Raw genomic sequence first — 72,089 nt, 5'->3', positions numbered from 1 at the left:
CAATGCCTCTCCAAAACCCAAACCAATCTCATGGGCATTTCCATTTCCTCCTTAAAACCTTGTCCAAGGCAATGAAGTCTCCATGTTGAGTGATTAAGTGAAGTATAGCGATGGTGGAAATAGTTGAGACCCCTTTGCAATGAAGGTAAACCTTGAACTAAGGCAAGCAAAGTTGACATTAAGGTTACTGTCAATGCACTTTCAGATCCGCGAACTGGCTTAGGCATTTCCTTTGCCTAGTCAAAAACCCGATTAGTTTTGAGTCACTTCCTTTGCCTACGTGAAAACTCAAACCTTCTTTGAGGCATCAAATCCCCGAACTTCATTTGCACCATCAAACCCCTGAACTTCCTTTTCCCTATGGAATCCAAGAACTTTTGACAATCACTGTCAATCCCACCTGAAAAGTGCGATCTGCTCATGCTGATTGTCAATGGGTGTCTAAAAGCTCAAGCTTCAAGAGAAGTTACTTCCAATTCCATGATTAGTAGCAGGTCTCAGACCTGAAACCAATAAAATCAGACATGAATCAGACCTTGAAAGTGAAAATCAGTGTAATGTCTTGTTGGAGTATGTTTAATCATCTACCACACACTTAGAATAAAATCTCTAGGACACTCTATTCTCTCCTGAACAAAATCACTACATGTGCCAAGATTGCAAAGAAAGACCACACGGCGACTCCAAGCTCTATATGTGCGAACAAGCGACTTTATGTGGATAGCTTCCGCGGTGATGTATGCTGATTTAACAATATTAGCTCTCTATTTTTTTTGGATTTTCAAATTTTGGAATTCTAAAAAAAAGGCAAAAGGATAAAGGATTAGAAGTTTTATGCTACTCCTAATGAACTCAAGAGACGGTAAAGACTGGGTGCAACCAATAACAACACTTTGTTTCGCCACATTCGGACAACTACGCAAAGTGGGTGCAATCTTCTAAGGTTGTGCTTAAGATTTTCATACTTGTTAATAATACCATCAATCGAACAATATTTACTCAAAGCAGAAGTTAGGCATCCACATTATAAGCTCAAGCTAACTTTACACATTGAACGAAAATCATCCATCCAAAGTATGCGCAAGAGTTCCACCAATATAAACTATCAAATCCTTCATTCATCTAACAATTTTGAAAGCAAATCTACTTTAAACAAAACTACTCTATTGTTGAAGAAAGATAGTGCAACCATGCAACCACTTAATAACAACAAGATTTCAAAGCAAACACTTGCAAATGAACTTTTATTATTCAAGTAGCTCTAAGCAACAATTTCACAATCTCTCAACACAATGAAATGACAAAGTGAGAGTTTATATAGAATTTTTTAAAACAAATGAAAGGCCGAGATCAATCTAAGATCAACGGCTGAGATCAAGACAACACAATTTTAGATTAAGTTTCCCAAAATAAAACTAGAGACAAAAGCATGCTAGACAAGTGGTGTCATTAGCCATCTCCTAAGAATGTTCATCCTTATCCTCACGAGCAGTAGTGTGTTCAATGAATTTGGACACAATTGAATCAACCTCTTCTATGGTGACATGTGGCTGCATGTTGATCCTATATTCCCATCTGTCCAAATCATCTGCACAAGTGGCAAAAGTGATCTCCCAATCCAATTCTTGTTTTTGAGGGATCTCGGATGGACATGAGGTTTGATGCCTTAGTCAAATTTTGCTTCAGGACTAGTCCAATGACGGGGAAGAAAATCTCCTGAATTTTGAGCTTCAGATTTTCCAGTTGCATATCATTTTCTCTGATTGTTTCCTTCTCAAGCACATCTACAGCTCTTTTATCTGCTCCTCAGCCTTAGCACTATCTACCTTTACCTTCTCCATAACTTCATTGCGTGCAACTAATGTCCAATGCCATGCATTAAAATCACTCTAAGGCACGGGAGAATCCTATCTTGAATATCCTAGAGGTCAACCCATGCTTCCGCCATGCTTGCAATTCTAGAGAGCAGGAAGTTTGTCCATATGTCAGCATCAATTTGTTTGCAAATGTTGATGCTTCCTCTTTTCTATTTGTCATCCAATCTCTAGTTTCTCTTGTTGTTGTCTTTTCTTCTTCAAGAATTTCAATTGCTTCTGGGGAGGAATTCAAAAGTAGAGGAATTGTCGCACTGTCCTCGTTAAGTGGCTTAGTCAAGTGCTAAATGTACTTCCTCAAATACTCTACTTCCTTTTTATATTCCTTTTTCTTTTTTGTCTCTTTGTCCAGTTTTGCCTTCATGGAAGCAACTGAATTATGCAAGTCTTCTACCACTTGGCTTTTTGTGCTTGGTCCCAAGTCAAAAGTGGTAATCTCATATTCTGAAGGAGTAATATCTTCCTTTGACTTGTCCACTTTTTGTACAACAATATGAACTGTACGGTTGCCTGCTTCATCTCTCTAGATTGTGGAAAACTTCCTAGCGGGCTTCTTGACTGTGACCTTCCTTAGTTTGGCCAAGAAATTGGCCATGTCATCTTCTTCTTCTTCCACTGGTGCTTTGATTTTCATCCTTTCCTCTAGCCAATCAAGAACCATATGTTGCTCAATGCCTTCCACTTCCTAGTCATTTTCCTCACATAGTATATTCTGGCCTCCTCAAAGAGTGGAAATCATTCCCTCCTGGAATTCATTTCCTCGAATATCTATTTCATTATTTGACTCCAATATTTGTGTGCCTGTAGGAGATGGTGGTTCTTCATCCTCATGATGGATTGACTCTTCATTTTCCCCATGAACTGGAGAAGGAATCTTTATCCCAACCAATGACTCATCAATAGTTAATACATTGATTACATTCCCAGATGCAGCAGAATTTGACGGTTCTAGCCTCTGCTTCTTCTGAACATGTCCTTCATTTATAATTGGCTTGCCCTTTGTCCTTGAAGAACTTCCAACTTCTTCCTTCCTTTTCCTAGAGTCAATGCCTTCAATTGGTCTTATATTTTGACATGCCTCTGCATTTGAAGAACATGCTTCTATCTCACCCATAAAGTTATAAGTCAAGGTCAGATTCTTTCACCTTAGCTCATGAATTTGTTGGTTGACCCACCACTTTGAATACTTGACAACTAGCCGCATTAAGGTGGTAAAATCAGCATGCTCTAGTTCTAACCATTTCACAGGAGGAAAAGGTGCATTCTTATCAAAGAGGGGTTGAGTGTACTCTCCATCATCTTCTAACTGATTAGGCACATGGAAAAGTTCAATTATTCTAATAAAGATTACTGGCAATCTAGACCATCATCTTTTCCTGACTTCAAACTCATCTGCGACATTTGCCCAAAAATCTTCCAGGTCTACTCTATGTCTGTATCTTTCTCCGTTCACTAATCCAACATGTTTATGAGGATCAAAATGAGCCCGGGATTGGTAGAGTGTGAATGGGTGCCACTACAATTCCAACCTGGCACTCTCAATTGCTTGTGTTGTTGGACAAGATTCCAGCATATTTCCAATGAAGAATGGAAAAGGAATAGCCCCCTTCGCTTTTGCTCTTTGGAAGCCCTGATATGTCTTCAACTGCCTAAGGACTTCGAGCAAGATCATCCTATTGGTGGGATAAATCAGAAGCCGATACGGACATCCGGTAAACCCCTGGATTCTTATGTATGTAAATATAGGAAACTAGATAAACCAGGATCCATACTTGCTTGTTAGACTTTTGGCTTCTGAAGTTAGCCTCTGATGGGTTCCTCCTTGTAGTATTCTAGTGATATACATCAAGAAAGCATCATTCGCTCACCTAAAGTTGGCCTTTTTGCTCAATGGTGATTGCGGATAGAAGTCATAGGACTTGAACTCATTCTCACCATTGCCAACTATGCCTCTACAAATCAGTCCTGAATATCTAGTCTTTTGCTAACAAGTAGACAATGCAGGAGCTCATGTAAAAGGACTTTGTACTTTCCAGATTCCTCAACTGCTCGTCTAGGTTTCCACTAATTATCCTGGACCAATTGAACATCTTGAATCCAAAAGTGATCTCATCAATGAAGTAATACATCCATGTCTCGAATGGCACACCATGAGGACTGCCCATTACTCTGTTCAGCAGTAAGATGAGATCGCCATAGTCTTCCTTGAAGTCAGAGCGGAATAAATTCTTTGGTACCTTCTTGTGACTGGGTCTTGGTTTTTCCAGCCATGACTTATTAATGTTTGCTACACAAAGTTCAGGCTGATTCTCATAAAGTTTCTTAGTTTCCTCCATGGTTTTGTATGAAGTTCGGGTATAGCTTGGAATTCTGAAAGCTTCTTGAATGGCCAATTCTTTGAGACGAGCTAAGACTCTTCCATCTGGTGCAACAATTTCTCTCTCCTGTGAGTTGTAGTGTATGGCACATTCAACCATGAGTTCTGCACATTCCATGCCTAGTGGAAATCCAACTGCTTGGATGATGCCATTTCTCATCATCCTGCGAGCAATGGGTGTTGGCAAAAAACCATCCAACCCATACATCATTTTTCTGAATTCCTTGAAATCCACATGCCCGAGGTTGGTATCTGTGACATTCTTCCACTTGGAATTGATCTTTGATTCTGGCTGCAACCCCTTACTGGTGAACTTCATCTAAGCTTTTGTCGAAGGTGCTCCCTTGGTAGTCATCAACCTGCGAAAAACATGAAAAATTAACATTACTTCTTGAGAAAATTCATAGTTGTAACCTTGATTTTGGAATTTTAACTCAGAAATTTCACTTTCAGCCCGTTAAAAAGCTAAAATTTTGGGGAAAATTAGACTGAAAGTGGAAAAAGTTGGCCAAGTATTAGTAAATTTCAAGAAATAAATGGTTTTGACAAAAGAAATTGGTCAGAAATATGAATTTCTTGATCCTCAAGGGTTTTTCTTGAATGATTTTGATGAAAATTTATCTTAAATTCTAAAAACTCCGTCACAAACGCATAAAAAAACACCTTGTTCTTCCTTCCAACACTTAGAAATTTTTACTTCTTCAAAGAAATTCTTCTTCGAAAACTTCAAGAGAGAGAAAACTTCTTCCAAAATCAAACTCCAATCTTCAAACCTGATAATGAATTTTGAAAGGGGCAAGTTGAGTTGATATAGATTTGAGAAGTTCAAATTTTAGAAGCTTTTAAGTGTTTTTTTTTTTTGGTTTTTTTGGTTTTCTCTAGGTTCATCGAACTTAGCCTTGTTTTATTTCTTCCAAAATGGAAAGTTTTAATTTTGATCATCTTGTCTAGGCATCTTCTCCAAGGCGGAGTACATAGTTAATTAAACATATCTTTATAAGGGGGGCGGACTTTGTGAATGTCTAGACCACCCTTCTTGGCGGACTTGAACTCACATTTGGACATGTCATTCAATGTGCTTTGCTTTCATCCTTTGCTCATGGACAAACTTAACCCTTCATGCTATCTAACTTGGCGAATTTTAGGCTTGAAACTTGTTTTGCAATAGCATCTTTCTAGACTTTACCCCTTCACTCAACATGCTTCTTAGCCTGGGTAGACTTCAATGATGTTTAGACATCTTCTTAACTACACAAGTTGGACCTTAAGTAGTTTTGGCACATGTCGGACTTGGAGGTGGAAAAGACATGGCAGACTTTGCTAGGTCCCGGACATGTTTGCAGCTGCTTGGGCGGACTTCATACCTCCATGGGCATCCTTCATGCTGCTGGTCAGACTTTAGAGGTGATTGGACATGCGCAAGAGCGAACTTATGTTTGGACATCCCTCCTCTTGTTGGACTTAACCATGTGTCTTGTGCTATGTCTTAGGCTTGGGCAAAGTTTATATTCCATGTGCAATCTTACCTTGCTTTTCCTTTCTTGGGCAGATTTTGAAGCTTCTTTTGCCATCTCTTTCATGTGCCTAGCAGACTTTAGCTCTTATGTGGACATCCCTTAGGCGGACTTCAAACTTTATGTGCCATCTTCCTCTTATTTTTCCTTCCTTAGGCAGCTTTCCAATATGTTAAGTCACACTCTTTTATCTTTCTAGGCGAACTTTACTCCTTTTTTGGCCATGTCTTTATGTCTTGGGCAGACTTCACCCTCTGTTTGACCATTGTCTATTTTTCTTGCTAGGTGGACTTGTCTTCACATCTGCTAACACTTGGGCAGACTTTGCTTCATGTCGGACATGTTAAGAGGAGGGGGGACTTGAAGGTTCTCTAGCCAAGGCGGACTTGGCCTTTGGTTTGGACATCTTTCTAGCTTTTGGCGGACTTTGAAGTTGCTTTGCCATGTCTCCTTTACACCTTGGGCAGACTTTACCTATGCTTAGGCACATTCAACTTTTCTCCCTTTGGCTGGGCAAACTTTGCCTATTGTTTGGACATTGTAAACTTGTTCCAAGTCGGACTTGATGGTTCCCTAGCTAAGGCGGACTTCAGCTTCCTCTTGCCATGCCAAACTTTGTGTAGGACAAACTTCATGCCCCATTGGAACTTCTTTAGCTGGCCAAGGCGGACTTGAAAATGCTCTCGCCATGCCAAACCTTGTGCAGAACAGACTTCCAACTTGCTTTGCCATAACCTTCCTTGCTGATGGGCAAACTTCATGGCTGGGTGGATATTGTCTCCATTTCTTGTTGGTCGGACATCACCATTTCCAAGACATTGACCATTCTTGCTTGGACGGAATTTGGTAGTCCCTTGCCATGTTCATGTTTGATCTGCCATATTCAAGTTCTGATCTTATGGAACAGACCCTAGACCAGAGCTTTGTCTCTGCTTTTTACACTTAGAGACATATTTTTTCGATTCTGAAGACATGGGCACTGATGTCATGACCTAAGGGGCCAAAACCTAGGTCTACTTTCAAAAAAGCTGAAAAAAACAAAAAAAAAAGTAAAAAGCAAACTAAAAAAGCTGATTCCCGAATTGGTCCCAAACTGCCAAAAATCAAAAAACCAAAAAAGCAGAATTTCTAAAAATAGAAAGGTGTCAGAATTGACTCAAAGCAATTGTGATCTTCATCCTTTGGGTATTCTGAGTGCTTTGGCAATGTCAAGACACTAATTGGAGCATGATTTCTCTATTTGGCTCGAGGTGACTCTTAAAAACTAAACTCTTAAAATAGAGACTTGTGAAACTGCAGAGCTAAGACGAAACCCTAAAAAAGGCAAAAACAGGGGGTCCCCATTTGCAATGGGGTGATGTGTGAAATAGGTCACAACATGTCCCCTTCCTAGTCATTGATCTTGGGGGACCATTAGCCTATTCCTGTCGAGTCCCATAGGCTAATGAAGGAAATTAAGGGACTTTTGTGGTAGTTACTCGTGATTTGACAGCTATTTTTAGTAAGTCAATTTGGGGGACCAGTAGTGCCAATTCATCCCTTCCATATCCAGCAATTAATTGACTTGATCAATTGTGAAGTTTATTTCATTCATTTTGGAATTGGAGATCAATTTAATAACATAAGTTATAAAGTTGAAAATATTTAATATTGAGCTTATGTTATATATATATATATATATATATGTTTTAAAAGGTGGGCCTCCTAGGAGTGAGCACCCAGCTTGAGATTATAAGTCTCACACTTATTAGAGCCAAATGTTTTATATTATTTCCAGCTTTGGACGTGAGTTTAGGGTTAGGGCTTTTGGAAACACAAAGAGAAAAGTTTATAAGGAGTTTTGAACTCTTTTTGGAGGGGGGTTGAATATGGATAATTGCTGGAGCAACTTAAGGCAATTTACAGAGTTTGATGGGACGAAATACCCTTCAAATGACAACTTACATGCTGTTGAAAAAGACAGTTTGGAGGTATGGTGGAGTTTTCACTCAGAAAACTAATTTAGGGTTCACAGTTGATCACAGTTTGATTTGCAGACTTAGTGCAGACATTTTCTATCAGTTTGGGAAGCATTTCTTAGTGGGTTTTGGATGTTCTTGGAGCCTTTGGGTTGTCTTTTAGGTGCCTAGGGCTGGTGTTCACGATCATTCTTTATTTTGACTATACACTTGCATTTCAAGACGATATGTTCAGATTTGAAGGGTTTCCATGATGATTTTTTGATAGCAGCATATGATTAAAGTTGCTAACTTTTTACGGGTATTTGGGATTTAGATATGTTGATGAATTTTATGATCTGGGTAGTTGTTACTTTGTTTTAAAAGTGAAAAGTGCAGCCTATGTAAAAATCTGGAAATTTTTAGCTGAGCATTACCTGTTGAAATTCCATTATTATCAGCATTCTATCTCACTCCAAAAGTTGTAATCTCTTTGTGCTAATGAAACAATCTGCGCTTAAAAACTCAGAACCCATTCTGCATCTTCTGTCTAGTCTAAAAGATCACTCAAAAAAAAAAAAATTCACATAGTATTTTTAATTAAAATTAACCAGTACGGAGCAACATATTACAGTGGTATCAGAGCTTCAGCATGTCCTGCCATCCAGTGGCTTAACATGCACTTATGAGCATCAGTGACAGGGAAAGAAGATACCAGGAAAGGCAAAGAAAAAAGGAGGCAGAACTTTGGGAATAGTGGCCCTCAGATATAGAGGATCAATATTCAGAAATAATCCTGAACAGTCAGTTAATTCAGGGGATATGGGTGACAGAGTTGAAGGAGCTTATCGTATGGCTCTACTTCTTTGTGCTTCGCTAAGGAGTCAAGAGCAGGCTAATCAACGTATTGCACAGGTAACTGATGCAATCACTCAAATGGGGGTTAATAATCAAGGTAATAATGGAGTAGATCAACATAGAGGAGCGAACCCACCCCCTCAACCTGCAGTTACTCGGCCTCTTATGCCAGTCTTTCCCCCTAGGATTCAACCACCAGGAAATGACCTTACTCTGGTGGAATTGCAGGATGAACTTAGACAGGATTGGCAAAATGCACGACCTGATTTTCAAAGGGATATATCACTAAGAGATTATATGGACCTCCACATGAGGCACTTGCCGAATAGAGGGAATAGAGATCAGCACAATGATTTGCAAAGGAAGGTTGGAAAGCTCACTTTACCTTATTTTGATGGCTCCAGTAAGACTTCAACCAAGGCTTGGGTCCAAAAATTGGGCACTTAATTCAATCTCAACCCTATGTCGGAAGAAGAATCCATCAAATATGCTACTATACACTTGGATGGGATTGCTCACAAATGGTGGAACAATGGTATGCTTACTATGGGACATGCACAAATCACATCCTATGTTGTGTTTACAGAGAGACTAATTGAAAGATTCGACAAAAAAGATCCAGAGCTGCACTTTAAGGAGTTGGCTTGGTTAAAACAATGGGAATCTGTGGATACTTACGTTGTTGATTTTCAAAGGCTATCAGTTTTGGTGACTGATATTTCAGAAAGAAGACTATTTGTGCTTTTCATTGGTGGGCTAACAGAGCCCTTAAGAGGATGGATTAGAGCCTTCAACCCCCCAACACTCCAGGAAACAATGAAGAAGGCTCATGACATGGAACCTACTACCTCTAGGAGTAAATTTCAATCCAAAAGGTTCCCGCAAAAGAAGGATAAAGACAAAAGGCCCTTCCATAGAGAGTCATATCAGCCGAGAAATGATTCTAATAGGCTGGACAACGATCAGCTGAATGATCTCAGAAGGAAAAAGTTGTATTTTCATTGTAGAGAACCATGGGACCCTATAAACAAATGAAGTTTGAAACCCAAGGCCAAGCAGATGAATCAGCATCAGAAGCTTCTAAACAGCCATCGGATTCAGAAGGTAGTGAAGAGGAAAGGGGTCCAGAAAATGAGTCTCAGGAAGATGAGGCTCTCCCACAGCTCTCAACTGCTCGAAAAGCAATCACTTTCAAAGTGAGAGGTGTAATACAAGGGCAGCGAGTTGTTGCTCTCACTGACACTGGGGCAACGCATAATTTCGTTGATGCAAGATTCGCGGCAAGGAGTGGACTGCAGATAGAAGAACATGATGGATTCAAAGTGATGGTGGCAAATGGGTATAAAATACCTTGTACTCGTAAAATTTCAAATCTGCATATGCAATTAAATGACTATCAGTTACAAGATGAACTTTACGTGGTGGATATGGGAGATAATGATGTTATTCTTGGAATGGCTTGGATGATGTCCCTTGTTAAGTTTTAATTCAACCTACATAAGTTAGAAATGAAGTTTGAACACCAAGGAAAGAAGGTTGTTCTTAGAGGGTTATCCACTGGAGGCCCTAAGGTTGTATCTCTTAAGAAGGTGGAGTGGTTGCTTCGACATAACCAGGTTGAGTGGGCTGCAGAGTGTCTTATCCTACCAAAAGCCACAGGAAGTCCAAACCAGCAAAAAGGAGGTTATCATCTAGATATTCAGTCATTATTGACCAAGCATAATAAGGTGTTTGGAGATATTTCACCAGGAGTGCCACCAGAGAGGGGTATAGAGCATGTCATTGAGCTAGAAGAAGGGGTCAAACCAATGATCACCATATTAGACACAACAAGAGTCCCTTTGCTTCAGCTGTAGTCTTAGTGATGAAAAAAGATGGCACCATGTGGATGTGTATAGACTACATGGCCTTAAACAAAAAGAACATCAAGAATAAATACCCGAATCCTAGGATAGATGAACTCATTGATGAGTTGCATGGATCTAGATTCTTTTCCAAGATAGACTTGAGATCGGGTTATCATCAAATCTGAATGAGGCCAAATGATATTGAGAAGACGGCCTTTAGGTGCCATTACAGACACTTTGAGTTCTTAGTCATGCCTTTTGGCTTGACTAATACCCCTGCTACTTTTCAGAGCTGCATGAATAAGACGTTCAGGAAACAATTAAGAATGTTTGTCTTCATATTCTTCTATGATATCTTGATTTTCAACAAGAAATGGGAAGAACATTTGCAACACTTAGAGGAGGTATTGAGTATTTTAGAAAGTGAATCTTTTTATGCCAGGGAGTCCAAATGTAACTTTGGAATGTCAGAGCTTCTCTACCTTGGTCACATTATTAGTGCAAAAGGAGTTAGAGTGGACCCAGAAAAGATTAAGACTATCATGGAATGGCCTACTCCTACAAACTTGACTCAGCTCAAGGGGTTCTTTGGACTCTATGGTTTCTATAGGAGGTTTGTTAAGGGATTCTCTCAAACAGCAGCGCCACTTACAGACTTAACCAGGAAGAGAACCTTCATATGGACTGAGTCAACACAGAAATGTTTTGAGCACTTCAAACAGTTGATGTCCTCATGCCCGGTGTTAGTTATACCTGACTTCACTATACCGTTTGAATTGCAGTGTGATGCCTTAGGGGAGGGTTTAGGAGCAGTCTTGATGCAGAATAAGCATCCTATCGCCTATGAGAGTAGGAAATTGAGGGGAGTGCAAAAGAGTTATTTAGTGTATGAAAGGGAGATGCTAGCCATAATGCATGCATTGGCCAAATTCGGCCAATATTTGGTTGGGGGCAGATTTGTCGTCAAAACAAACCATAATAGCATCAAATATTTCATGAATCAAAGGGACCTCAATGAAAGACAATAAAAATGGGTTAGTGAGCTGTAGGACTATGATTTTGACATTGAATATGTCAAAGATAAGAAGAACATAGTTGTTGATGCACTATCTCGGAGACCCCATATTTGTTCTTTGGTGGAGATATCGGCTAATTGGAAAGAAATAATTGCAGCTAAGTATGCCAAGGATGCTTGGGCAGCAGGTTTTTTGGAGGGAACAATCCAAGATGACAGGTTCACAATAGCTGATTATTTAATCATGTACAAGGGTAGAATCTATTTGACACCCTCCTCACAGTTTAAGACAAATATTTTAAGGGCATTTCATGATACACCCATGGCTGGTCACCCGGGGTTCTTTAAGACCTACAAACAGATCTGTGAAAGATTCACTTGGAGAGGGCTCAAAAATAAAGTTCTCAAGTATGTTAGAGAATGCCCAGTTTGTCAGTAGAACAAGAATGAGCACACCTTTCTAGCAAGGTTACTTCAGCCATTACCCATTCCAAATCAGAAATGGAAATGCATATCTATGGATTTCATAACGAGGTTTCCTAAGGTTTAGAACAAGAATACTATCTTTGTGGTAGTGGATAGGATGACTAAGTTTGCCTATTTCTTCGCCATCTCAATATCATATACAACTACTCAAGTAGATGATCTATTCTTAAGGGAGATCTTTAGGTTGCATGGGCTGCCTAAAAGCATTGTTAGTGATAGGGGCAGCAAGTTCCTCACTAACTTATGGCAGGAACTTTTCAGCTTGAGTGGGACTGAGCTCACTCCTAGCACGAGCTATCACCCACAAACTGACAGGCAGATAGAAATAGTCAACAAGTGGGTCGAAGGGTACCTCAAAAATTATGTTTCAAGGCAGCAGAGAGCTTGGGTAAGGTGGTTGCACCTCGGTGAGTATTGTTACAGTACCACCCACCACATGTCAATACGGATGACACCTTTCATGGAATTATATGGTTATGAGGCCCCTAGCTTTTTGGACCTATTGTTTAGTTATAGCAAGGTGCCTAAAGCGAAGGACTTACTACAAGAAACTTAGGATATTATGAGGACATTGAAAGAAACCCTTCAACAGACACAAAACAAGCAAAAGATGTATGTTAATCAGCATCGTTCAGAGCATAGTTTTGAGGTTGGGGATACGGTATATCTGAGTTGCAACCTTAAAGATAGTTGACTATCAAGAAGAGTGGAGCTGAGAAGCTTAAGCCCAAATTTTATGGGCCTTACAGGGTTACTAGGAGGATTGGAGAGGTTGCCTATTGTTGTGACATATTCACACATGGCCCCATTGCAAATGGGGACCCCTGCTTTTTTTTTGCTTTCTAGGTTAGTTTTCTTGGCTTAGTCTTTTAGGTTTGTGCTATTGATCTTTGCATTGGAGAATTTCTGGAGAGCTCTTTAGGATAAGATGGTCTCTTTGGGCTAAAGTGAGTAAAATGAGTAGCACAAGACGGGTGAATGTGGATTTCCTTTTTTGAAAGCCTCCCCTTGGTTAGGTCTGGGACTCGTTTCTAGGGTTGAGTCTTGATTAGGTTTGAGGAAGATCAACTTGAATTCACTTTTAAAAGCAAATTGAGACACACTTAGACTTGGAAATTTGGAGAGAAAGTCAAGAATTTGAGCTAGAACCTCAAATCCGCTCCTGACCCTTCCAAAGGGGCAAAAGCGAAATTCCTTAAACTCTTATTTTTACCCCCAGTTTGGATCATGAACCTTCTTCCCATGGTTTGAGTGAGAATGCTAAGGCCTTGTGAATGAGTTGAAACAAGTTTCAGTATTAAAACATGAAGAATTTGAGCTCAAGAAGCAAAATTTGCTCCTGACCCTTCCAAAGGGACATGAGTGAACTTCTAAAGGACCTTGTACCTCCCTAAGGTACATGAGCGAAATTGTCAAGACTTGTTTTTGATCAAGCATTTTAAGCAAGGGAACCCCTAAAAGTGACTTCTTAATTTGATCTAAGGTGAGGACCACGTGAATGAGGGTGAAGAATGAATGTTTGAATGATATCTAAGACTAATCCTCCAAATTCGCTCTTGACCCTTCCAAAGGGTCAGGAGCGAAATTCTTCAAAGAACCCCTTTTTCACCCAAAGAATTGAAAGGATTTCATTCTAAACAAAGTAGAAGAGCAAGGACATGAAGCTTGAACCTGAAGACTTAAGCTATATTCGAGAATTTGAGCCCTAGAGCTAAATTCGCTCCTGACCCTTCCAAAGGGTCCAGAGCGAATTTCCTTAGATCTCCTCCCTTGGTCTTAGCTTAGACCATTACCCTTGCTTATCAGCCCTAATCAAAGAAGGAGAGACCTACCTATACCTTGTGAGTGAATTCAAAACAAGATTGGATGATGAAAATGTTAGGAATTTGACCAAGATGGCCAAATTTGCTCCTGACCCTTCTAAAGGGACAGGAGCGAATTTCCTTAAATCTTCCTTTTTGCTCCTTGTTTGGGCCAAAATCTTTGTTCCTATGGCGTGATTGAGAGAGGATTGATGTATACATGCCTTTGAAGAGAGTTGCAACAAAGTGAAGTGATGAAAATGTTAGGAATTTGAACATAAATGCCAAATTCGCTCCTGACTCTTCCAAAGGGTCCAAAGCAAATTTCATTAGAAGGTCATGTACCTCTCGAAGGTACACAAGTGAATTTGTAAAACTTGATGTTTGACCTTAGCTTTTGAGCAAGAAAACCCCTTAGAGTGATTTCCTAGCATGAGCTAAAGCCAGGGCAATGTGGATAAAGGTGAAAGAATGAGTATTTGAGTGACATCCAAACCTAATGCCTCAATTTCGCTCCTAACCCGTCCAAGGGTACAGGAGCGAAATCCTTAAGGGGACCTCCTATCTCACCTAAGACATTGAATCGATCTCATTTTGAGCCAAATAGAGGACAAATTGACTTAGTTATGGTGGGAAAAGGATTCAAAAGTCAAGTCTAGGATGAAGCTAAGTGAAAAGGAGTGTGAATAAAGGAGCAAATTCGCTCCTGACCCTCTCAAAGGGTCCAAAGCGAAATTCTTAGAGGGTCATGTACCTTCCAAAGGTACCAAGGTAAAATTCTTGAAAAAGCTAATTCTTCACCTCAAACAATTGAATGAATCCCACTTTGAGTAGATTTGAAGGCAAATTAACATGATCTTGATATGAGAAGGATTCAAAGGTCAAGTCTAAGACAAGATCATGAGAAATGTGAGGTAAATTGAGAAAAATGCCAAATTCGCTCTTGACCCTTCCAAAGGGTCCAGAGCGAATTTTCTTTGAGGTCATGTACCTTCCAAAGGTACCCAAGCGAAATCTCTTCTAGGCCTTCCTGAGGGTCAAAATGATGATATCTTCATATGAAAGAATTGGAATCTAAGGCTAAAATGATAAAAAGAAGGCAATAAGTGAATTTAACTAGTAAAGAAGCTAATTCGCTCATGTACCTCTCAAAGGGTCCAGAGCAAAAATTCCATTTTAGGGCTTGTCCTTCCAAAGGGTCCAGAGCGAAAATTCCATTTTAGGGCATGTCATTCCAAAGGGTTCAGAGCGAATTTTCATTATAGGTCATGTCCTTCCAAAGGGTCCAGAGCGAATTTTCATTATAGGTCCTGTCCTTCCAAAGGGTCCAGAGCGAGTTTTCATTATAGAGCCTATCCTTGGAAAGGGTCCAGAGCGAAATTTTCATTATAGGTCATGTCCTTCCAAAGGGTCCAGAGCGAATTTTCATTATAGGTCCTGTCCTTCCAAGGGTACATGAGCGAAATTCCTTAGGGAGAGGGTTTAGCTAATGAAATTGTGTTGAAGGTCTTCTTAAAGGTGATTCTAGTGTTCAAGAAATCCTAAGAACTATGAATTTGAGAGTGCTTTCATTTGAAAAGTGAGAAAACTTGAGACAACTCCTAATTCGCTCATGTACCTTCCAAAGGGTCCAGAGCGAAATTGATCCTAGTGCCTTCTTGTTGATGGTTTGAAGTGAGAAATACCATGTTAGGATGAACATATCATATGTGCTTGACACCATCTTTTGTTTGTTTTGCAGATCTACAAGACCAAGTTAGAAGGAGATTAGGCAAGGACAAGGACGACCTCTTCAAACCTCATCATCATTAAGGACACCTTAAATGCATGGAAGGAGACCCAAGGTGCTGCTAGGGTGAAAGGACTTCGAATGATCAACAATTACAAGCAATAGAGCAAGATATTCTCAAGGACCTCATTCTATCACATGGGGAAATCACAAGATGTCAGAGGTGAAGGAGTGACTTGACCATGACTTCCTATCACCACTACGTGAAATCAAGAGGAGGCCTCATCATACACAAGAGACTCAAGGAAAGGTACACCATTCATCAAGTACATCAAATACGAAGGAGGATCAACCAAGGTCAGCACAAGGGTATGTTGAAGAAGAAGATAGTTTCAGAAGAGTTAATCAAAGTTAGCTTCTCATCATTGAGTATCACATTGAGTATCAAAAAAATTTTACTCAACGTTCCTTGACCAAGCACAAACGCAAGACAAGGTGCAATCCTAGTCGCTATTCCTCCAATCAAAAGGCTCCACATCAGAATGTCCAAATTCGATGAATCGCGCTTATGCACGAAGGCACAAACTCCGATGTACCTACCCTTGTTTCCTATTGGTTCTCATGCATTGAATGTAATTTTCTCATTGGCTAAAGGAGTTTGTTGTAACAAACCCTAATTAAGGTTTTCATCTTGAAATCCTAGCCATTGATTGTAAATCAATCAGAGTCGTTGAAATGTAAAGAGCTCTCTATAGAAAGCTCTGGCTCTTCATTTATAAAGGTTAAAAGTGAATAGTTTGTGAATAGGATAGAAGAATAGAAGCTTAGATAGTAATTAGAATAGAGTAGGAAGAGAAGGAAATAAATTGTTGCCTTGGTTGTAAAAGACTCCATTTTCATTGAAGATATGGTGAAATATGTCGTTTCTTTGAAATGTGCATGGTTTCTTGTTGAATCTTCATACTAGATGGTAAATGATTAGATTGAATGAAGAAAATTGTTGAATGTACTCATGTGGAATCTGCCTAGTCCATACCACTAGCCTCTTACTGATTGTAAGTGCACCCTGCGTGGTTAACTAGCATTGAATGAGCTTAACTTCAAATCATTATGCATCTATTGTTCATGCATTAACTTGAATGGTGATCAATGTCTGATGGTAATGATTTGAACATATTCAAAGCGTCCCTTAGAAGATTGCACTAAGCTGGTGTCAAATTGTTCTAGTTGATGGTGAGACCTAGCCCAGTAGGACTCCACCTAGTCTTTCATCTACCTTCTTGCCTTCTAGGTCTTAGATTAGACTCTCTAAACCCTTTACCTTTTGCTATTTCATTATTATCCCTGTGAGTAAATAGGACTTGAGTTCCAGCAAATCAAGCTTTCACGCATATAAATGTAAGTCCCCTTGTGAATCTAGCATAATCACATCATACCACAAGAGCTTATCCACACGTAGAGACCCTACATATAAGAACCTTGGAGTCTTTTTTGGATGAACCTTAAGCAAATCTTCAGCATCTAAAAGATTTTGTTCAAGAGAGGATAAGATACCTTGGTATTTTATTTTGTGTTCACATGTGCATAAAAAACACATCAACACCTATGAGCTAGAGTTACCACCGAGCAGCAAGATACACAATGTTTTCCATGTATCTAGGCTCAAGAAGGCATTGGGACACAATGTAGTGCCTTCAACAGTCCTAACCTCATTGGATGAGGAGGAGAAATTGGTACTTATTCTTGAGGGCATTGTTGATTTCAGAGAGAGGATTCTTCGGAGGAAGGTCATCAAAGAGTATTTGATTAAATGGAAGGACTTGCTAGAGGAGGATGCAACATGGGAGGATGAGCTGATCTTACAGCACCCTGGGCTGAAATTGCTTCAGGGCACGCAACCTCAAGCAATTTTAGGAAGGGAGGACTATAATGTCCCCTTCCTAGTCATTGATCTTGGGGGACCATTAGCCTATTCCTCTCAAGTCCCATAGGCTAATTAAGGAAATTAAGGGACTCTGGTGGTAGTTACTCGTCACTAGTTGAGCTCTAGTTTTCTTGCCAAATGATTTGAAGGCTATTTTTAGTAAGACAATTTGTGGGGTCCGGTAGTGCTAGTTCATCCCTTCCATATCTGGCAGTTAATTGACTTGATCAGTGGCGAAGTTTATTCAATTCATTTTGGACTTGGAGATCAATTTAATAACATAAGTTATAAAGGTTAATATTTAATATTGAACTTATGTTTTATATATATATATATATATATATATATATATATATATATATATATATTATTGAAGCAAGTTAAAAAGGTCCATGGGCATCATCAATTGTTTTAAAAGGTGGCCTCCTAGGAGTGAGCACCCAGCTTGAGATTATAAGTCTAAAACTTATTAGAGTCAAATGTTTTATTTCCAGCCTTGGACGTGGGTTTAGGGTTAGGACTTTTGGAAGCCCAAAGAGAAAAGTTTATAAGCAGTTTTGAGCTCTTTTTGGAGGGGGGTTGAATATGGATATTTGCTAGAGCGGCTTTGAGGCCATTTACAAGGTTTGATGGGACGAAATCCCCTTCAAATGACAACTTGCATGCTATTGAAAGACATAGTTTGGAAATTTGGTGGAGTTTTCACTCAGAAAACTTATTTGGGGTTCACAGCTGATCACAGTTTGATTTGCAGACTTAGTGCAAACATTTTCTATTAGTTTGGGAAGCATTTCTTAGTGGGTTTTGGATTTTGTTGGAGCCTTTCGATTGTCTATGAGGTGCCTAGGGATGGTGTTCATGACCATTCTTTCTTTTGACTATACACTTGCATTTCAAGGCGGTATGTTCAGATTTGAAGCATAAGATTAAAGTCACTAACTTTTTATGGGTATTTGGGATTTAGATATGCTGGTGGATTTTATGATCTAGGTAGTTGTTACTTTGTTTTAAAAGTGAAAATTGCAGCCTATGCAAAAATCTGGAGATTTTTTAGCTGAGCATTTCTTGTTCAAATTCCATTTTTATCAGCATTCTATCCCACTGCAAAAGTTGTGATCTCTTTGTGCTAATGAAACAATCTGCTCTTACAAACTCAGAACCCATTCTGCATCTTCTGTCTAGTCTAAAAGATCACTCAAAAAAAGAAAAACATTCACATAGTATTTTTAATTAAAATTAACCAGAATAGGGCAGCATATTACAATCAAAGATTAAACAAAGGAAATTCATTTCAGATTTTCAGATTGATATTATTCTCTTCCATGTCCTTATCAAGGTTTGTTTTCTTTACAGGTTATGAAAACAAGGAAGAAGGAACTTCACCATTTGTAAGGAGATATGGACATGCTAAAAGAGCTCATGGTGTTCATGCCCAGGGAAGTAGATACAAAGAAGACGGCAACGTGAAGATGAACAACATTCACATCTCAAGGTACTTAAGGCGAGGATGGAGAAAGAGATTCAAGGTATGGAAAACTTAGCAACATGTGGTGAGGATGAGCTCCAAGATGAAGGCTCCTCAATTCAACTACAACATCAAGATCACACACCATTCAGGAATTAAGCATATGAAGAGGGTCCAAGACATTGCAACACTCTAAGTCTCAAGCCAATACAAGGCGGCGGATAGTATAACTTCCATCATCAAAGAAAGACAATTCAAAGCAAGTGCAGAGCGTAGCATCAAAGGAAGTTAACACATATACTTCACTCAAAGCTAAAGAGATGTATGCAACATGAGTATGATAGCTTGCTTCATGAAGAGAGAGATCTCACCACATAGAAGAGATCAAGGAAGCATAGGATTCACAAGGGCAAGCATGGGAGTGCACATGCTAAAGGAAGAAAATTTTCACAATCTTGAATTTCCTCCGAAAATCCAAGAATCATTGTTAGTATAGCCAAAAGGTAATCTAAGTCGGAAGAATAGGTGAAGATGATACCATTTGGGAATATCTCCTACCTTCATCTCATTCATGATTGAGCTTGGAAATGTTGAGTATCAAGAGATGTCTCAATCACCTACATTTTGTGATGAGTTTCAAGGAGTAAGTTGAGGTGGCGCTTAATCATCACCAGCCAATCACATCATTCCAAGTCAAGGAGTCCAAGTTCAATGCACCTGACTAATCAAACAAAGCGAATAACTACTACATGTGGGCACAAACTTTGATGTACCTACCCTCACCATCTATTGGTCAAAAATTCAAGGAAGCGCGTGTCCCATAAATTGTAATTTTATTTGGTCAAGCATTAGATGCTTTGTAGTGGGTGTAACAAACCCTAATTAGGGTTTTCATCTTGTAACCTTGGCCATTGATTGTGAATCAATCTGAGCCACTCAATGTAATGAAAGCACTATAAAAGGGCTCCACTTCTTTATTTGTAAAGGTTAATAGTTTTAATGGGATGTTAATAGTTAGCAGATAACTAGAGTAGAGTAGGAGAAAAGGGAGATTGTTGTCAAGACATTGTTGCAAGAAGAATGTAAAATACATTGAAGATATGGTGAACTTCGTATGATGATTCAACAATTTACATGGTCTCTACTTCTAAATTAATTTTCATGTTATCTAGATAAATGGAAAAACTTTGTGCATGATCAATGGTGAAATTCATATATCCATACTACTAACATTTCCAATGAATGTGTGTAATGTCCCCTACTAGGAGACTGCCGATTTCCAATGATTAACATACGTCACTTTGCATTATTATGTCTTAAATCAGATTAATAAAATTAAGGAACAAGTAGGATTCCTAATATATTTGACAGCTACTATACTTAAGCTCCAATCCGTACTTCTTTCCTAATCATCAACCCTAATGGAGGATGCGGAATTACTTGTCATAGCGAGCTTGGGAACTAGTCTACAAGTAGGCTCCCTCAAGGTTTCAAGACTCCATCCATATCCCATCTTGGGCTTACCTATCTTGTGAGTTATTACTCTACCTCTCCCTAACAAAACCAACCTATCCTCATGAGAGGCAATAGAAAATGATTAAGGAATGGGCTATGAGTACACTGACATCTAATGTATTATGAATAAATACGTAAACAATTAAAATTAGGCAATTTGTCATATAAATCTAATTAACAAATAAAGATCATACTATTACTGTTATATGAGTAAATAAGAATAAATGTAACAGCTATACTATGGGCCATATATCTGTAAATGTTATTGCAATTTCCAATTTAATGAACAAGTTATATGCTAGATAGTGTATTTACATTTTGGTATTATTACTATGACAATAATATTATCGTCTTTCTTTTCTGCAGGTCTGAAGGATGAACATGTATCGATTTAAACACACCCGATAATGAATCGGTGTCAAAGCAAATGATAATGGATCGATATAAACACAACCAAAATGGATTGGTGTCAAAGCAAACAATAACAATAACTAATAGCATTATATGCTATCGGGTTAATACCCTGATAGTATATTAATGCTGATTCATAAATGAATCGACATTAATATGCTATCGGGTTACTAGCCCAATAGCATTTAGATCAATGCTTAACTATGTTAAGCAGGTCGTCAATCTAATCCATCTTTATCTAATATCAATATCATAATCAAGATCAAAGTTACAGTCTGATAAACATATTCAGTTCGGAAAGCATATATCAAATAATCTAATAGTATAGATGAGTAAACAGAATAGAGGAGATTAACTAGTTAGGAAAATCTTATCTTGCAGAAGCTACTAATGCATTAACACTCCCTCTTAGCTTTGGAAGATAGATAAAGTAACCTGCATCACATTTCTTTTTCCATAATGTCAGTCTCTAAGAATATATATCATCTATACATATGATATGAAGTATCATCAGGACATAATATACAAATATAAAACATCACTCTAAGCATGTGACATAGAGTATCACCTAACCATGTGATATAAAAGATTTATCATTTCATTATGACAAGATATCACCTAAACACGTGATGTCAGTATTGCCTAAACATGTAATACGAAGGATAAACATATGAGGATGGTTAGATTCTCAAATTATCCAGGTTGTGATATGTGCACAAACATTTTATACAAATATTTTATCACAACACCATCATGGCACATCCATGACATACCAGAGATCCAATCATGATAACTGGTTTAGAGAATCATAAGATCATCACCTTATGATGTCTACATACAAGTGTTCATAATCTGAGAGATCGTCACCTCTTAGATATGAACACAGGGGGTGAAACCCAGAATGTCCCAACATGACAAAAGAAGTTTACACATTAAACATCTTATTTACAAAGCAGATTACCTTTCTACCATACCTAAACCTTTTTCTAAAGTGATCAACTTTCACTCTAGAAAGTGGTTTGGTCAGAATATCTGTAGTCTGATCTCCTGCGCTAACATATTCCAATTTGATCACATTTTTGTCTACCATGTCTCGCACATAATGGTATGGAATCTTAATATGCTTGGATCTGTCATGAAATATTGGATTTATAGAAAGCTTTATGCAGCTCTGGTTGTCACAATGAATGACAGTGGGTTTCATAGGTTCACCAAATAGTCCCACAAGCAACTTCCTAAGCCATACTACTTCTTGAGCAGCCATGGAAGCTGCAATGTACTCTGCCTTGGTGGAACTCTGAGCTACAGAAGACTATTTTCTGCTGATCCAAGATATCATGGCTGATCCTAAACTGAAGCAACACCTTGAAGTGCTTTTCCTGTCAGTCACACTCCCAGCCCAATATGAGTCTGTAAATCTATGTAGGTCTAGATTGACTTTCTCATATTTGAGACCAAGGTTTAGAGTACCTTGTAAGTATCTCATAATGTGTTTCACTACAATCAAGTGAATTTCCTTAGGCTCACACATAAACTGACTTAAGGCATTGACAGCATAACAGATATTTGGCCTTGTATTCACCAGATACATCAGGGACCCAATCATCTATCTGTATAGTGTAGGATCAGTGGATTGTGACTCTATTGTTGCTTCCCTAAGTTTATGTAATTTGTTTCCATGGGAGATGTCATAGGTCTGCAGTTATGCATTCCAAATCTCTTCAAAATGTCCAAGGTATACTTTCCTTGGTTTAGTATAATATTGTCAGAATTCTACCATACTTCTAATCCTAGGAAGTAATGAAGGAGTCCTAAGTCCTTCATATCAAATTCTTTGGATAGATCATTCTTGCATTGATCTATAAGATGATCATTTCCTGTGATTAATAAGTCATCAACATATAAAATCAACATTAGCATATCACCTTTATTTCTTTTGTAGTAGAGATTAGGATCTGCATCATTTTTATAGAAGCCTAGTCCTGAAAGATAGGTGTCAATTCTTTCGTACCAGGCCCTGGGGGCCTGTTTAAGCCCATAGAGAGCTTTCTTGAGTCTGCACACATGAGACTCTGTATCATAAATTTCAAACCCTTCAGGTTGCTCTAGGTAGACTTCTTCTGAGATCTCACCATTTAGAAATATTGTCTTAACATCCATTTGGTGTACCTTCCATCCTTTTGCTCCTGCAATGGCTAATACAACTCTCACTGATGTATACCTGGCAACAGGTGCAAAGGTTTCTTCATAGTCTATTCCCTCCCTTTGTGAGAATCCTCTGGCTACAAATCTGGCCTTGTGTTTCTCAATACTGCTGTCTGCAGCATGTTTGATTTTGAATAACCATTTAGATGAAACCACAAATTTCTTGGTTGGCCTAGGAACAATCTCCCAAACATCATTTTTCATAATGGATTGATACTCTTCAGACATGGCATCCTTCCATACTTGATGTTTAAGTGCATCTGATACATTGTTTGGTTCAGTTTTAGAAAGATCATTCATAAGAGCAACATAGTTAGTGAATTTATTAGGTCTTTTGTTTTACCTAGAGGTTCCTAAAGGAGGAGCAAACTTCTGAGCTTTTGCTACAGTCTTGGTGGCCCATAGAGGTTTTCTCTAGGTGGGTTTGAAGTTTCACCTATGGTTTCCTCAAGATTCTCCCTTTGAAGCTCAGGAGTAGGGTCTTCTTCTATGTTAGGAGTGGGGATATAGATTTCAGGCTCTATTGTACTTAGGGCTCTTTTGAAGGCTAAGTCTTCTTCAAAGATTACATCCCTACTAAGTTCAATATTTCTCTGACCATGTATATATATTCTATAGGCTTTGGATGTTTCGCTATATCCTACAAGTATTCCCCTTTTTCCAGAAGGTTCTAGTTTTAGTCTTTTCTCTTTAGGTACATGTATATAGACAGGACACCCAAATATCTTAAGGTGGCTGATATCTGGCTTTAGTTTGGTAAATACTTCCTCAGGAGTTTTATCTTCAAGATGTGAGTGAGGACATCTGTTTTGGATATACACAGCAGTGTTAATTGCTTCTGCCCAAAGATTGATATTTAGATTCTGATCAAGAATCATGGCTTTGGCAACTTCTACAATTGTCCTATTTTTCCTCTCAGCTAACCCATTTTGTTGAGGATTATAAGGTATTGTTAGCTCCCTCTTAATCCCTGAGTTTTTACAAAAATATCTAAATAATTCTGATGTGTATTCCTCCCCATTATCAGTCTTTAGGGTTTTGATTTTATTACCTGAGTAGTTTTCTGTCAGTGATTTAAACTCTTTAAACCTACTAAGAATCTCTTCTGATTCTTTACACTTCAAAAAGTAGATCCAAGTTTTCCTAGAGTAGTCATCAACAAATATTACATAATACAAACATCCTCCTAGAGAGGGAGCGGACATAGGTCCACATACATCAAAATGAACTAACTCTAATACTTTGCTTGTTTTCCTAGTACTATTATGGAAGGCACCCTTGATATTTTTACCTAGGGCACATCCCTTGCATGCCTCTGAATGATATTGTTGCAACTTAGGTAAACCTATGACAAGGTTTCCCATAGATGATAAAGCTCTGTAATTCAGGTGGCCTAGTCTTCTATGCCAGATCTCATTTGCATTTGTTGCTTCGTGAATCAGGGCTAGGTTGGGCTTTGTGCATAGCTCATACAAATAGCCTCATCTTTGACCAATGACTTTAGCTTTCTTGATGGAAGAATTTTTTGACCAAGCCAACACCTTGTTCTCCATGAAGGTTACTCTGTATTCATTATCTTCTAGGGCTGATATAGATACTAGATTTCTCTTGATGTTGGGAACATACAGTATGTTAATTTCAAGCAATTAGATGTTAATCTAACCAATTAATTATAATCAGACTGTGAATAAACATTAATAGTAATAAAACATGACACAAGACGCCAATACCCTGGGAAAACCTCCCTCTTGGAGGTGAAAAACCCAGCCTTAAATATGATATGTATTATCTCAATTGTAGGCAATTACAATATAGAAAACTTATCTCAGATTGTTGTCCAAACAGGAAGTTGACAGGGTAATGAAGGATGCAGCCCTAATCAACAGTAGATGACCAAAAGGGAGGATCATTAGCACATGACAATAATAGGCTGGAGCAGAATTGCAGAAGATCTTGACAACTTCGCCCAACAATATCCTTGACTGAATTTGCACAAGTGAAGAGTTCGCTAAAATGTAGGAGAGCAAATTACATTTGCTAAGAATGATTGTATGAATGACTTCATCTTCAAGTGGATTATATACCATCCTTTTTGGCGCTAAACATCCTCAAGTCGGCTTGCAAGATAAATAATTAATATTATATATTTTCCCATGTTAGGTATTGGGTCCAACCCAATAGCCACCACATTACAATTGAGCCCAGCCCAAAACATAGTTAATTGTTACATTTGGGTCTACCCTATCTACAAGTTACATTTAGTATAGGACCACAAGTTACATCGCCTAATTAGGGTCAGACCAAATTGCAAGTTACATTTATAGGGCCTGTCCTAGTCCACAAGTTCCATTATATATAGGTCTTGCCCAAACAAGACATAATTACAAGTTACATGTATTTGTGCCCAGCCCTAAGTTCAATTTACATAATAGATAATACATGTGTATTTTAATTGTCATTGACAACATTAAAATAGAATAGATAGGTATCTGAGCTAGCTACTATTTCAACACTCCCTCTTAGCTAGGGAGGATAGCTACCACTTGTCATGATCCATTCATGACCTTCATCTTGCATTGCCTGCAAGGAGGAATGTATAAGCTGCATAGAGTATACTTGCAATAAAACACATAAATATCATGAACTCATTTCATGATGTCCATCTTGCATTGCCCGCAAAGGGTGGAAGAGGTCTTACACCTCAGACTTCTCCCAGAGAAGGATACACTGTCATAATCTTCCATCTTGCACCCAAGCATAGAGTGAAGTTACATAACCATTGTCCTCCATCTTGCACACAAGCATAGAATGAAAACATAGTCCTCCATCTTGCACACAAGCATAGAATGGATTCTAATAAACATAATCCTCCATCTTGCACACAAGCAAAGAATGGAATAAACATAATCAAAATATTGTAGTCTTCCATCTTGCACACAAGCATAGAATAAAACTACATAACATAATCTTCCAGGTCGCACACAAGCATAGACTGGATCCACCTTACATTGCCTGTAGAGGGTGGAGAGGATCTTTTCTACTATCTTGCATTGCTCGTAGAGGATGGTAACAATTACTCTTCTCCCTGAGAACATTATACTACCACCTTACATTGCCTGCAGAGGGTGGTTGATACAACACAATGTATCACTGAGGTTGAGACTCCCTCTCAACCAAGGTGGTGTTCTCCATAGCTCCAAGTCTATCTTTTGAAGTACTCAAGCTTCAAGAAACTTGGTGAGAACATCTGCAACATAGCATTATCCTGCCATAAAACACTGAATTGTCAGGTATCTCTATACAACCCTCATGATAAATCAAAGCAACATAACAAGAATTTTGAGAAACCACACAACTTCTCTTGATGCAACACTTGCAACGATGTATTTAGCTTCAGCAATACTCAATGCAACTGAGGACTGTTCCTGTAGATTTAAGTGATCGTAGCAGGTGAATGCTTGAAGTGTTTTCCTTGTCTGTAACACTTCTTGACCAATCTAAACCTAAGTAGTCTTCTAATGATGGCAGCTTCAACCCATAATCAATTGTGTCTTGCAAATATATCAAAATATGCTTAGCTTTGATTAACTGAAGCACTCACCAATCAACCTGCCTCTATTCAGATGAATCTGCAAGATCATAGTTGGTTGCAGACATACTCAACTTCTTCAAGTTAGTTTCCATGTAAGTTTACAATCCATTATTCTATAACAATAGAAAACTTGACTTAGAATAATTTCATTAGATCCTTGCCACACTTCTAACCTAGAAGTAATGCATTTTAGTTTTAGATCTTCCATCTCAATTCTGAACTAATTCTTTCTTATATCAAATCATGAGACTATCTTTATCAGTCAAAGTTAGATCATCTACATAAGGAATCAGAATTAGCATTTCAAATACTTTAAGGAACGAGTTTTACAAAACCCTAGGCTTATCAAGTACTCTTTCATACCAAGAGTTTTATTGAAGATCATAGGGCTCCCTCTTAATCCTCAATGTCAAACTGATAGCCAAGCATCATAGTATCATAAGTATTCATAAACAAGGATGAGAAATGCCAACTTCACCTTTTATGAATTGGACCCATGGCGCAATTATGATCATGACATATCTTCAAACTTCTTCTAATTGAGTGTGAAAATCCTTATGCCTTATTTCAAAGCTCCCTCTGAAGCCACATCAATCCAAGCTTATGGATTTCTGATGTCAGTATGGCCTTGGCCCTCGACTTGCATCACCTACTATATGAGGTTATATAAAAATGACCTTGGGTGAGGATCACAACATTCATGATAAGTTAGATGCATCCCTTTAACAATATAACCAATGATACATAGAATGCTCAGACAATATTTATGTGACACAAATTAAAAAAGGCCAGCCTGTAGCATACAAACTAAAACTTGTACATCACCATACAGGTTATAACAAAAACTCAATCAGATCATAGATGAGGAATTACTAATACCTTTTAATAGTGAAGTACCACATGATGGTGACATAGAATGTTTAGAAGGAGAGTGAAGTATACTTACCAATGAAGATACTAACCAAGCAATGATAGTTAGAGCCTGAAAGAGAACTATACTTCCATGAATCAATAGCAATTAGTAAGTTGTGGTATAATCAAAATAATTCTGATAAAGAATATAAAGGTATTTCAGACCAAACCTCTAGTCATCCAATAGCAAACACATCAAAGGAATTAATCTTCGGATCAAGCATAAAACAGCAGTATAATATTATTTTCAGATTTGCCCTTTTTTAGCACTCCAAATTCCAACAACTGTTGGTGGTATGTGTGTGTGTGTGTGTGTGTGTGTGTGTGTGTGTGTGTGTGTGTGTGTGTGTGTGTGTGTGTGCATGTGTAATGTCCCCTAATGGGAACCTGTTATATTAAGATCTGTGCATAGCAATTACAATATGGGAACACTATTGTCAACTAAGCTTGGTTTGGACCCTGCACAACAGATTAGTCAACATTTCCATTATGCCTTGATAGACTATGTACATATCATAGTTATGACACAAATACAGAGTATCATCTCTATCACTTTTATAACATATTCTAATCTCATATCACTTGAGATTCAGAAGCAAAGGTACAACATATATAATGCAAGTTAACTTATAGCATATGCAATATACATACAATGATATAGTATAGTGAAATAATGCACTGTAGTGCCATATAAATTTTCACAATATGTTGATATACAAAGTAGAATAATCATGCATTTGAATCATTGCAAATCAATAACTCTCAATAGAGTATAATCAAGAATGATATCACTTTTTGATAAAACTAAACTCATCTCAAAGAATGCCTACAACAATATGCATATATAATGTTCTTTATTCAAAAACTGAAATAAAATTGTCATCCTCTTAAATAAAAGAAGTAACAAAATATACAAATGCGTCCTTGAATAACTTAACAAATAGTACTTCCTTTTCAAATCCGTTTTGAATTTCTTTTAACAAATAAACAATAATAATCATCTTGAAAATTGCTCAACTGAAATAGTGATCATCTTAACAGAATAGAAGAAAACCTGTTACCATAATACAACTTCACCAAAACTGAGCACCAAATCTAAACTAGTGTTATTGAAAAGTAAACATTGATCATATAACCACAAATCCTTGAATGATCAAACTAAACCATAGGCCAGAGACATCGAACAAGGGTTAAGAATTAAAAAAAAGGTATGTTTTTAAATAACCAATTGGAACAAGGGTATGTAAAACTATGATAAACATAGATTACAATAATCAAACCCTCAATTCATAATACTGGGGTATACAAAATATAAAAAGGAACTTGAACTAGGGTTTACATGAACAACATTAACCACTGTCTATTCCAAACAACATACCCAAACAAGGGTTTGAATACTAGTCTTAACTTTTAACATAGTAAGTCTCGAGGACAACATACGGGTTTAGCTCCATAAAAAAGATTATATAACTTTTCTTGCAACAAGCCCTAACAAGGGCTTACAAAAACAAAACTAAATACATTTAACAAAAATGTTACTTCAAAGGCGAAACCCATACCAGGGTTTTACGAACAGTTGCAAATAATATTTCCTTAATACACAGCTAATTTGTTTTTCAAAATATAGGTTTAACACAAGCAAAACCACAATACTGCAGAGATAAACAACAACACGCAACTCTACTAACACAATAACCTTTTTCAAGATTATACAAACAACGATAAAGTTTAGGGAAATGAAAACACTTGAAACCACCTCATGTTTCATGTTGTGCTCACACTGTAGGTAACCACCTCCAAACTACCGTCATGATGCCACAAGCCCTAGTTGCCCTGTGTGCCCTAGCTCGAGGGCACACAAAGATGAAATAATAGAATGCATGATTAAATCTGATCACTGGTTAGTACAAACCTGGCTCCGATACCATGTTAATTTCAAGCAATCAGATGTTAATCTAACCAATTAATTATAATCAGACTATGAATAAATAGTAATAGTAATAGTAATAAAACACAAGACACAAGAAGCCAATACCCTGGGAAAACCTCCCTCTTGGAGGTGAAAAACCCAGCCTTAAATATGATATGTATTATCTCAATTGTAGGCAATTACAATATAGCAAACTTATCTCAGATTGTTGTCCAAACAGCAAGTTGACAGGGTAATGAAGGATGCAGCCCTAATCAACAGTAGATGACCAAAAGGGAGGATCAGCAGCACATGACAACAATAGGCTGGAGCAGAATTGCAGAAGATCTTGACAACTTTGCCCAACAATATCCTTGACTGAATTCACACAAGTGAAGAGTTCGCTAAAATGTAGGAGAGCAAATTGCATTTGCTAAGAATGATTGTATGAATGACTTCATCTTCAAGTGGATTATATACCATCCTTTTTGGCGCTAAACATCCTCAAGTCGGCTTGCAAGATAAATAATTAATATTATATATTTTCCCACGTTAGGTATTGGGTCCAACCCAATAGCCACCACGTTACAATTGAGCCCAGCCCAAAACATAGTTAATTGTTACATTTAGGTCTACCCTATCTACAAGTTACATTTAGTATAGGACCACAAGTTACATTGCCTAATTAGGGTCAGACCAAATTGCAAGTTACATTTATAGGGCCTGTCCTATCCACAAGTTCCATTATATATAGGTCTTGCCCAAACAAGACATAATTACAAGTTACATGTATTTGGGCCCAGCCCTAAGTTCAATTTACATAATAGATAATACATGTGTATTTTAATTGTCATTGACAACATTAAAATAGAATAGATAGGTATCCGAGCTAGCTACTATTTCAACACAGTACTCCTTCGAGTTGCAATGATATACATGTCTTCAATTTGATGGTGCAGGAACCAATTCCTCTAACTGGATGTGAGGAATCATCTCCGATGGTTACTTCCTCTTCATTATCCTCTGTCATGGAGTCTAGCACTTCTCTAAACCTTGTAATGTGTATGGATGAACCACTGTTGATCACCCAAGAGTTAGACTTATTTGATGCATGGCTTGTAAGTACTGAGTAGAGGACATAGTTCAGGGAGTTATCTTCTCTTTTAGATTTTCCTGCTCTGGCAAATGTGGCTTGTTTGGCTCTCTCTGGACATTTTGCAACAAAGTGCCCAAACTTATCGCACATATAGCAATGAATATGTGATAGGTCTCTCTTTGAAGTGTTCTTGCCTTGATGTCCCTTCCTTTTCCTAAATTGCTTCTTCTTGGTTGTCTTATTTGTGTTACTATTTAGGACTTGAAGGTCTTTATCTATGTTCTTTTATTTTATTCCCATCTTGTTCAATCTTGATTCTTCTTGGAGACAATCGTCCCTTAATCTTTCAAACTTAGGATATTTGGACCTTGCACTGATGCCTTGGACGAATGTACTCCATCCACTAGGCAACCCATCTAGAGCAATGAGTGTTAACTCTTTGCTTTGGACCTCGTAATCCAGAGTTGCTAGTTCATCTCTTAGAGTTGATATCCACATAAAGTAGGTGTTGATTGTCTCCCCCTTGTTCATGGTGATATGATTTATTTCTCATTTTAATGCTAGAGTTCGACTTGCATTCGATATCTCAAATGTGCTTTCAAGTGCTTTGAACATTTTATAGGTTGTCTGATGTTTTCTTATGATGGGCATTATGTTGTTTCTCACCCCATCAACTATTATTTTGATGGCTTTTTCATTTCCTTCAATCCATGCGGTTTTGTCAGGTTCATTTTCAGGTTGATCATTTTTAGTTTGAACAAATGAATCCACTTTGTTCTCTATTAAGATCATCTGGATTTTGAACTTCCAAGCTGAAAAATCATCGCCACCTCCGAGTCTGTCTTCGAATCTGATAGTGCTGGCCATTGGAGAAATGTGATGTAGTATATAACCTTGTTCTTAAATTATTCACAAAATTGAATAGCCTCAAGTTCGATCAACTTGGCTCTGATACCATGTAAATGTTATTGCAATTTCCAATTTAATGAACAAGTTATATGCTAGATAGTGTATTTACGTTTTGGTATTATTACTATGACAATAATATTATCGTCTTTCTTTTCTACAGGTCTGAAGGATGAACATGTATCGATTTAAACACACCCAATAATGAATCGGTGTCAAAGCAAATGATAATGGATCGATATAAACACACCCGAAATGAATTGGTGTCAAAGCAAACAATAACAATAACTAATAGCATTATATGCTATCAGGTTAATACCCCGATAGTATATTAGTGCCGATTCATAAATGAATCGACATTAATATGCTATCAGGTTACTAGCTCGATAGCATTTAGATCAACGCTTAGCTATGTTAAGCAGGTCGTCAATCTAATCCATCTTTATCTAATATCAATATCATAATCAAGATCAAAGTTATAGTCTGATAAACATATTCAGTTCGAAAAGCATAAATCAGATAATCTAATAGTATAGATGAGTAAACAGAATAGAGGAGATTAACTAGCTAGGAAAATCTTATCTTGCAGAAGCTACTAATGCATTAACAATATCTACCCTTATTCCTATTAGTATTCAGACATAATATTTAAGTAATAAGCATGAAGTTTTCTTGGAATACTAGGATCACTAAGAGGGTGGGGTGAATCAATGATCTATATAAACAAGAAGCCTCTTAATCAATAAAAACTTTTTCACTTAAAGATTTAACATTTGCAGCAAATCATTGAACAGTATCCACAGCATTAGATAAGATAGATAAGAGATGCAAAACTTAAGTATAACACCATGACACAAGGATTTGAGTGGAAAACCCTTACGGATGAAAAACCACTATAAACAAGATTTTCATCGTGCCTCATTGGCAAAATTCAGAGCACCAACCCCTTACAAGATTTAGGAGCACCCACTCCAAGGAGCACCAACCCCTTACATATATAGGAACACCCATTCCAAGGAGCACCAACCCCTGTACAAAAATCTAAGAATAGCATTATGTCAAAGGATTACTCTATTTCTATACAAATCACTCAACAATATATCTTATCAAAATTGATAAACGAGACAACACCAATCTCTGCTCTCAACACTGCAAACTCAGTGTTACCACTCTTCCTCTCATCTGTACCAATCAATGATAAACATGCCAACACACCCTCTCACAAATATAACTGCATAGACAACCTGCTATACATTTGCATCTACAAGAAGAAGATAACCAATCACTCTGACTCTTATCACCATAATTCATTCCTGTCTTCACCAAACCCCTTACCCACTGTTATGATTAAACCCTCAATATACACTATCTGCAACAATAAACATGATACACATTCTGCACTCTTCTTTACAATTCTGCAGACACAACATCAATCTTTTGTTCAAACCTACTGTTATCTCATCACTAATCCAGTCTGTACAATCCAAGTGTCTTCTTCAATCCAAAGTTCTCATCTTCACTTCTGTCTTATTCACATTTTTTATTATCCAATGCAGATACATACATTATCAACGCACGTAAACACACATGAAAAGATACAAAAGTATTTTTCATCTTCCCATTCTCATCAACCGTTTACTCTTGAACTACCATATTCTTACTTCATTGAACAAGCAGGATAGACATTTCCCGCGGAACTCAACTGACAACCAACTTCGTAACTTTCAACATGCTTCAAACTTTAGACATGAACATTTCCTTAGTTACCGATGACAACTCTGATTAATTTAGATTGGTTAACATATTATAATAAGTTGTCGACAAATACACCCAAGGTGGCTGCTAACAAATTATTATTATTTCATTATAACACTTCAACTCCTTTGTTTTCTTGACCTTTATAAATAGCCACTTGTCATCCAAGAACCGATCATATGTCGTGCTCAAAAACATATTCTCAAAGATTTCTTTAATGATTGCCATGACTATCGATTGGTATGATACTGTTAAATGTATCTTTAATGTTCCTATTGCAGACCGCTGTTAATATTAAAGATCCTGTTTCTTTTGATCACTGAATTGTCATGTTGCCATACTGCTTTACTCTTGTCGCCACAGGGCCAGGAACCAGAAACTTAGACCATATGCCCTTGATTCAACTTTAACCAATATGTCTGCAATATATCTCTATGAAAACAATAGTTCTGATAACATTCAACAGATTCATAATTCTTCTTAAGTTCATCAATTCATCGTACGACTTAGATGAACAAATCATTACTCTTCTTTAAGAACACATGTATTGGACCTGTTATCGAATTTCTTTTGCAGCCATCAACTCCTGTCAGAACCAAATTACATAATGCAAACCTCTAGAAAGCATCTTTCATAAAACTGCAATATATATATATATATATATATATATATATATATAATGTCTGATGTTTTCTCAAGTCCATACCCATATAATGCCTCATGGTCACATCATTAACATTAGCCGTCGAATTAATCACATACTAACAACTCACCTGGTCACCATCTTTGTTAACATCTTCTGCAATATATCACACTTCAACAGTTTTGCAACATCTTTATTATCATCATCATCCAACTACAACTGCTACATAATGCACTACCTGGACTCTTCAATGCCAACAACACTTCTTTTCAAACAACCTATCCAGTGAACATCCATGTGAGCATGTATGAAGGTAATCTCTGTTAACATAATGCATGCTAAGACAAACATGCCAAAGCCAACAAGTTCTTGGGATAGATACAGCATACTAATCTGCAGTTACCACAATAATTGCCAGTAATATAATAATGATCTTCCAGTATATTAATATATTCTATATCCTTTGATGATGATAAAATTGTGTGATATGTCCCCCTTCGATTGATATGTTGTTCTGGTCATATATCCTCAAGAGACGGTGGAAGGTGGTGCCTTTGTTTGGTCACAACCATCTCAGGAGTAACGTCCCTTCATATATTTTGCCCCTTCCTTAATTAAGTCAATTATTGTTATGCTCCTTAACAACCCGTGCTTTGCCTTGACAAATCGGGGCATTATTCCTAGGAGATGGTATCATGAAAGAGAGTCTTGTCCAGGCTGACTACTCATCCAATGAATTCTTTGATCTGCTGTTGTGTTGACTTATATAAGGATCACCATATATTCGTATGCATAGATCTGCCTTCTCATTACTGCTTATGATGATAATTAGGGCTTAATCTATTGATTCCCACAGAAAATCATGAAGTCTTACAAGTAAAACGGTTTTCTGAATTATATATATCTGAACTCATCCTAAGGCCATTGTGGACAAATGAAATTAAGGCGGGGGTATGACAAAGTGCTCCTTCCAGGCAAGGATGTTCAAAATGCAAAGAAACATCCAAGGGTGAAAATCTTTGGCATTGGGCATCCTCATGAAGTACATTCCTATGAATGACCTTCGCCAATTTAGTGAGCACTTTTCTTGGCCTATCCATCATATTTTTGTTAATCGAGTCTGTTGGTTCAGTGAGCTATTCATAATACTGATTTCCCCTACCTATATTCATAACTGAATACTCACTGGTGTTGGTGTACATTTTATCATTCACCGAACATTAGAATAAAATAGCCAAGGATACTCTACCCTCCCTTGAACAAAATCACTACGTGTGCCAAGATTGCAAAGAAAGACCACACAGCAACTCCAAGGTTTATATGTGCGAACAGGCGACTTTATGTTGGATAGCTTCCTTGGTTACGTATGTTGAAATACAAGGGGGACTTACGCTTGGCTCGTTTAATTCACAATGAACGTCTAGACAATGAAGCTCTATCGTTTGGGTCTTGGATCATGGACTTCAAGAAAACTGAAAAGGAGATAAGGGTTTAGAAGTTCAACTCTATTCCTAAGAATTCAAGAGACGGTATTGACTAGGTGAAACCAATAACCACACTTTGCTTCGCCGCGCTAGGACAACTACACAAAGTGGATGCAATCTTCAAGGGGTGTGCTTATGATTTTCACGTCATGAATAACTACCATCAAATCGAACAATATTTATCCAGACAAAAGCTAAGCATCCACAAAGTAGGCTTAGACTAACTTTACACAATGAACAAAAATAATCTGTTCATCAAAAGTATGAGTAGAAGATTGACCACAAATCAATACTTATCAGATTTTGCATTTGTCTAACATACATGAAATAAAATCTAAACTATGATGAGGGATAAGAACCATGCAAACTCCAAAATAAGAGAAGTAATCACCATCAATTTGAACAATACATTACTTATTACTATGGTAGTCGTCATAAACAACAATTTGCTTATCTCAACATGTTTTGCAACATGCTCCCATGTTTTACAAATGAGGGGTGAGCTTAATTTATAGGCTCTTCAATTACAATTCAATGGCCAAGATTGATTTTGAATCAACTGTCTAGATTACAAAATAAAACCCTAATTAGGGTTTGTTACAACTATCTCTTAACCAATGAGAAAATCGCATTTTGGGACACTTGTCCTTCTGCTAAATATAAACCAATAATAAAATAGAAAGTTGTTGCATTGTGATGTATGCCTTCTAGAAGCCTCCGTGGATAAAGTCAGGTTTATTGAACCTAGACGTGTTGGCTTGGAAAAATTTGATCGGTTGGAAGATGATGAGGTGCCACCTCAGCGTGTTGGATGTCCTTGGTCACTTTGTTCTTCTTCCACGTATTTGCCTTAGAATATCTTTCCTTTCCGACAACTCTATCCTTTCTGCTTGCTTCTTCCTAGCTTTGATCTTAGATTCCTTTCAAGATTTTGATCTCTTATTCTCGCCTACATTTCAACCTTTGAGGTCTAGAAATCTCCTCTTGGAGCAAATATTTAAACTTGAAGTTATTAAAATTTTCTTTTTTGATTGCTTTGAAATTCCTCCTACTTGAATTGGACTGATGGTATTCCTCTGAATTCTCCAATTTGTGTCGAGATATTGCCTATGTATGGAAATTTATTTAAAATACTCTTCTTGTCACCATCTGATTCTGATTGGGAGCTTGTCTTCAATTCTTCAGAAGATGAAATCCTTCAAGAAGTTGTCCCAATTGCTTCAATAAGTCTAGGATTGTAGATGAAATCTCCCAAGAAGTCCGAAATTCTTCTATATTTTCACCAAGTCTAAGGACTTTTCTTTCTTGGTGCCTTGACATTCTTTCAAGTGCCTTGAATTTGGAGAAGAACTCCCCTATGCTTTCACCACAATGGAGGAAATTGGAATTTTCTCTGTGAAGTATTTCCCATACTTAGCCAAATTTTGGCTATTCAATTCATTTTGTGACACCTTCATGCGGACCTTTCAACTTCTAGCCAGATTTTGGCCATCTCCATGCTCGGACGAACTTTGCTTGTGGATTTTCCTTCAATTCTGAATTTGGCTTGTGCTAAGTAGGAATGACTCCATCCTTGGACAAGGATTTTATTCATTTTCTCTTTACTTTTCCTCTTTATTCTTCTTCATTCTTCTTGTTTCCTTTCCAACGCTTAGTCAAAATTTGACTCTTTTGTTGTGGAAAATTCCACACTTAGCCATTTTTTTAATTTTCTCTTCCTTATTTCCTTTCCAACACTTGGGTGGGACTTTGGAAATTCCTTTCCTTCCTTGCTTCAAAAAAATCCACTTATTGTCTTCAAAAATCTTCCCTCCTAGCCAACTTGTCTTCATCTTGGCCATGTAGGTGAATGTGTTGGCAAGGAATCTTTAGAAATTTATGTGTTTTGAAAAATTTCTCTAAGTGCTTGGCAAATTTTTGAAAAATAATTCTAAGTGTTGGGCAAATTTCTTGACTTTCCAAACTTGGTCAGCTATATTCATGACGGAGTTTGCCATGTGTTAGGACATTCTTTTCATGACCTTGGTGGACTTCATGCGGTGTCATGCTATTTCCATCTTCAAGATGGTGGACTTCATGTGGCCTTAGGCCATTCTTTCTCCTTCATGTGCGGATTTTAAGTGTTTCCATGCCATTTCTAACCCTTTGGCGGACTTCATGTGCCTTCATACAAGGTGGACTTTGCACTTCATCATGCCAATTATTTCTATGTGTCAAGGTGGACTTGCTACTTTGTTATTCCATCTATACTTCAACCTTGGGTGGACTTCACCATTGGCAAGCCATCTTGCTAACTTCTCTTGGCGGACTTGGTTGCTGGTTGGACAATTTGCTTTCAACATAGGTGGACTTTGAATGGTCTTGGACATTTTACCAAGTGTCAAAGCAGAGTTCATCATTGTTTGGGCATCTTCTTTGATTTTCCCATGGCAGACTTCAGCATTGTTTGGACGTTTTGAATTTATTGCATGGCGGACTTCACATTTTCCATGCCATTTCATGGCAGAGTTTAGCCTTGACAAGACATTTCTTGGCAGACTTGGAGGGGGTGGAATTCATTGTGCCTTGGACATTGTTCTCTCCTCATGGCGTACTTCATTATTGGGAAGCCATTTCTTGGCAGACTTCACTTGGCTTCAGACAATTTCAACCTTTTTCATGGCAGATTTTATGATTGGTTGGCCATGTTGGGTGGAGTTGTTCATTGCTTAGGAAATTTCCTTGACACTTAACCAAATTTTGAAATTGTATTCTCCAAGGTATCAACAATTAGCCAATTTTCTGATTTTTTTCTCCCCAAGGTATCAACCAGAGAAACGAGAATCGCCCGAACTCGCCCAAACTCGGTGACTCTGGGTCCGAGTCATGCCTCCCAAGTCTACAAAGCTCAGACTCGGACTTGGCCGAGTCTAAGAGGCAAACTCGCCGAGTTGGCGAGTTTGGCCTAAAATCGCCAAACTCGGCAAGTCCCGTGCCTAAAACTCGACCGCCGGTTGGGTTAAATAAAATGACAAAAAAAAACATTTTAAAAAGTTTTTTTAACTTTTTCTTTTTTTGTTATTTATCCTTAGCCCCTAAAAGTTCACCTATGTTTAGGACCCACTACCTTTGACCTCCTAAATCCCCAATCCATCATTTCCTTTGCCCTCTCCAAATCTCGACCAAGCTTTCTAATATTTCCTTTGACCCCTAACATCCATGAACTAACTTTGACACATTTCCTTTGGGGTCCAAAATCCACGATCTAGCACTTCCTTAGTTCCTTTGACCCCCAAAATCTCCGATCAGCTCATGAGTCTTTTCCTTTGACCATCGCAAAGTCCGAACTATCTTGGGGAGTGTTGATGTGTTTTTTATGCACAATCAAACACAGAATAAAATACCATGGTATCTTATCCTCTCTTGATCAAAATCTTTCCAAATGCTAAGCTACGTGATCAATTGGAAGACTCCAAGGTTCCTAATGTCAGGTCTCGATGTGTGGATAAGCTCAATGGTTGATGTGATTGTTGGTAATCCAAGGGGACTTACATTTGAATGGTTGAATATTGAACATTTGGATGTCATTGGAACTTAAGTTCTAATTACTAGCTTGGAAAACAAAAAAGAGCAAAAGACATGGGTTTAGGAAGACTACGCTACTCTTAAGAATGCAAGGGACTCTAAATGATTGAATGAGCTTCGACTAAGCTCAGCTTTGCCATCAAAGAACAACTCCACAAAGCCAATGCGATCTTCTAAGGAGAGCAAAATGATGTTCAAATCACCACCAACGGCATAGACACCATCAAGACAATGCATATCAATGAGTCAAGTAGCAATTGAGGTTAAGCTCACTAAGAGTCCACTTGACCACACAAGGCAGACCTACAATCAGCAAATTGCTAGTGGTATGGATATATGAATTTCATCATTGATCATTCACAATTCCTTTCATTCATCTAATTATTCATAATCTAACATGAAGATCCAACAAGAAACCATGCATTTGTAAAGAAACAACACATTCCACCATAACTTTAATGAAAAGGAAGTTTATTTACAACTTTGGCAACAATTCCTGCCTTCTCCTCGTACTCTACTCTAGCTGCTATCTGCTATTAAATTATTCTTGAACTACTAACTATTGACAATTAACCTACTATTAACCTCCTATTTTTCAATTATTCTTCTATTTTCTATTAACCTTTACAAAAGAGTTGTTTGAGCCTTATATAGAGAGCTCATTAAAATTCAAAGGCTCAAATTGATTTGAGATCAATGGCCGAGATTACAAGATGAAAACCTTAATTAGGGTTTGTTACAACAAACTCTTCTTAGCCAATGAAATAATTACAAAATTTGGACACGTCTTCTCTTGAATATATGACCAATGGATAGTGGGGGTAGGTACATTGGAGTTTGTGTCCCCATGAGTGAGTCAAGTGCATCACATCTAGACATGCTAATGTAGAACCTTCCGATTGATGGAGTGTTGACTAGAATGCCACCTCAATTTGCTTGTACTTGATATCTCATGAATATTGATGTCTTGGGTAATATCTCTCGATACTCAACATCTAAAGCTTCAGCAGTGATGATGATGAAGGCGTGTTTCCAAATTATATCATGTTGTTCAAGCTGATCTTCTAACTTTGATTAACTTTTCTGAAACTATCCTCTTGAATGTCTCAATGTTGAAAGCCATGAAGGTGCAAGGTGTATATGTTGACTTCCTCTTAGTCTTGAATCTTGATATTGCCTTGGAATGAAACCTTGATGTCACAACTGCTTCTTCACTCCTTCAGATTCTTTTGTGATCCCCTTCATGTTGTTGGTTCTTTCATCCACATCCTTGGATGTGTGGAGATGTGTGGATCATGCTCTTGTGTAAGTGAATCCTTCCCATGCCCTTGAAGTGTCCCTTGTGAAGTTGCGTGGTGGTGTGGGTCTTGCAATCTTCCTTCTCTTATTCTTCCAAGGTGTTGTTTTGCAATTTGCATCATCATCCTTTCAGATCTGCAAAACAAAATAAATATGGTATCAAACACACATGATATATAACCTTTACACACCCTCTTAATTTGATATGATCTCTGATTTTTTATGTGTTGCAGGTCTGACGGGTGCATTTATAGGGGAAGTCGCTCCTTTCCATTGGCAAAGGAAGTAGGTTCACTGCCTTGCTTTTGGTGGAGAAGGAATTTGCTTGGCTCAAGTGATCAAATGACTGATTTGACTTAGCATTTATATGTTTTGAAGGAAAGGATGTGTCTCTTAGGTTAAAGGACGACCTGATTTAGTTAAATAAAATTACTATTATCTTTTCAAGGTAGTTGACTCGACAATCACTTAACACATTTTCCATTTCAAATTTGAATTTCAGCGACAAATGTTTGTGTATGTTGGTGGGCATGGTAGTTAGGAAGTTCACTCCTGGGTAGGAACAAAGGAATTGCACTTCACTCCTAAGAGAGAGCAATGGAAGTGCAATTCATTCGCCATCCAACTTGCTTCTTAGCCATTTTTTATCAATTTGCCCCCTTTTTATCAACTCATGCCTTAGGTTTTTTGTTTTCCATGCATGTAGGTGCATCAGATTACATTCAAAGGATGTCTTGGAAGATATTTCTCTCTCATGACGGAGCAATGGTAATCAAATTCGCTCCAAATGAAGAGCAAAGGAAGTGCACTTCGCTCCTAAGAGGGAGCAATGGAAGTGCACTTCACTCCAATGATGGAGCAAAGGAAGTGACTTCAAATCATTATCTCCAGCAATTCTTTATCAAATGTCCATCCATTTGATCCATTCAATGAGGTGAAGGCTTTAGATTCGTTCTTCCCTTAGTTAAAATTTGCCAAATCATCTTTAAGTATGCAGAAAAAGTGACTTCGCTCCTAAGAAGGAGCAAAGGAAGTCAAAATCTCTCCTAAGAAGGAGCAAAGGAAGGCAAATTCGCTACTAAGAAGGAACAAAGGAAATTTGCTCATACTTAGTCCAATTTTCAGGTTGCCGATTGGAAACTAAATTCATTACTTGACAAAAGGCAGTATATGATGATCAAAGGATGGCCTAGACTTTGTAGAAGGCAAGGAGAGGAGGTTTGCTCCTAAAAAGGAGCAAAGTGTACTTTGCTCCTGAGAAGGAGCAATGGAAGTGCAATTCACTCCAAGGAGGGAGCAAAGGAAATGCAATTTGCTCCAAGGAGGGAGCAAAGGAAATTTTCATGTACTTCGTCAAATTTTCACCCTTGCAACCTGCCTTTCAATGAAGTGCGATCAGACCTCTTGGATGACGAAGGAAACCTTGCATAATTGGTGCAAGTTCATCCAAGGGATGCATCTATTAAACTTCCTCACTAGTCTTTTTCAAATTGATACCTCATCCATCTCCATCTCACATATTGCTTCTATCATTGTCATTGCCCTATCCAAACCCCAATCTGCTCATAAGTAGTGTCATTGACTCTCTAAAAGCCCAAACTTGCACATGTTTATACAAAAAATCAGGTCAAAGCTCGAAAATCAGACCTGAGATGGATTAAATCAGACACAAAAGTAGAGTCTCAGATAGAAAGTATGACAAAATCAGACTTTAGAGATGAAAATCAGGGATTAAACAAAGGGAAATCGTTTACAAATTTAAAGAATGAAATAAAATAGTTCTCTTCTATATCTTGATCAAGGATTGTGTGTTTTTTTCAGGTTATGGATGCAAGGAAGAAGGAACTCTATCACTTGGGGGAGATGAGAACTCACACATCAACATCAGTATGCTCAAAGTAAAGACAAGGAAGATTGGACAATGCAAGAGATATGCCTCCATCGCAAACTCTTTCTTGTGATGAATTACAAGATCAAGCAAGCTAAGGTGGCGACCAAGTCTAATGCAATCATATTATTCCAAGTCAAGGTGTCCATATTCCATGCACCTAGCTCATCCATCAAGGAGACAACTTCCATATGTGGGCACAAACTATACCTACCCTCACCATTCATTGGTCAATTATTGAAGAAAGGACATGTGTCCTAATTTATTGTAAATTTATTATTGGTCAAGCATTAAATGCTTTGCAATGGGTGTAACAAACCCTAATTAGGGTTTCTATCTTTCAATATTTGCCATTGATGTGGATTCGATCTTGGTCCTTCATTGTACTAAAGAGCATTATATAAGGCTCCACTCTCCTTATTTGTAAAGGTTAATAGCATGTTATAGTTAGTAGTTCAAGAATAGTTTAGTAGCAAATAATAATAAGATAACAATTAGAGTAGAATAGGAAGAGAAGGCAGAAATTGTTGCCAAAGTTGTGTTGGTAAACAGATTCATCACTGCGGTTGTTTACTTGAAACTAACACTGTTTGCCTGATGAGCAGTGACAAACATTCCAACAGTGGGAGAGATCATTTAGTGAAACACGATCTTCCTCTACATTTGAGACGGGCAGCTCCCTCATATGATAGGGGTAATTAGGATTTTGTGTACTTTTAACCTGAAAGTAAATAACGGAGAAATCATAAAACTAAAGAGGAATAAAGATAGAAACCCCAACAAAAGACATACGACCATCAACTGAGATTTCCCAACATTAGCAACAAGTTACAAGGGGAGTTTATAAGGTAATATGCTTAGCCATGAGATGAGGATAAAGAAGAATGACAAATCTCAACATACGGAGAGATAAGACACTTCAACACATTCAAACTGAGATACCAAAGGTTGCTTGCGAATCATCACATCAATTGTATAGATCACATATGCATAAAAAGACTACCAATTTGACATGCGAGAAATCGGCAATGATAACACATGAATATATTTAGAACATACGAACTAAGATGTATTCTTCATTATCCTTTTGGAAATATACAAGTCCAAAATCTTTTCTATACATGGTGCAAATCAAAATGTCATTACAAGTTTCTCCTGGAATTCCAGCAGAGTTTTCCCCTCCGTAAAAAGTTCCCCCCGATAATACAAATAGCCTTGTATTTATAGGCTTCCCAGAATAACCACCTTCGTAACTAACTTTAATCCTGGGTTAATAACTAACTCTTTTCTGCGTAAATTTCAAAGAGTTAATAACTTACACACTTATGTGCAAAAAAAGTCAACTTCCTAGCCTTTAGTTACAATGAGTGACACAAGCCAGTTTTTACAAAAATAATATCAAACCCATTACATTGAAGAAATAATTCGTTTGTTGATTTTATCGAGGTGGCCTCCATCTTCATTTGCTTCATTGCAGTTGTAATTATCCCAAAGTACCAACAATTGCAGTATACTAACACATTAATGTTTTGACCATTGACTTATAAGAAATACTTGCCCACTAATATATTGGCCTCATGAACATGCTCTCAAATTGCATCTATGTTTGTCAATCATTCTTTAATTTCATAAAACATCTTTTCATAATGGGAAGGCTCGCATGATGGCTTGATTGATTCTTTGCATTCATACATTGTGGATTCCATCAACCTTCAAGAAAACTTGTTGATAATTCCATAGGCTATCCCAACATTCTTTCATAGTTGTCGCCATAATATTTTGGATCAACTATCTCACAGCTTGTTAATGTATTATCTAACACCTCATAGACCTACATGAGATCACATTCCTTTGTAACATTCCCTCAAACACATACAACTGCTTCCTCATTTGTATATATGTCAATTATGCTGAGTAAAGAACTTGAAATAGCAACATAGAGCCGACATCCTCCATCTTTTGATAAATTCCCATACTCTATTCTAGAACTTCTATTGTCTGTGATGTGATCTATCTCCTACACTAAAGCATGTCCCATTTTATAGCCTTCAATCTAAATACACTACAGTATCTTTCTAATGCCTCCATATTTCATCAATCTGCTTACTATTTGAATCTCACCACACCTGTCTACTTTCGGCTTATATTCATGAATGATCTGCAAGCACACCGAGAAGACACGTCGACACAACGACCACAAGTTTAACTTGCATCCTAATAATATGGTTTAGAGCATCCTCTAGATATCCACTGCGAGTAGAAAGGTGAACTGCAATCCATGCAAACAAAGATTACACTGTTAGAATGCATCAAGAGTGATTCATTAATTCAAAGATTTTTGAGATCTTCCTTGTGAAATTCATTTTTCTGTATAGACTGTAATCATTGCATTCCCTTTGAGGTTTCTATTGAGCAGTTCATGAGCATTGTTGATGCTTCTACAATTAGCATACACTTCCACAAGGGCCATTGCAACTACAAAACCCACCTAACAATTGCATTTTCTTGGAAATTCCAAAACATTTTCAATAGATCAATTTTATACACGGGCTGCAATAATACGTCCATGAGATGACATCTCTTTTGAGGCATCTAATCAAACAATTTGCTGCCTTGTTTGTGCTTCTCAGTCAGCCTTCAACTTGCACTTCATATAGGCAAATAGTCAAACATTTTGTGTGCTACCTCTGCCTCCACATTTGCATTCAGTGGGATGACATGTCTGAGGCATTTAGTTAAACAGTTTGCATACCGTGTAAGCAACTTCACCAGTTTACATGCTATGTCTATGCTTCCACCATTGCGTACATCTGCCACAACCATGGCATTCTTTTGGAGCATTCTGCCATTTGGATGGTGTTTTGTGTCCTTGTTAGAGCCAAAAGTCTTCTACAAGTATTAAAAGGAAATGGGCGATTGAGAGAAATGTCTAAAAAAGCCATGATAGATTAATGGCAATCGTCCTTGTTGGCATTTTTGATGATAATGTTGTGATTGTCATTGATGGACGCACACTTGCTTTGAGATCACTTTTTGTATGTATGAGTTATGCTCAACCAGTATTTGTTCCAACCGGTATTATGTATTATAGTTTTTAGACTATCGGTGTTTTGCAGAAAGTGCTTTACCGATCTCAAGCGATATGAAGACCCAAAGCAGTATGAAGACCTCAAGCGGTTCAAGGATCTCAAGCAATACGAAGGAACTAAAGCAACAACTATCATTTTGACAACCGGTAATCAATTAAAATGTATGAACCGGTATTTTTGTGATGAGTTATAATCCACCGACACTTTGGCGGTGATTCTGTGTCGTGTTACCAAATGTGTCTAGATGCATTGAACCTAGGAACTTACAATGTAATCCTATTGGACCGACATGAAATCAGATTCCTTTATAAGGACATCATGTCTAAGGTTTTAGTTGTTGTTAGGGTTTAAGGTGATTAATGAGGTTTTTGTATGTGCGATCATAGCAGAGAAGATTAGGTATGTGTGAAGATACATAGTGTGGAGATATTGAAGACTGAAGTAATGCTGAAATGCATTAACAATGAGCTATCAAGGATCTAACCAAGCATACTGTGCTAGTATTTAGATCACTCACTTGTTGATTACTCACATCTTCGGCAAGTGTGAAACCCTTAACTTGGTAGGCCTGGTAAAGCCTTTGTAAATCCTCTAATAAGGTGGTTCACAATTGTGGATCTGAAATCCTCTCACAAGGTAGTCTTTAATCGGACTTATCTCCTAACAGAGATTGAGATTCCTAACATGATCTATTCTGGTAAAGAACATTATATGACCTTAACTGGTCTGGTTACTATTTTGTAGATAGTTACTTGTGGGTTTCATCTCACCGTGGTTTTTTCCATTTGGGTTTTCACGTCAAATCTCTTGTGTTATGGTGATTGTGCTCCTGTGGGTGAATGTGTTATTTGTTGTTTGGTTTGCATTTGTTTTAATCGGTTTGTTAGTAAATCTGTTATACCGGTTGATTGTTAAATTGTTTAAGTGTTTGGGATCAATAATTTTTGGTATACTAATTCATCCCCCCTCTTAGTATTCATCAATTGGTATCAGAGCCAACCTTTCTATAAGTTTAACCACTGGGAAGGCGATATGGGGGAATACACTGTGAGGGAACTTACTCATCGTCTCACTCAGACTGAGAGAGCCTTTGATGATCTCAAAGTCAAATATAAGGCCTCTCTGGCAAAAAGAAGAGAGCATGCTGAGAAACTGATGGAGCTTATTGAAAACAGTTTTTCTGATGAAGCGGACATGGAAGCTCTAGTTGAAGAAGTTGAAAAATTGGATGAGTCTAATGCCAGCCTGAGAAGGGAACTGGAAGGACTGACTATCAGAATGTGTCAAGATCTTGAAAATTAGAGGAAAGCTGAAGATCTGGTAAAAGACAAAGATCATGAGATCTCCAAGCTGAAACAAGAAATCAGTGCCCTTACCGCTCATCTCCAAGACAGCAAAGTGGAAAAAGAAGAAATGCAAGGTGAACTAAACATGGCTATTTCTGAGAATGCAACTTTGAAGGAATCCAATGCTACTATTTCCAAGGAACTCAGTGAGTCAAAGGAAATACTCGCCAAATTCAATAAGAGTACTGTTAAGCTAGAACAAAATCTTGAATCAGCAAAACCAGTAAAGAATACCACTGGACCTGGTTTTTCCAGTCATGATGAAGGTGAGACCTCTGGAACAAAAGATGGAGCATCAAAGAAGCAACCGACATCAAAGGATAAAGGTAAGAAAAAGTTCAAACCTGTTTTCTTTAATTGTCTAAAGGAAGGACATACTGCTAATGTGTGTAGAAATAATTCCTATAATAACTTTCCTTATTTCTTAAACGACAAGCCTAGATCGAATAGATTCAATGGAAACTATTATGCATGCAACAAGTTTGGGCATAGAGCATTTGAATGCAGGTCTGTTATACACAACACTGGAAGATATCCTCAAAGGAGTCAAGGAGCTTTTCCTGAATCTTCTGAGAACCAGAATCCAAACCGGTATAATGCCTATGACCATGAGTCAGGTGGTGGTGGCTATCAATCGACAACCGATTGCAAAGCAACCTGTATGATCTGTCATGGTAGAGGTCACACTGCTGCAACATGCAGAAGGAAGAATGGAAACATGAAGAATGGACCTTGGAGAGCACCTGGAATGGTTTACTATCATTACAACAAACCGGGTCACACTGCTGGAATCTACAGGATGAGAAAGAACATATCAGATGATATACCGGTCACTCCGGAAGGAAGGATTGATGTTGAAACTGTTCAAGCAGATATGAAAAAAACCTGGAAAAGGAAACCAGAAGAAGTGTCACAAGAAGAACCGGTTTCTGCACCTGGTGTGGAAATCTCTGAATCGGCAAACTAAGCTTCTGAAAGACTTAGGGGGAGCGAATCGGTGAAATATTTTGAACCCTCGGTTTACACTGGTAAAAGACCTTAACCGGTTTGCGTTACCTGTCAATCGACAAAAGACTAAAAACAGTAAAAGGCAAAATTAGGGTTTATGCCCTAATGGTGGAGCATTTATTATGGTAGGTGAAGAATTTGTTTAAAAGGGATTTTCAAGTCATTTTCACTCATCAATTTGCGAGCGAAGAAATTCTCAAGTGCAGAGCAACCAAAGGCGATTTGTTTTGCGATTTAGAGAGATTTCAAAAACATTGAAGTAGAATCCGGAGAAAATATCAATCAGTCAAGTGAAGAACACTAAGCGATGTTCCAAGCGATCGAAGTGGCGTGTTGCTAGCTATGGTGTTAAAGCCTGAAATCTCAATTCGCGAAGGTATTTTTCAAATTTCTTTGTTTGTCATGGCTTCTGCTTTGCACTCCAATTCAAGTGCACGTATTGATTCAACAAATTTCATACAAAGGAAGATGAAATACAATGCTCTATCCCAGATACCTGCTAGTGTTATAGTTGAGGAAGGAATTTCATATTATATTGATTGTAAAATTGAAGACCTAGGATCCCTAATGATCCATTCATAGTTAGGTTTATTTTGTGGAGATGATAAGAAGATCAAGCCTGAATACAACATCCTGGAAAAGAAGAAACTTCACAATGTGGTCTATTTTCTTGAAGAATTCATAGAAGATCACATCCGCATCATCCTAAGCAGAGTGCATGGTGACAAAATATATCTTGAGCAGACACATGACATCACACCGGAAGCGATTCATGTCGTCACCCGTTTCTGTAACGTTGGAGAAGTGCCAGCCCTAAGAAAAGTTATTAAGACAGAAATGACCAAGCTCACCAATTCTATGAGCGACCAACGGGGAATGACTGTCAATACCATCAAGGACGATGTGGTCAAGTATGCTTGTATGGTGATAGGATACCAGACGTTCTATGCTAGCAAAATCAACTATGTCCCTGCTGCTACGGTGAATGCCGCCTATAGAATGATCAAGGAAGATGCCTCATTTGATCGGTGTACCTGTCTGCAAAAACAACTTCTATTGAACTTAAAGTCCATCAAAAAGGATAGTGCCTTAATATTCAGGTTTGGACAACTTTTGGTCGGCCTATTTTTCTACTTTCAAGGCTATTTCCTGAGAGTCGGTGATATTCAATGGTCTGCTGACCAACCGGTCACCAAACAAATCAAAGAAAGTCTTCAAGCTGTGGGAACCGGATCTCCAGAAGTCTTGAATAAATACTTTGATGAATTCAAGCGGAAGATGAGCCAGAGGGTGAGAATAGTTGGAGACATTGTTAAGAAATATGAAGAGGACGTCTGCTTTACCATAAAATTAGATGAGTACATAATGGAGGCGGTGGAGCCCAGACAGAAGGAAGTAGAACCGATGGGATATGAGGTGATGTATGACATGCTAGATGGGTATGCCTCTACCCTACTTGCCTCACCTCTTGATCCTAAGAAGAAGAGAACCAACACATACTTGGAAAGGATTAAATCGATTGAAGAACCTTCAGTGAAGAAGGGAAAGGTAGTGCCATTGGTATTGGCACCGGTTACTTCAGCAAGTCCTAAAGTGACCAAGCGGTCACCGACCAAGAAGAAACCGGAAGATGCACCGGCCAAGGTTTTTGAAAGAAAGCGGAGGAGCAAGATCAACTCACCAAATTCTGAGGATACAGAACCTGAAGTGCAGCCTAAGAAGACTAGGCAAACCAGGAAGAATCAAAGACAACTGGCAATGAACCTGCCTCATCTGCATCGATAAATATTGATATATCTTCTTACAAACCATTGACACATTGTCAAAGGACTATCAAGAACATAAGAAGAAAATTGCTTAGTGACTTGAAAGAATGTTTTGATGATTTCAATGACAATGAGAAAGAGGAAGTTGAACAGGAAGTCATTCAATATTTATGTATTAATGACCGGTCGCCATCACAAATTAAATTTGTGACACCAGATTCTTTATATAATTCTTTAGATAATAAATGGTGCATTGCCATAGAAAAAAAACATAAAATAAGAGAGGAAATATTTGCACAATATTTTCCTGATGTGTCAAATTCAGAACTTTATGAAGTTATGGATAAATACAAAGGCCTCTTCTTCATGAGAAGAAGGAAACTCTTGTTACTAGAAGGGAAAGTTCCTGAAGTGGTAAAAGATACTCACTCTCATGCCCAAGCCGCTCTGAGATTGCACCAAGTGTCTGAAGCCAACAAGAAGGTTGAGCAAGAACTGGAAACCGAAAAACTGATGAGGTATATGATAGTAAAGGAGAACTAGTCACTGAACAAATGGACTCTATTGACGTTGATGCTTTGGATGGTGCAAATATCACTCTAGATGCACCAAAGGAAAAGGCTGATAAAGAGAGAGTGGACAAGGAAAAACTGGAAAAAGAAAAGGCAAAAAAGGAGAAACAGGACAAAGAAAAGGCTGACAAAGAGAAGAAGAAATAGGAGGAAGAGGAGAAGAGAAAAGAAGAAGAGAAGAAGAAAAAGGAAGAGGAGAAGAGAAAAGAAGAAGAAAAGAAGAAACAAGAAGAGGTAAAGAGAAAAGAGGAAGAGAAAAGGAAAAAGGAAGAAGAGAAAAGGAAACAGGAAGGGGAGAAGAAGAAAGAAGAAGAAAAATAGAAAGAAGAAGACAGAAAGAAGGAAGAAGAGAAGAGAAAGAAAGAAGAAGAGGAGCAAAAGAAGGCAGAAGAGGAAAAGCTAAGAGCCAAAGAGAAGGAGGAAGCAGCAAAGAGCACACAAGTGGAGACCCCAAAGGCAACCGGTGGTCAAGCCAAACCGGCTGACATCACCAGTCCTATTGACCTCCAATCTGCAAATGAATCGAAGCTACTACAAAGCATTAAGCTTGCCCAAGAGCGACTGGAAGCAATAAGGAGGAAGAAGGAGCAAGATGTTATTCAAATTGCGGTTGAAACTCTTACCAGTTTGATTCCCGATACCAACCTCCCCAGTACCGATTCCTCTCTGGCACAACTGAAACTTTTATGCGCGGTCGTAGAGGACCAGGTACAATGCCTAGAAGATGCGGCTAAAGCTAACGCACAGAAGAAGCATCACAAGGCACTAAACACTGCCTTAGTGAAGAAATTAAACAAGCTCCGGTGTGAACTTCAGAAAGAGCAGAAAGACATAAGAGATGCTATGGATGAGGGGAAATTACTGCTCAGTAAGATAAGCCAACCCCATCTATTTTGTGATGATGTGCTTGCTTAGAAGGAAAAACTGCAATCTGATTTGCAGGCCTATATAAGCACCCTTCACATCCAAATTTAATTACCTCTACTCTATGTTTTAGGTCTAGCCTGCGAATTAAGTTTGCACTCAGGATACAAAGGAAAAAGAAAAGTTGGCAGTGTTCCAATGAGCTATTTGATCTAAAAAGGATATTTTTTATTCCTCCATTTGGTTAGCATTAAACATATCAGATAGGTTAGAAGACCAAATGCAGGGCCGCCTCTTCTTAAATCAATGTGGCAGCTGCAACACTAAGAAATATTGTTTTATACATGGAGATTAGAACTGTTGGAAGAAAAAGTGCAAAACAGCATTATTGAATCAGTTGGTTTCTTCTTGTTGTACAAAAGTAGGTTCTTGGTATCTTCCATAAAACAAAATAAGGGAAGATGAATGCATCCAGACTGAATTGTTAATGGTGAATTGTATACAGAATTTTGGAATTTCCTGGCTTCTGTTGCTTTGTTTTTCTTTTCATCCTGTGTTTTTGACGAACAATTTCAGCTTTAATACTTCCCTCGCTTCATTATCCACAATTTAGTCCATTCTCTTACAGAAATACCGAAGTTGTACTATCATCACACTTAATGTCGTCTAGAGATCCTCTGGCTACTGACAGCTCTACAAAAGGCCAAACTGGAATTCTCTACTAATAACTCTTCTGCTTTCACATGCTCAAAAGGTTCAACACTTGGCTTCTCCCCTATACAGGAAGGTCTGGCAACGTCTACTGCCTCTTGATTGGTGACCTGAAAAATACAGAAAAATATCGTGAGCTAATTGCTATAGCAGAAAAATTTATAAGGTTTCTAACAAAAATCCCTATGAAAATGTTGTATTCAAGTGCTGGAAAACATACCTTATCCAATAGGCCATCTGATGCCATAATTAAAAACTTGCAATCAGATTCAATTTCAGTCTTTTTGGTGTGTGGTTCAGCAAAAGTATAATCTTTCATGTGTAAATTGCCTATTTCCCTCGATATAGCTAATATTCGTTGGACTTGCCAAAGTCCATGGCGGCAATCAACATATCCTCCCTGCAAGAGGAATTAACAATAATTATAATTTAACAAATATAAAGTAGGGCTTAAGAAAAATTTGCCAAAACAATTTCCAATGTCATAAGCAGTTTAGAGTCAAGTACACAACGAGATTCACATGTGACAAGAAGTAGAGCATGCATATTATTGCTGCATCCACAAAGTTCAAAACCTTGATCTCACTTGGAACTGTTATTTCGTAATTGCTCTTTTACAAGCTTTTTAGGACCACAAACATTACAAAGTCACTGACAAAAGTGGCTAGCTGTGTATTTCAACGGTCTTATAGATTGCTCAAATTTTGAATCCAGTAGATTTTAGAAAAGCAAGATGGGTCTAAAATACCATTCTTCTCTGTGTAGTAATCATGACCTATTTTGGCAATCAACCTCTGACATTTAGAGGCACTGATTTAGTTAGAATTAGTTTGGGCCTTATCATATAACTGGTGTTGCATGCAAAGTGAGTTGTCATGTCTTCTCACTGAAGTGATGTTTTCTTACCTTGATTTAAACACTGCAAGGCAATTTTAACTGGAAATTCAAAACAAAAAAATTTCATTACTTTTGTATGCATTTACCTTGTAATTTATAATTTTAGAAGAATCTAGGCCCCAATACAGACATTGACACATAGTTGTGCTTTTTTACTTCGTTGTTATCTTCTGCTCCTGATTTTTGATTTTTGAAGCTTCTGATTGAAATATAAATTGGTCATAATTATTACAAACCATAATCCTAAACTGTATCTTAATGAGAAATGTAATTATCACCGCTAGAAGCAATTATGCCACTATACATGAAAGGGGTGTTATCTAATTATAGCTTTGTCTTCTTGTAATCTTGTCAGTTGCCTACCTTTTAATTTGATTCTTGATTATTAGGTGTACAATAATTTTACTTGAACAGTGAAAATGTATTTTCCCTTATAAACAAGTTTGAGAGGTTTTGGGGATCCTCAAAGCCTTGTCCTTTCAAGGAAATTTTTCTGCCCGTCTCTAAAATCAATGGAAGTTTAATTCATGTATTGAGGTGGATGAAAAAGATGAATTCTAGCCACGTTATTAATGAGCTGTTTCTATTATTGTTATTCACAATGATAGTTAGCTTGCAAATATTTCTTTATAGAAAGTGCATTTGCACTATTAATGACATTTCTAATCAATGCTCTGTCACTGGAGCTATTTATTTCGTGCCTAATTTATCTAGTGAAGATGCAGAGAAATGTGTGGACATGCACCCAATAATGCCTCTTTTCTCTTGAATGTACAGTTGCCTTATTTGCCTTATTTTGCTGCAGCCAAAAATTATTACATACAATTCTGTAAAATGTATTAAAAAAAAGAACCACTTTGCCTTGGCTTTGGCTTTAATTAATGATTTAGATAGTGCATATAAAATATCATTTCCTTTTACATAATCTGCTAATCATCTCTGCAAGCCCTTTTTACATATACTTACATGATGTATATAGCTTATATAATGCACGTATTATCCCCCTTATGCATGATTCTTTCAAAGGAAAAGTTTCTGAAGGTAACAAAAAAAAATGTAAGGGAAGTGTTGAGAAGGCTTGCGACTCTGCTAGATAAATCTCTAACCTTACTAAGTCAATCCAACCAAACTATGAAGTAAAATAAAGAGTCTGCAGCTAACTCAAATTTTTGAGAAAATTATTTCCCTGTTCTATAATTGCCACTGCTTGTGGGTATCATTTAAACATCTTATTCAAACCAAATCATTTAGCAAAATTTCAGCTTGCTGATCTTATCTCTGTTTTTTAAAAATATTGCAAAAGAGAAGCATTGTAAGAAAGCATAATGGAATGAGAATCACAACCCAGTATATTGTGTCGAGCATTAAGAGCAAACCAAAGCAGTCCATGCTGTCTTCTGTAATGCCTTCACCATGAAACAAGAAATGATGCAACAATAAAATGCAAGGGGAAATTTTTTTATTTTTTTGGGCCATGACTATCGTCATCTGGTTAGGAATTATCCAGACTTTATTTGCACATTGTAATGTCCCCTTCTGGGATTTACCATACTTTAATCCTGAAACAACAATTTTGACTTAAAATGAGAGTTGCAATACATTAATAAACATAGTTCTATCAAAACTGAACACATTTCGTTATAACATTTAACTTAAAATTCTGAGAACAATTTGGAAAACACAACTTATCTTGATAGCTTTTCCTTAAACAAACTGCTTCTTAACAAAACTTCACTGTAAATCTAGTATAAGTCTGCAACAATACTTTCGTCTTAAATCTGTTATACATTCTTTATAAATCAGCCACAATGCCTCATAGAAATCTGTTATGAACTCCTCACATTCTTCTCGATAAATCTGAAATAATGATCTCATACTTTTCTGTATTAATTCTGCAACCCATCTCCTGATTAGTGTTCCGCAGTGCATATATTTTTGCCTATTAAAACACATACCATATATTCCAACACACCCCCACTTTCTAACTTGAATCCTTCTCTTCCATTAATATATTTCAAGTGTCTCTTAATGAAAGGAGGTAAACCATTTATATTATCTTTGTGAAAAGGTTCGTAACCTTTCACAAATTAATTGTTGTTTCCTTTTTATAAACATTACTATTTTTATGATAACTCTCGTTTATTTACTGCTTTATTAACATGCATCATTTAATCATTACCACATTGTGTTTATTGATTAGAATATTAAACTATCCCTTCACAAATTGTATTTCTGCACTGAGCCCTTTTCAATGTGAATCGTAACTACTAAATAAACCGCCACCTTAAGCCAGTTGTCATTGCAGTATCGGATTAATATTTGTTTGAGTTGCTAATACTGAGATCCTTAATTACAAATCAGTTCGTTTGAATCATAAACTCTGCAAGTCGCTTTCCTCCATGTAGTCGGCATACAATGCATATGATCGTCCTCCTTACTTGATGTTGATTGCTGTCTTAATATACTTACATCTTTGTTTTACAATTAATCGCTGTTACTTACATAAGGCGTTGCTTCCAATTGTGATCACTACCAATGATCACTATGACCGTAATTGTTTCCCTTAAGCGATATCTCAGACTTTAATTACTGTCTTTGTTGATCGTTGCCTTGCCTTATAATGAATCGTTCCTTATTTTATTTTGTTTGTTGCTATCTTGGAGATTTGTTGTTTAGATGTAACCAACCGAGTTGCCTTGAGAAGGCCACTGCTCGATAGAGCGATCCAAGTATGGAAGAGAAGTAAGAAAGGAAATAATCCCCTCACAATGTTAACATGACTCACCATAATGTTTGCGCTCAACAATTATATCGGTCGGTTATCACCAACCTAATCTCCCTGTAGAACTTTATCGCTTATCATGATTGCTGACTGGTTACTGTGACATCTTATATTAAGCACTTCACCCATGGATATCACCAAGAACAAAGATGTTACTGCTTGGAACTTAAGAACAGTTCTGATCTGATCTGATGGATGGCTCTTCATCATAATTATCGCATTTGAAATATGTGTTGTCTTCATATCTATAATCTTTATTAATTATAGTCTCATATTTAATGAGAGTATCTTAATTGTTTCCTTCGTCATATATCTTTGTAAGAGTTCATTTGTGCCTTGTATCATCTATAAAGATAATACAAGGAAGTCTCCTTTAGTTGTTTTGTTCTAGAGTTCTAGCATATGGATGGGGACATCACACACATACTTATAGAACTATGTTAAAGACTACTCCAAGATCTTGCTTAAATAGTTTGTTAGCATATAACTCGTTTTCTTTAGTTGACAATGTACTTATCCTGGAGAAAATTTCACATATGCAGAAATACTGCAAAATGTTGCCTCCAGACTAATTTCCAAAATTTGGCTTGGTTGAACGTATGAAAGATTTACTTATTATTGGTTTTGAAAGCTTTTGTCTATCAAGACAATGATATTTATTTAAACCTATGTTACCAGGAGATGCGTCTCCTACCCTTGAGATGCGTACCAGAGATCTCTGGTACCGGAAATGTCTCCAGAAACTTCCTGATGCACAGACTATTTAGATTGGCTATGGTACGAGCAGTATAAGCAATTTTAATTTCAACTTTTTTTCAATTTTAAATTTACCATTAAACTTTACCACTGTTCTTGTTTTCAAAGTTCTATGTCATAATATTTTTTAAAAATTATTAAATTATATTTAGAAAAATAGCGTCTCGAAGTACCCGTCTTCTATTTTAGAAAATTAGCCATACCCCTGTCTCCTATTTTAGAAATTTAGCCATACCCCTCTTTCACATATTTGAAAATTAGCCGTACCCCCATCTCCCGGTAACCTTGATTTAAACCTTCACTATACCGACTTCTTGAGCACTGTCTCCACCATGAAACAAAGAGGATGGAACAATAAAACACAAGGGCTGAACAGAGAATCCTAAGGGAAAACTTTTTGACTGTTTTGAGCCATGACTATAACCATCCTTGGTTACCTTGTTTAGAATTGTTCAGAACTTAATTTTCACATACTCCAACAATGTGAAAGGCTACTACATAATTCTATCAAATGTTGGTTCTAGACTAATTTCCACAATTTGGTTTGGTTAAGAAAATGAGAGTTTTAAGTATTATTGGTACATATCCCTATGGGTTCACAACAATATTGAATTCTAAGCTTTGATTTTGCAAAGGTCATGTGAGCTTTATCAATTGTTTTTATTAGCTTACGAGATTCATGGCCAACTTTTTTAGCCTTAACTAAACCATATTTTAACAGTTTGATCAAACATTGAAAAGAAGAAATTTTAAATTTGCATCAACATTTTTTTTCACTCCCACAGGATTCAACTGTGCAGCAGAGGTTACATTGTATAACGCTTAACATGAAGCTCTGGCAGTTAACAGAAATTTGAAATGGAATTCAAGGATTGAATCCTTGAGTATATTAAGGTACCACATAAGCTTTGAGTTTCCTCAGACAAGTGGAATTCTAGTAATTCAGCCCTAGATGCTAGAAACCCAACCACAGAAACTTGCAAATTATGATGATATTAAGTAAAACTATAATTATTACATTACATACGTAGATTTACTGTCTGCAAACAAATCTACCAAGTATCGTTTTGATGTAGTATTGACATTTGTATCAACCTATTAAACAGCAGAAAGTGACTTCGGTGACCCAGTTCCACACCATGCTTTGGCTCGGTATTCCTAGCTTTCTCGTCAATTAGTATCATCTATTTTATATTTGTTGAAATTTCAGATGAGAAAAAATAGGCAAGTTTGCAGGAAAGATTAACGAAAGCCTACCCCAGCAGAATGTTTTTATATGAGACGAACCAAATCTAATCTCTGTATCTGCTTTTTCAATCAATTAATAGTAAACGAAAGGTGGATCTAAAAATGTTGGGTTTTGAGGGATACCAAAGATTTCACGACTGAGATGAGATTTCATTCGAATATCTCCATCTAATGCAAATCAAAAAAAAAAAATTCAGGTGCATAGTGATTGCATAAAATCGAACTCAATGAGATCATGACAAGTGACTTACCTCAAGATTCTGCACAGCTGTGCCCTGCTATCAACTATGCCCTGCACAAGATGAAAAAAATGAGCAGAGTTTGTAGGAAAATTCCATGGAACCCCACCACAGCAGAACTGTTTTTTAAGGAGAAGAACCACAACGAATCTTTATACTGCTTGCCAATTCACCTTTCTAAACTCTTTCGAGTGTGCTTTAATGCATGCGAAGCAAAACATTCTATTTTTTGTATTATTCCTTTTTGAAACATAATGTCAAGTTTATTATAAATTCCGTATGAATCCCTCCTCAAACATGACACCAAGCTTTGTTGTAAACTTTTGATACTTGTTTATTAATAAAATTTCATGCTAATTTCATTGGTATTTTGCTATCAATAGATGTGAGCTGCACTCATGTTTACCATCTCAATTGCTGTTAAATTGCAGGTTGCAGACTTAATTAAAAATGGAGAAAGATTTGTCTTTTCTACAAGACAGAGAAACACGTTGGAAGACTGGTGGAGAATTAACGTCCTCGTTGGAATCTCTTTATAATAAATATTGTGATGAGCTTGATGAAGCGAAGAGTGCATTATCTACGACTCTTATCAGAAAATGAGAAATTGGCAAAAAGAAACAAGGAGCTAGAGGAGCTTCTAAAGCTAGATGAGGTGCGTACAATAGTCACGGAAAGGAAGAAGAATGTAATGAAGTACGGAAGCAGCAACAGCAAGAGCATGCACAAGTGCCTTCACAACTTTCTAGAAAGAGAAAGTATGATCTTAGAAGGAGAAAGTACGATGTTAAATGATAACGAGAAATTTTAACAGGTATTATTCAGTTTTGTAATATATCTGATCAAAACAATTTTTAATGATAAAAAAATAGTTTCTATAAATTAGTGCATTATGTTCATATATTTAATTCAATTAGATTATTATCTTAATTATGAGCTGATTTTTTTATAGTTGGATTTGTCCTTTTTGTCATATTCAACAAAATGAATATTTGATTTTTTCATGGTAGCAATTTCCTCTTGAGTTTTTATTTTAGAATTATATTGAAATGGAATTGTAAAAAAGTTGACATTTGTTATGAACTCATGTCATTTATATTTATTTTTTATAGGTTGGATGCAAGTTGTAAAAGCGAGGGTTACCTACGTATTCGAGTAGATTTAATTTCATTTTTGAAAATCTGAATTGTTAAATTGTGGTGGTTGTAGTTAAAATTATGCATTTTAACTGTTTTTAAAATGACATACATATTCTTAAAGTTATATGATTTGCATTCAAATACAATATAAAAAAATAGGAAAATAAAATTCAATCTTCATTCAAGACAAGAAGTATAGTCAGTTTTAGCTTCCAACAAGTAGCCAAGGCAAATAGTTTTCCAAAGAATATATACCATAATTTTGTAATTGCATCATGTTATTGAAAAGAAGCTTGGTGGATAATCTCTTTCACTATAATGACCTAAAGAACTAAAACTTATTTCTATGAAGCCCAAAGAACTAAAATTTATTCTCTATACAAATGATTTTACTTCAGGGATTTCGTTTTCAATCAAGTGAGTATAGTGACATTCTAGTTGGATGTGAGGACTTGAATTTTCATTTAGACCTTGGATTTTGCACTTAATTATCAGCCTTTAGAATAACTTACTTTTATAGTGATTAATGGATTGAATTAAAACACCTTGTATAAGTCATAGTTGTTAGCATCCCCTTTGGAGAATCACCTAGGTAGTAACATTGGCACTGGGATCAATGTTGAGAAAATGGTATTTTGTAAGCAAAATACAACATCCTAGCTTGTAGATATTCTAAAAGGAAAGATTGTGAAAAATAAAGTTTGTAATAATTAATGATTTGTATTTAACATTAAGTAGTAGATAAATGTGTTGAGTTAATGTTTATTAGGTTATTTAGTGTGAAATTATATATGCAAGATACTTTTATTAAGATCAGATTTTTATGAGTACAGTAATTAATTTATTTTTTATTCTGTGTGTGTGTGCGTGTGTGTTGTTTTTCTAGGATTTGATGGTTTCATGAGGTACCTTATGCAAACCAAAACAACCCAAATAGAAACAATGTGTGTGTGTTTGTGTTCTCAGAATTTAATGGTTTCATTAGGTACTTTAAGCAAACCAAAACATCCCAAATAGAAACAAGAAATATACACATCAGTTACCATCATGCATCTACCAATGTGCTACTTTTAACCAAGATGTCATCTTTTCCATGTTGAGAGGAACCATCTTTTACATATTTTTTCATTATCATGTCTTATCTATACATGATTGTAACATGCTTACTCATTTTCTAAATTATTATTTTTAATTATTACACTATTAATTTCTCTTCCTAGTATCATTTATTTATCCATTATTACTAGTCACTATTCTATTTCCTATGAAATTATATTCTCCCCTTTCTACTTGGTTGACCCGCTAATGCAAATTTGGATTAACCAGGGCTGCATTCATAATAACAATCTATTCATTTTCTTGTTGATTGAGAACACTGTGAGTCCCAAAACAAGTTAGAATATGAATCTCACAAAACAATGAAATAGAATGTGGGCTTATTTTATAGTGCTTTTAAATGGAATCTTCTATGGTGCTAACTTTATGACATTTATTCTCTTGAGGCATTTCAATGAAACTAGAAGCAAACATCACTTAAAGGATATTTTAAACCTCTACAATTTTGGTGGTTAAAATGTGAAATTGATAAGGGTAACTGCTGTTCGCAAAAAGAAGGCTATTTAGATTTTGATTTAATTGTAAAGGGGAGGGTTTTAATTGAAATTGTAATAGAAAGCTGAGTTTGATTTTGGTATTGGACAATTTGGGGATTTTGTGCCCTAGATTTATGTGATATATTATATGTTTTCTGTATTTCTTGTACATTGAATTTATTCTACTTATGAGCTTTTAAAAAATTGTTGTGTTGGTGAAAGGTTATTTTTTATTTAAATTTATAACTTTATTTATCAATGCATTCGAAAAAATGAGAATCAATTGTAATTAATTAGAATTCTATTATTTTGGGTGATTTAAGTGTTTTGTTGGCAAATTTTTAGAAAAAAAAAACATATTTTTCTAGAACTTTGAAGTATATTTCTTTACTTGGGAAAAACTGTTGATGTCTCTATATGAGAGTATTTAAATTAGCATACTTGTATTTAAAAAAAATCTAAGTAAGATACGCTGAGAGATATCAAACTATGGAAATATTTAATATTCATATGAAACAGTTGAATATATCATTTAGAGTGTTTTACGGAAATTGTAGAATGTAATTATATAAATTTTTTGTTTTAAAGCAATTATGACTTAAAAAAAGTGAAGCATGCATAGATAAAGTACAAGGTGTTAGGGAAAATAGAAGAAATTGGAACAAAATTTCAAATGTTTTCTATATTAATAAGCAGGAAAACAAGGTTGTTGTTCCTATAAACAACAACCCAAAGGATATAAAGTTAACATTAAAAACAATAGCAACAAAAAGAGATATTATATCAATTATCTTCTAAAAACTTTAATCCGTCTTCTTCGGCCTTTCACTTTGCAAGTTGTCTACCGATTTTTATTTTTTCATAACGCTCATATGTGAATGGTGGAATTATTCTGAGGCCTTCTAAAGATTTTACTCGAGACACTGCTACAAATATCAATTCTGTATATGAAAATATTTATGTGCATGCTTGCATATTTTGCTGATGTGGATCTTGTCTAGGATTCCATGCATGAACAATAGAATGAAAATAAGTCTCAACATTTTTCTTCTGCTCCTCATTTGACCAATCAATGTTGTCCATATTTGGTGCTCCATGCATCCAAAGGAACCCATGCACATGCAGTGACCCCCTATGTTGCCATTTGTATCTAGTCTAGTAATCTTTAACATTCATTCCTTTTTCTAAAATTTCTTTTATGAATATCGAATGTCTTAAGTGCAGGTAGTGTGCAACAATATAAGGATAGTCTATAACATTTTGTCTTCGCCAAATTTGAGCTTCTCATGGAGTCCTTGGTGGTGTTCCTGGCATTAATGCGTGCAAGTCAAGCCAATACATGTCTGCAACGCTCAATGTAAAGAATATAGTAGGAGAGCCAATTTGATGAAGCATGTCTATCAATTTCGCATGCCAATGAGCCCAATATGACCTTGTACCCCTGAGTTTGTTTCCAAATCGCATTGTCTTATAAGCTAAATGAGAGTGAGGTGTGTTTTCCATATGCTGACGCAACTCATTAATGGTGATTGTCATGTCTTGAAAACTTCTTTTCACAAATACTGTAGATGAATTTTGTGCACGATGTCTCATTATCATATTCATCATAAAATATTTGAATCTTGAATGTTGACCAAAACGATGATCTTTATACCTCAATAGATGTTTCACAAATTCATGCAAATGCACTCGCCTCATTCGAGGTTCTAACCAGTCACACCATCCATCAGGAAACAATGTTGGGAATGCCATATCAAGTAATCCTAATGTGACATACTCATTTATAAGAGATGCGTCGATTCTTGGCCAATCAATCAATTTTGTTGGATTTGCATTAGAAATATTAACCCATGCATGGATCAATTCCATCTCTTTGCGAATAGTAGGAGGTGTCGAAGCCATTGATGTTGTGTGCTCAATTATATTACCTTCATCTGTCTCCATCATTGGACCTACAAATATGATTTCATTTGCTTCTAAACCAAATTCCATGTGCACTATTTTCAATTTGTTGAAAATATTTTCATCACAATCTCTTGATAGATTGTTGAGAGCATTTTCATCAATTCTAACATCAAAGTAAAACTTGTCATGCTCTACTTTACACTTAAGTGCTTTATACACACGGTCTCTATTAACTGTAAAATTATAATTGGTGCCACGTTGATCCCTTCTTCGAACAACAATGATTGACAAATGATTTATTGTATGTGGCAAAATTTGTGAAACATGTTCAACGTTTTGTGGGAAACTTATCGTGTGTCTTTTGCATCTATATTGACCACCAATTGCATGTGTAACTTGTAGTATCGGGTTGACACGTGCAATCAACATTTCTTCTACTTGAGTTAGTTTTGAAAGCTCCTTTGGTTGTGGCTCAGGATCCATATTATTTGAAGCTAAAAATCTATGAATACCTCTCTCTTGTCGACATCTAGTGTAGATAAGACCTTAAGAGGTGCGAGATACTTTGATTCCTATATAACATTCTTGACAAATATAACAAATGCCTCACAATCTTAAGCTATCCAATTGATGTCAAAATTATAGTTGAAATCTTTTGAAATTAGCTTCAAACATTCCATTTTGGTTTTGTATGTTTTCAACATTTCTTTGTATAGTTGGATTATTTTCCATTGGAGTTGCATTAGATGACTGATTGTGTGTCCCACTTGATTGTAGATCAAGTTGATATCTTTCTTCTCTCTTGAAATGAGAAATCTCTCTAGATGTTCGTTGATGAATATTTCTAATCATATTTTATTCATCTCTATTTTGATTTTCTAATTCTTGTACTGTTATATCTGCCCTTCTTTTAGCATTTATTTGTCTTTTAGCTTCATTTTGTCTTATTCTTTGTTCTTCCCTTTCAACTTCCGTCATTTGTTCTCATTGTTGTCTTTGATATTTTCTTTGATACTATCTATGCTATTCTCTTTTATATTGTCTTTTTTTTTACTCTAATTCAAAATTCAATCTTGGTCGCACCATAGCTGTAAAAAAATCACATTTGACATAAATTAATTGTGTTATTCTTGGAGCATTGTTATAGAGAAGAAGCTTGGACTTGGTAAATTATAGTGGAGGAATGGCAAACCTATTTTTGTTTTATAGCAACTGAATTTTGCATACAACAATATTGAAAAAGGAAGATTCAAAATAGTAGATAATTATAGATGACTATTGAATATGAAATATGTAACGCCCTACCAGAGATAAAAGTAAATCACTAGATAAGAGTGCAACTAATTTTTTTTTTTTTAAACTTAATAAGTTTAATGATACATTGAGTTAACATAAGTTAGATTACACAACGGAAGACTTAACTTAACACCTAAAGGGTTTCCCAACTTGGTTAACTAGGTTTACCACTGACATCGCTAACAAGAATTAATCCAATTAAGTTGATTAAACTTAATAACATAATTACACTTAATCTATGGTTAACTCGTCTAATAGTCTTAATTATAGAAAACATGCTTAAGTTCATTGATTAAGAATCTAACCATTACATTACATCTAATATTCAAATGAAACATATGCATTACATTAAATTTTCATACATGCATTGTTTGCATCATAAGGTAGAAATTACATTGCATTCCAATAATCACTAAGTGACAAAATCATATAATGTTTACATCACAATTTACATCTTGCCATGAAGGCATACAATTTAATAATTACAACCAACCATAAAAGGTCCATGATATACAAAGAATGATCCATAACAAATGAGATTCAACTGGATAACAAAATGCTCGAATCCAAGCTCAGCTAGAACACCTGTGAAGCCAACTCCCACAAGAAGGGACAAACACACCCGATGGAAAGTGGCACTACCACTCGACCATGTGGTTCCAAAAAGAACCACCCCACCATGCTAGGAGATAGGAATAATACCCACTAGCAACCTATAGGTATGCACACACACATGGTCGAAATCACAACATCGGAAATAATCACATGAAGTAAAACTCGCAGAACATGACTCCACATCAAAATCATTGAAATCAACAAGACTACATACTAGTGACCATAAGGGAAGAGTGTCATCACATAGCTTGGTATGGTTACCCTGGCAGGCCTCCATAGGTCCCGACCCCCATCTTGGGTTACCTTGGTAACCTCTCCCGAACCTCTGGCCCCATCCAAGTCTCATGTGGACCCAAACAATTCTTTCATGAAGACAAGGTTGTTGGTTTGCCATTCCAGGCTTTCTCACTGCATCTTGAGTCTATACTAGCACTCAACCATGAGCGAGGTAAAATTATCTTACTTAATGTTTCATCTACCAAGTCCCCTAATAAATTATTTAGTTGTCACTTACTTAAGCAAACTTTCGATGGGTTACCCTACTTACCACTTTTGGCATGGCCCCCAATCGAAAGCCACTCTCCCTTATGACACTTAACCAAAAACCAAACGAATTCCCAAAATCAAGGTATACACATGAAATTGTACACGGAGTTTAATACAACAGAAAACCACCTGGCCAAACAAGCCCTTATACAATGTTAACCAATTGACAATTCCTTGACTCAAGACATGAACAACCATGAAGACCACCACATGGCAACATCTAACAATCTGACCAAGGACTTGCAGTTCGAAAATAAATGTGAATATAGTAATTAAACACGCATCTTCACTAATCTAAATTGAAAATAATTTCCCATTTCATTTAATGTACAAGTCAACCAAGATTTTCTAGTTCATCTAAATTTAAAAATGCAACATTCAAAAATCACCATTACACAATAAACTAAACACCAAAACTTCATTTATATAATTATACATATTTTCTAATACATATAAAAATATAAATTAATTTATATATTTATATATTTATTCTACTAATATTTATATTTCTCCAAAATAAAAATATTATATAATTTCCAACAATAACTATTTTCTTTTTCCACTTTCAAAATTCTACACCACATAATCTATATTTTTTTAACCACTAATTATAAAATATATATATATATATATATATATATATATATATATATATATATATATATATAAAATAAACTTTATTGAATAAAATAATAATAAAACAAAATTAAAAATAAAAACTTTAAATTATAACCACCATGCACAACCCCTTAGAAAGGGGAGGAGGTGGCTTGGGGTCCATGACGTGGTCCCCCACCACAACCCATGGTTGTGGGGAACCACGACATGGTCCCAGCCATGGTGCCCCTCCCATGGGGTACGTGGTGGCTAGTCCACCACGTAAACCCCAAACAAAACAATTTTTTAAAATATTTTATTTATATATATGTGTGTATATATATTTAATAAAAAATTTAAAACAAATTTACCAGCAAACATATAGAAAACTTAGAAAATATACACTCAAAAATTTTCTGAGTCAAAATAATAACAATAAAATTAAATTTTTCATCTTCTTTTTTTTAAAACACAAACCCCAAATACCAGTATACTCAAAAAAAAAATTCTGAGTCAAATAAACAGAGGAAGGATAAGTTTTTTTAAACCATTTCCACTTCCAGGCAACCAAATTTGGGCAAATTTTGCCAGCATAACCCCATATTGCCAGCATAACCCCATACAGGGGTGAAATTCAACCAATTTCAAACTTTCCCCAAGTTAAAACACAATATATAACTAATTTTCTATTTTATAAACAAATGGAAAACTTAAAAAATGAAATCTTTTCCAAAAACACAGTGAACAACCATTCACAAATTCAACTTGAGACCAATTTTTTTTAACAAAGAAGAAATGATTAGGGAAAAGATAAGAAACTAAAGGGGTTTAAATTCCAAATTTAAATGCTATCTTTCCCTTTCCATCAAAACTAAAATGAGTTTGCAACCAAATGAATTCAAACACACAAAGATTTTCTTCAAATCAATAAACTTGGAAAATAGAGGTTTTACAACACCAACCTTAATAAGCTATCCTGGAAGATAATCTGAGAAGAGCTAAATCTTGCAACTGAACAAATTCCTCAACCAAAAATGAAGACCAAATTTCCAACCAAAAACTTCTCTATGTCTTCCCATGAAAAACACAGATAAATAGAAAAATTTTAACCTAAAAGTCTATTCTAGGTAAAAATTATTTCTAACCAATCAAAACTTTTCTCATAAAGTGCATTTCCAAAAATGCATTTCTCCTCAAAATTTAATTTTTCCAATTTAATTAAAAAACCAAAATTTCCATTTCCAAAAAGCCAATGAGGGAGATATTTTATTTTCCAATTTTCGTTTAATCCTTTTTTCAAAAATGCATATACATGATTTAATTTCACAATTTAAAATAACAATTAATCAAATTCCCTAATTTAATGAATTGAACCAATTGGTTTAACAATTTATAAATACTAAGGGGTTCCAATTAATTTTATTCCTTTTATTTAAATATACAAATAAAACACATTAACTAATTTAAACACTTTAAGATTTAATAGTTAATTTCACAAACGCATAACATGCAACTCAAGTAACCCAGATAAACACATGACCTGCATACCAGACATAGGGAACTGACAGACGACTGATGATGCTCACTTTGAGCAAGGCTAGGGTTAAAATGTAGGGCCTTACAATTATCTCCTCCACTTCCATCGGGTCAATAAGGTATGCTTAGACCTGTGAAGCCAGGTGGAGACGATACCATGTACCTACACGGTACTTGTACCTACAATTCCCTGCATCAACGAACTACATATGCATATATATACAACCACAGTAAACACATCAGTGAAGGAGAATCGTGATGTTCCCTGTCTCACCGAAGTGAGTGAAGGAAAATCATCTTCTCGCACCCCATACACTCACAAACATGAAACATGTATTTAACATCTCACACTCATAAAATAAATGTTTTAGTCCATGTCAATAATCCAATATAATAACATCTAACCATCAATAAAGAAATATTGCATGAACAACATACATTGCAACTCAAATTAAAGCATACCACATTATAACATAATGTCTAAGTAAAATATCACAATATACTCTATCCATTAATATCCATTGAAAAGTCAACTGAAGTCAAAACATGAATCTAAAAAGTTTGATCGAGGGAGGGGTACTACAAAATATTTTTATATAACAAATTTAACCATGTACATACATGAAAAGTAAAGTAATAAAACTAAATTAAATGTATTGTTTTTAGAGTATTGTTGTAGAGAAAAAGATTGAAGTTGCAAAATTAAAGTGGAAGAATGGTAAACCTATTTATATTTGATAGCAATTGCATTTTGCATACAAGAAAATTGCAAAAAGGAAGATTCATAATAGAAGTTAATTTAGATTACTATCAAAGACCAAGATAACATTTGTAATAGAGGCACCATAGCTATAAGAAAAAACATAGTTGACATAAATTAGATGTATTGGTTTTAGAGTATTCTTGTAGTCAAGAAGTTTGGACTTGGAAAATTAAAGTGGAAGAATGGTAAACATATTTATATTTGATAGCAATTGCATTTTGCATACATGAAAATTGCAAAAAAGAAAATTCAAAATAGAAGTTAATTTAGATTAGTATCAAAGACCAATATAAAATAGGTAATATAATAAATTTGATGATGTATACATGAAATAAAAAGTTAAAACTAAATAGACTCAGTTTGCTTTGTATCTAGCACTTTTTGATTATCAAGACTCCTCAAAGGGCAAGATGAGATTATAGGATAGTAGAAAATGAATTAATACATATAAAAATTTGACACAATAAATTTTAAATTTGAAAATTAAACATGTTGAAAAAAAAACATCAATTGCAATTATGGAAGTTACACCATGAAAGAAAACCTATGGCATTGCACATTGTTTAAAATGATGAAACAATTATACATCTTATGTGATATTAAACATTCATATATTTGAATACCTCATCACATTTACTATTAAAAACAAGGTAAAGTGTCTATTGCATCGATCAATCGTGAAGAAATCAAATCAACAAAATCAGACATATCCAATGAGTTAATTTCAAATGTTTGGAAACCTAGGTAACAAGATATGCATTGGAGCAATTTAATGAAATAAAACTTAGAACTTAGCAATTGGATCTAATAAAGCTCTGCTTTCAACTGAATAATCAATTTTTTCTGTTTTGATGACAGTGCACTTAATCCTTTGTTCATCATTATAGGTCTCTTTGTTCATCATCATTATAGGACCTTTTGTATAATTTCGCCAAACTTGGCATCTTCTAGGTCTTCATGCTCCAATTTGTGTAATTCCTTTGTTGTAATACCCATAATTTCTTATGTTGCTTCTTTAAAAGTTGTAACGTAAGTGAAACCAATATAGTCTAGCACTTTGCATTGAAGCATATATTTATAATCACATTCAGGAATATTCCTATCGCATCTTCCACAATACCAATTACCATTTCCATTATTGGTAACCTTCTTTTTGCATATCCTACTTCCAATCTTCAAGGGGCAAGTTGTGTAAAAAAAATTGTCACCTCTATGAAAGATAGGGTAGCTTTAATTATCGTCCAATAAGGTTTATCAAATTTACCCTATTCGTCATCTTCAATTTCAGCAATACTTTTTGCCATTCTAGCTTGGATTGAAGATGAGGTTTCCTTTGTAATAGAATGAGAATTGAGATTGTTTCCTTTTGTATCAAACCGAGATCTGAATTGCTTTGACTCTAGAAGATCTGGATTTATAAGAAGTTGGGTTGTGGTAATTGTTCCCAAAGATTTTCCTCCAAAATCACTAATCCGTGCAACCTTTATAGCTAGAATGGGGAAAGTTATTGAATTGCATATTTCTTGTAGTTGTTAGCTTTCCTTATGTAGAAATCACCCCACATTGTTAACTCCACCATACAATCTGGCATGCCTTTCAACTGAATAGTTCTCTCAATTTGGGTGGCATTCTTTCTAAATATTATGCTTACTGGATCGGTTGATAAAACAACACCAATGATATCAACCATAGAATTGCTTTTCATGTTCTCAAGTTCACTTATTGGTGTAAAATGGAATTGTTGTTTTGGTATTAAGTTGTCTTCCTCCAAACACAATTCAACTATTGAATTACTTTCTAGCAAAATTTCCCAGTCATTCTTTAAATGGTTGAAATTCTTTTGTGTAGGTATGAGTCTCCCTTTCAAAATGGTAAACACTCTCCCAATTTCTATGTGATCATAAAATTGTTCTGCAACGACATTAAAACTTGTTACTCTTATTTTTCCACCATCATAATCTATCAAGTCAAAACTGAAAACTTTTCCATTTCCTTTGGTGTTGTTAAAATGGTGAAGTGGACCCTTTATAGTGACTCTGGCCTTTATTGTCCATCTGTTTTGGTGTGGATTCAATGCTACAATAGGAGTGATTCTTGTAGGTGTAGACACCTAAAACTAGCACAACTAATTAAATGGATTTTATTCATTTAATCATCACTTAATCACCTATTAATTAAAGATTTAATTAATATCCCTATTCTTCTAATTGACCTTTTTAATTAAATTAAGATTTAATTAATAGCCCCTTCTTCTATCTAAACCATTTAATTAAATTCATTTTTAATTAAATACCCCCCCTCTAGCCATTTTAATTAAATTCATGTTTAATTAAAAATATTCAGTTATCCCCTTTCTCATTTTAATTAAATCTACATTTAATTAAAATCCCCTTTGCATTTAAATAAATCTAAATTTATTTGTAAATACCCCACTTGCAAAATCATACAAATGCAAGTTGCATCCCTTTTGACTAAATTAAATTATTTTAATTTAACTGAAAATCTTATTTTCCCTCACCCATTTGCAAAATCCTACATATCCCACTTGCCTCCTAATCATCTTTCTAGAACCTATCTAATCCCTTCATTATCCTAATTAATCCATTTGGTTTCTTCCTAGGTTTCTCACACATGTGTGAGCACATATCCCCCTTCTCCCAAGGTGGGACCACATTGACTTTTCACCTTCTCCCCCTTGTGACACTTTTCATAAGGCTAAGCTTGCAAATCTGGGACCACATTGATCCTCACCCTCTCCTCCTTGTGACATTTGTCACAAGGCTAAGCCTTTCAACTTGGGACCACATTCCTCCTTTAATCTTGACCCTTGATTGGTAATCAATCTTGGCCATTTGTTCCTAAGCCTTCAACTCTATGAGATGAGCCCTTGTCTCATATCCAATATCCATCTTCATTTGCATCCAATCTATAGCTAAATTATTTTGTGCGGGTTACTAAGGATCTCCATTGTATTCTCTTAGCATTGTTAGATCATCTTAGTTGCATTATAGCATAGATTTCATCATGTTTTAGTAGATAATGCTATCTTAATCTCATACTAATCTTCTCATTTTAGAAGCATATCTAGTTTCATATCTATTTGTCAATATTCACTAAGATCTTAGTTGCATACCATTTAGATCTTAGAATCATACATATCTCTCATTCTTTAGGTAGTCATCCTAGGGATCAAGTGCTCTTCCAAGCTGAGAGCCACCTTGATTTGAAGGATCCTTGGAGATAGAGGAACATGAGACGCATTTGGGGTTTTTGATTTTGAAGCTAACTTAGTTTACTTTCTATTTGGGATTTCTAACTCTAACATAATATTTCATGTGTGTGTTGTTTGTTGTTTTCTTATCTTGCACGTTGATTCCACAATTTAGAGCTCGTATTACGACAAGGGAGGAGCATCAACGTCAAACAACAACAAAGGAGCCTGTATCAATCACATATACGAAAACACCATAAATCACATATCGGCATATGAAAATCAAGTAAATGTCATAAAGATCAAAGATAAACAAGAATATGCACTGGTAAATGTGACAACAAGGGCTCAGAAATATGTCTTGAAGGGGAGCACATCAAAAGCAACGACTATCCCCAAGACTCAGTACAACTTGGTCGATCAAATACGAAGGACACCCACTCAGGTATCAATACTCGAGTTGCTTAAACTCTCACCAAAGCATAAGGATATCTTGGAGCATGCTCTTGTTGAAACAACAGTGCCAAATGATCTAGATGTCAATCTGTTCCAAGCCATGGTGGCACATATGACAGTGCCACACCACATATCCTTTTCTGAACATGATGATGTCTCCTTGAGTCATCCGCATAACACCCCACTCCATATTGAAGTCCTAGTCTATAAACATTGGGTGAAAAGAGTGCTACTAAATGAAGGGGTTGGTCTCAATATATGTACCTTAAATCTTATCCATGTATTGGGCTTCTCCGAGCAAGCTATTGACCCTAAAAATAAGATCACTATCAAAGCCTATGATGATGAAGAAAGGTCATTCGAAGGAATAGTGGTACTACCCATTCAGGTAGGACCTGTGCAAAGAGACACATTGTGCCAAGTCTTGGACATAGACTTAACATATTGTTGGCATTGTGTTGTCATTGATGTCAATCGGATTGTATTGTCATTGATGTCAACCGGTATGGGATGTCAACTGGTGAACAAGTATTGGAGACTGGTATGGAATGTCAACCAGTGAGTGATATGTTGGCAATATATGGTTGCCAACTGACAAGCATGTGACCGGTGAGTAAACAAGGTTGAGATAATGAAGAAAGTGCAGGCAACCGGTGAGAAATTGGATGTCAACCAGCAAGACTCCCACCGGATGAAGAGGTTATCACAGGATGCTAATATGACCGATAGATTTTGGACTGCTACATGGTAGTAAGGTGGGCAAAAGGGATGTCTACCGGGTTATGTGCCTGACTGAAGATGTATTTACTCAATGTTAGCTAAGTCATATCAGTGCAATGCCAGATGTAGAATGAGTGACAAGGATCCACTCCCACTAGTAAGTGATAATGCTTTGCTTATCTCATAACATGCATGGAATGCACCATAACCCTCTGAGATAAGACAATCAGAGAAGTTAAAGGCAAGTGGTTGAAGACACATACCAGATGACCAAAGTGAAACATCAGAAGCCTCGGGTGCATGAAATCAAAGATATGTACCGGTTCAGCAAGTGAAAGCATGATAAGCTACCAGTACTAAAAAGGAAGGATAAGTTTGTCACATTGACAAACCAGTTGAGATGATGTCCAGACTAATGAAGAAGAAGG

The 72,089-nt window shown here is 36.4% G+C and overlaps 2 protein-coding genes and 1 long non-coding RNA gene across 3 annotated transcripts; 1 reads left to right on the top strand and 2 right to left on the bottom strand.

Moving 5' to 3' along the window:
- Positions 1 to 51,308: 51,308 nt before the first annotated feature.
- LOC131042551 (probable protein phosphatase 2C 30) lies at positions 51,309 to 53,675 on the bottom strand. Its single transcript, XM_057975868.2, has 3 exons — positions 53,637 to 53,675; positions 51,584 to 51,763; positions 51,309 to 51,473 (listed from the first exon to the last, which is right to left on the bottom strand). Exons 1-3 carry the CDS (start codon positions 53,673 to 53,675, stop codon positions 51,309 to 51,311), a joined length of 384 nt encoding a protein of 127 aa, XP_057831851.2.
- A 4,045-nt stretch (positions 53,676 to 57,720) lies between these two features.
- Positions 57,721 to 58,728, top strand: LOC131042555 (uncharacterized). Its single transcript, XR_009372452.1, has 2 exons — positions 57,721 to 58,099; positions 58,398 to 58,728. It is a non-coding gene; the product is annotated as an uncharacterized LOC131042555 (long non-coding RNA).
- A 2,572-nt stretch (positions 58,729 to 61,300) lies between these two features.
- On the bottom strand, positions 61,301 to 62,404 carry LOC131042550 (uncharacterized). Its single transcript, XM_057975867.2, has one exon. The coding sequence runs from the start codon at positions 62,402 to 62,404 to the stop codon at positions 61,301 to 61,303; it is 1,104 nt and encodes a 367-aa protein (XP_057831850.2).
- Positions 62,405 to 72,089: the final 9,685 nt, after the last annotated feature.

This window comes from Cryptomeria japonica, chromosome 5 (genome assembly GCF_030272615.1).
Source record: "Cryptomeria japonica chromosome 5, Sugi_1.0, whole genome shotgun sequence".
In the NCBI taxonomy this organism is placed as follows: domain Eukaryota; kingdom Viridiplantae; phylum Streptophyta; class Pinopsida; order Cupressales; family Cupressaceae; genus Cryptomeria; species Cryptomeria japonica.
Note: the sequence above shows the minus strand (reverse complement) of the source record. Positions and strands in the feature narration are given on the sequence as shown.

Coding starts and splice junctions, on each gene's coding strand:
- LOC131042551 (XM_057975868.2), bottom strand. CDS start 53,675: ATGGTGAAGGCATTACAGAAGACAGCATGGACTGCTTTG. Junction 51,764..53,636: donor AGACAGCATGGACTGCTTTG/GTTTGCTCTTAA, acceptor TTCCTCTTGCAG/GGAGGATATGTTGATTGCCG. Junction 51,474..51,583: donor CAGATGGCCTATTGGATAAG/GTATGTTTTCCA, acceptor TGTATTTTTCAG/GTCACCAATCAAGAGGCAGT.
- LOC131042550 (XM_057975867.2), bottom strand. CDS start 62,404: ATGGATCCTGAGCCACAACCAAAGGAGCTTTCAAAACTAACTCAAGTA.